Source organism: Amblyomma mixtum, chromosome 1 (genome assembly GCF_055824585.1).
Source record: "Amblyomma mixtum isolate Tamu chromosome 1, ASM5582458v1, whole genome shotgun sequence".
NCBI classification, from domain to species: Eukaryota; Metazoa; Arthropoda; class Arachnida; order Ixodida; family Ixodidae; genus Amblyomma; species Amblyomma mixtum.
This window is the reverse complement of record NC_143012.1, coordinates 219,275,966-219,348,054: the sequence shown is the minus strand read 5'-3', so window position 1 is coordinate 219,348,054 and position 72,089 is coordinate 219,275,966. Positions and strand designations below refer to the sequence as shown.

The 72,089-nt window shown below is 47.5% G+C and overlaps 1 protein-coding gene and 1 long non-coding RNA gene across 2 annotated transcripts; both read right to left on the bottom strand.

Annotated features, from left to right (window-relative positions):
• Positions 1–22,281: 22,281 nt before the first annotated feature.
• LOC149370934 (antimicrobial peptide microplusin-like) lies at positions 22,282–69,484 on the bottom strand. The gene is made up of 6 exons (XM_089563854.1): positions 69,472–69,484; positions 51,847–51,919; positions 29,864–29,925; positions 27,953–28,042; positions 24,749–24,775; positions 22,282–22,646 (listed from the first exon to the last, which is right to left on the bottom strand). Exons 3-6 carry the CDS (start codon positions 29,921–29,923, stop codon positions 22,599–22,601), a joined length of 225 nt encoding a protein of 74 aa, XP_089419980.1. The 5' UTR covers positions 29,924–29,925; positions 51,847–51,919; positions 69,472–69,484; the 3' UTR covers positions 22,282–22,598.
• Positions 55,438–60,079, bottom strand: LOC149370935 (uncharacterized). Its single transcript, XR_016286408.1, has 2 exons — positions 56,167–60,079; positions 55,438–56,114 (listed from the first exon to the last, which is right to left on the bottom strand). It is a non-coding gene; the product is annotated as an uncharacterized LOC149370935 (long non-coding RNA).
• Positions 69,485–72,089: the final 2,605 nt, after the last annotated feature.

The following is a 72,089-nucleotide window of genomic DNA, read 5'->3' as shown; positions in this document are numbered from 1 at the left end:
GCTGAGTGGAAAATGAAATGTCTGCAGATTCGATGCTCAAACATGGGGAAAAACTGTGAATGAAAAAGTAGAGCTTTTTTTTTTTTGTTCGTGGGAAGGCGAATATATTACTGGGTGTTAGCAGCGAATATAAAAGACAGCTTAGAGACGAACTTTTCCATACGGAAGAAACCTTCAAACATTATTAGGAGTAATAAAATTGGTTCGCTTTGTTTTTGGCGTACAGTATGTCTGATAGCACAGGACAAAAAGAAAAGAAGTTAACGTAAAGTTTGTTTATGTCTACTTGCAAATGTCACTTCTATTTATTGCCGGAGTTCTGAGTCTCCGGTGACATTCCTCTGTTGTTTGCGCCACCTAAAGATACGCACCTACGCGGAATTTAAACATTCGAACATGACTATCTTCATGTACAATAGCATTTGTGGGCAGTAAATCTGACTACACGGCCATAGTCTGCGCTATCATGTATGCATGTATGATCAATTCATTTCAAAAAGTGGCAGAGAAGAGAGTTAAAACTTGAAGAAAAGCATGATAGTTTTAATATCTGTAATAAAAGTTTTATCGGAGAACACCAAAGTGTACAAAACTGGCTGGGAATCAAAGGAAGCTCGTAGCATTTGTTACGCGAAAATTGAGGAAGAAAATTAGATACGAAAAAGAACTTACGTCTTGCTATTCGATGCTTTTCCTACGCCATGCGGCAACCGGAGGACACCCTATAACGAAGCTACGTGGCAATATCTTGGTTTCCTCTGGCAGACCCGCTTATTAGTGAAGTTCTTAAGATTTGAGAATTTCTTTCCTTGTTTTTTTTTCTGGGGGGGGGTGAGAAGGCAGCCAACGTGCTGATAATGAGCAGCAGGTTAGAAAGACAGCAAGGAAGACGTGAGCTTAGACAGAACGACCCGCCAGCGTTGCTCCCGAGCAGGCCAGCCGCAACTGCTACCAGCGGAACGTCCGACTCTGCCGAGCACGCAATCCTCGAATGGTTTCAGGCGTCCGTGGTGCTACCCCAGAAGAAAAAGGAAAAATGGTTTGTTCTTTTCCTTGCCGAAGCTTCTACCAATCCCAGAACGCCGAACAACTTCCTCCCCAATTAGTACGTTCATTAAGCGGAGCTCCTTAAGATAATCAAACGAACGAATCAACAAGCAAGAGTGCCATTTTGTTCGGAAAGAGCGAACCACAGTTTTGGTCTATAACCACGCATGCTACTAACTGCGAGTATACGCTCAGATTTGATGTATACAATCAGGTAAATGTGACTGCTTCTTTTTTGTGTGTGTGTCGCGCTAGCACTCCCTAAATTCGAGCAGCCCCCTCTTCTACCCTGCGATGGAAATTAGAGGAAACGTAATAATAAAAAACAACTCAGGAAAACTACGGAAAAGAATTTAGAAGACGACATTATCCTAGCATGATGCTCAAGAGTCAGACTTGTTGCAGTATCTACAGCTTTAATAATCTGAGAATATATAAGACGCACACCATGGCTAAATACTATACCTAAAGATAAGAGCGGAATTTCAAAATGACAAAATTGCAGGAAATATCATTACGGATCTTTTTGTGAAGGTTTGCGGAGGATTCTTTTTTTGTAGTGCTCTGCATGCTCATCAAGCAGTTCCTGATTAATGCACCAGCTTTCGACCACCTGCACTTTTCTCAGGGTATTGCGCTTAGCGGATGCCAGTAATAGCTTACAAAACCACCAGTTACTATTTTTTGTGCCGCATATATGTGGTCACTTTAATCGCAGTGTTTCTACAAGATGTTTAAAAGCAAACCTGCTGATCAGCCAATCTTTCCTTCAGTAGCTAGAGAAAGCGTGCTGTCGGGTAGTGGTGACTGCTATCCGGAGAGCAAAAATAAAGTGAAAATGGCGTCTCAACAAAACTCTTTATTCGAGCTGACTTGCGCCCGCAATGGACTGAATCACTCAGCGGCGGCGCAGCAACAAGCCTGCTCGACGGTCGTCAAACAGAGTGTTCCCCGCTCTCGGCCGTGCCTAGCTTAAAACTGATGGCGAATTCTTGAAATACTGCGTGCAAAGTTACTACAACAGTGTGGAACAACCGGGAATCCGCTCCGCGTGGATGCGATCACTCGAGATAAATCTGGACGCGTCTTGCATCACAAACAAAGCTATAAAGCTGCGTGTCGGCGCCTTTGGAGAATGAACAAACAAACGGTGCAAAGATTCGCGGCAACACAAGAAAACTTGAGCTTCCTTATGGCAACTCTTTCGTGTAAGTGGTTCGCTTATTTCTTTAATGTCCGGTAAAGCACAGAACAATCGGTGCCAATAATCTTACTCCCATACCAGAGCAGCATCTGTTCAACTTATGATCTCTAAGTTATGATAGTGCTACGGGTCGACTCAGAGAAGATAAGGCAGACGAAGTGAGAGGGCGCTTGGCGCGTGCCCGGGCTCCGAATACTGTGCAGTGACCTGTGTTTTGGCATCCGGTGCGCCCTGTGCTTGTGTTGTGTTCGGCGTGAGTGCACCAGTGTTCTGCGTGGTGTGAACGCCTCCTGCCACGTAACAATAGTTATGTGAGCTCTTTCCCATCTGATCTCGCTTTTCAAACTGGACAGCATACGTGTTACGTCGGCCGGAGGTAAAACCGTAATTTAATCATTCTCTCTATCTCAATATTTAAATATTTCACGCGCTTCAAAGATAACCTGGTATTTAATTTCGGCCAACATCGCATGAATTGCGGTTTGCCTTACGAACATATTATGCAAAAGCAAGTATATGTTTTCTCGCGTTCTTTTGAGCACTGGCACCCAGAAGTCACATTGTTTCTTTTCCTTAAGGCTCCGCGAGTGGAATCTTGTTTAGCTAGCTCGCAAATGGGTCCACTAGTGAAGAGATAAAAGTTACTCAATGAAGAGAAAAATAAGAAATACAACTTGGTGACTTTTGAAACCGCGCAAAAAGAGAAAAAGTTTCGTTACCGTAGCTTACACCAGAGATATAAAAACGAAGTTTGGAATGAAGAATGTTTCAATATATCAAATTCAGCATGTGTCATGCCCAGCACACACACCCACTGAAACCCAATTCAGTGCACACACCTGTCCTCAAGTCGCGCCCACACCTGTTCACCTAATGTTTAAAGGAAACAACCAGTGGTTGTTTTGTAGGAGTCCGTCTGAAAGGGCTTGCTGTAAGAATTGTCTCGAAGCGACAGACTAAGGGTGATTCCTAAAATGCTGCCAATGGTGACTGCAGCAGTTTAACAGCTTACTGATTCTAATGGCGTCATTAAGATTATTTAGCATTTATTGCTGATGTGTAATACGCACTTCAGAAGCTTCCCGTGCATACAGATGTTTGTTTTACATGATGCACTACTGCCCTCCGCGCGTAGATACTCGCGAAGATCGGTTGCCGAATAGGTAGAGAAAGAATGATCAGAAATTAGTTTCTACAATAAGCTGGCAAATTCAGGACGTGGTTATTGTTTTGCGCATTCTCGTGCAAGCCTCAGTGTAAAGCGTGTCAACAACCTTATTTTTGCCCTTAATTGTTCGCTGCGTCTCCAAGGAAGAAATAAATGACGTGGACGAACCTCGTGAGGTCTTTTTTTCAAGACGATATTTTTGTCCGAGCTGAAAGTAAGATGGGCCGAGCATCAAAATATAACGCGCCAGGAATTTCGCGCCAAAAGCAAAAACAAGAAGTCATGCAACGTTGTATACTACGTTCGGTTCCTAGATCGTTTAACTGAACACCGAGAGGCAGCAACTTGGCCAAGAAAACCCTAAAGTGCGCAGTAAAAAAACTAGGGAGATTCCAGGAGAAGAACAGTAGGAGAGAAGGAGAAAGCGACAAAAGAGGGATCAAGATAAACACAAGACGCAGCAAAAATACGTAACATTAGGCTTGTCTGCTGCGCAGCTGCAGATGTCTATTGCTGGGAAAGTTCCCTAACCGCTCGCCATGCGATTATTTGGAAAGAAAGTGGTTATAAGAAACAGACTAGCCATTGTGGAGCTTACACGCATTCACCTGCCAGCTTTATGGACGCGAGGGTCTCACGAGACCTTCCATTCTCGGCATCCCTAGCCCTGGCCTTTCAGCAAAGCTTTGCACGAGCCTTCGCACCTCTTGAACAAATATTTCGGGAGCAGCGAGGCATGCTTAGATAAACAGGCACCAGAAGCCGCTGTGGGAAAACAATATCGACCGGCCAGGCGTTTCGCGATGAAGATGAGACGATGTTATCGTCTTCCTCGAGTTCCTTGGAGTTCATGGAGCATGTCGCATACTACGGCGGGAAATAAACATGGAATTCTAAGCGCAATTGACACGAATCTTTTTAATGCTTAAGTGCCAGCTGCTTAGAAGCGACAGCAATTACGCGAAACGAAGGAAAATTCGCCGCACTTTCCAAAGAAAAACAAGAACAAAAAACAGGGATGCTGAAGCTCGAGGTTCGGACACCGGACAAAGTACGGCGGTAGGTAATTGCGGGCAACTTTATCACTGATCAGTAGAGTGGCCACTTCGAAACTTAACGGAACTCTAGGCGAGTGCGTTGAGGGGATAGTAAGTACATTCCAATAACAATAAATAACCGCGCAAAAAAGAACGGGACAAAAGAGAACAAGCACACGGGACGAGAGCAGAATAAGAACTGGCTTATTGCACCAACGCCTCCTTCCTTCAACAACAAAGCGCATGCGCACCAACCACAAAAAGGAAAAAAAAGATAATCAACTCTTTAACCCGAGAAATTCCCACTCCTTGCGATACAAGTTGACAGACGCCCCATTAACACATTAGGCAGGCCATAATCTCCCGGTTTCTCCCCGTTCAAGGTCAGGGCTCCGACTGTTTTTTCTTGTTGCACTTGGTTTTTTCACTACGGCCTTGAGGAACTGCTACATTTCTTCCGGCTCAACATTTTTCTACGAAGGCATGATATACTAATATGAAAGAGCACTACTGGACCAGCACAGAAAGCCCTTTTACTAAAGAAAGATGAACACAGTTTTCTGTTTTTTGCCTTTTCGTGGTATGCGACATGCCCCTTTGAAGCTGGGCTTTAGTGTGTAGAAATTTATATACTACAAGTGACAGCTACGCAATGTCGAAAACCAATACCATTTGTTACTGCTTTAAAGCGCATTATAGGCGGTTAATCAACAATTGATGCAGCCCATTTCAAAACCAACAAGTTTTGAGAGGAATTCAGTAGCCTTCCCTCATTACCATTGCCAGTTGCTGCTACAACAGACGGCCTCGGAAAGCATAAACGCAGGGTCAAATGCTTCGGCATCGAGTAATGTTTATTTCTCGATGCCCATAGCACTTAATAAAATAGCACTTTATAAATAAATAAATAACATCGAAACTGCCAATACGGTCTCCGACACAAGCTCGTCTGAGCACCCTATCTGCTGTTACATAATTTACCTATTATCCGCGCATGGCTGTGTAGAATGTCCTCGTGCGTTCTCCTTTTTCGTCTAGTCTGCATTCGTTCCTTTAAGCAGGCTCAATTTAAAGTGACTTCTCGGTATCATTGTTTGGTCACACCTTCGCAACTGGCCTTCAACTTCAGTAGAAGGGAAACTAAAGTAAAAAAATACTGCACAGTATTGACAAAATAGAGTCATGTTTTTCTTTCAGGTAAAAAAACCACGGATTACTTGAAAAAAATACATATCTCGCTTTAAAAACAAGAGCAAGAGCACACATTTCTTTTCTCAAGCCCACTTCTAGCATAAAAATAAGTCACCTTGTTAATTTGTCGCAAAGCTTGTAAAAGACGTTCACAAATTTTAATGAACTGTGACGCAGGCATAATGCTGAAGGTCTTATCGCCATGCAAATCATTCACCATTGCATAACAATTATCAAATAACAATATTCAATTTGCCTCTGCTGTCCCCTCAGCTGCTTATGCAGCACTCCTCACATTGTCTCACAGCACTCCTCACTACTTGAGGACAGGCACATGAAACGCGGTTGAAGACATTTTCCTTTTCCAGTTTCCTCTTATAGCGCAGCATAAGGCGCCCTTTCAGCAGTACCGGCTCAGAAATCTCTCAGATGCTTCTCGCTAAGCCTATAAATAGGGAGTCTCGATGACTGTATGTTTTTATTTATTTACTCCATGTCCTGTCGAACAAGCAGCTCCTGTACATAAAAATCAAGTTTTGCACAAGGCTTTAGTTCTCTTTTCATTCTTCTCTTCTAGATTCAAATTATTTCCTTCTCAAAAAATGAAGGAAAATTTTTATAACTCAAAAAACCCTTTAGAAAGCAATGAGAGAGTCGTTCGTATTATTTGTCCCTTACTGGAGTGGACCTTTGCCCTTCTAACCTAAACTGCGCTCCCGGCAGCCACCTGGTAGCGGTTTTACAGCTGGCGCAACCGGCTGTGGCTGCTATTCTGGGGCCTACGAGGAAGCCTTCGCAGTTTCAGGAGCAGTTCAGTTTTGGTTCTTTACTATGGTAACAGACGTCCGGGACAGCTCGCAGCCTGTGGTGTTGCAAAGCGCAGCATACAGCAGTGTGTGCTAGCGTGTGTACGTACAGTCTTTGTCAAAAGTAACCAGGCTCCATGGTTTGCTTCTCATTCGTATAACAGAGCCCTCACGGCTTCCCTAAAGATCAGAAAGTTCTTTGAAGGTGAGGACACGGGTTCTTCCTACCATACAGAGATTTATAGCTTGAGGGCTGGCATAATAGCTTTAATATACGACTGAGAATAAAAACATTCGGCCTTGTTACTTTTTACAAAGACTGTACGTATTTGCGTTTGCGCTTGGATGTTGTGTATTGGCTTTACCTCTGCGAAGCCACGGGTCTTAGAATTACACCAGCTGCTCTCTCGGAGCATCATTCTCCATGCGCTGCTTAACCCCGGACCCTGTACTCTAGCTCAATGCGCCCTGTTTCACGACCACTCAGCAGGAAAAGAAATATATGCGCTTCAGGTACGGAGTGGCAGTCAAGAAGTTTTCCGGTCATTCCTAAAACAGTGCAAGAAAGACGAGGACACAAAAGACATACGGGCGCCCGTGTGCACGCCTTCTCTCAAGGTACCCGTTTGTGTTACGAAACATATCCGTCTTCTTTTTTTTTCTCCAACCTTTAGCGAGTGTATGATTTTGTCAAGTCGCTAGGAATTTCCCTCGCTGCTCGTGTTCAACACTGCATACTATTACCCTCCGCGAAAAGTACGCGCCGCCCGCCTTAAGGAAGATCAGGCAGTTCATCACACTGATTACGAGGCTTGCCTCGTTCCGCTGCCACCTACGTTTCAACCTCCGGTGGTAAAGCCATGCATTGGTCACGAAGTCCATACGTCTACCAATGATGCCATCCAAGGCAAAACTCGCTCAAATGCTTTAGAAAAAAAAATCAGCAAGACACTGGGCTTGCCATCGACGGCGATGCGCCACGTGTGACTGCCAAAAAAACATCACTGCCAGAACACTTGCTCATGGAATCCCTGTGCATTCACTCGACGCCACATACGGTTAAAGGGAAAGGAGGAAATCTCCCAAAGATATAAATCCACATCTTTTGAAGAATCGCCCCGGTATAGAGCAGCTTTCCTCCTTCGCTTCATTGCGATCCAGGTGCTTATGGACGCCGAAACATATTTCGTTTTTTTTTTGTCGACCTTTGACCACTGCATCTTTTCAGAAGTCGCCATGTCTCTTCTTGCATCCGGCACAGCGGTTATGGCGCTCGGCTGCTCACCCGAAAGACGCGGGTTCGATCCCGGCCGCGAAGATGGCGTTTCGATGGATTTCGACCGACTGCGGATCTTTAACGTGCACCAGCTTTGCACGGCAGAGAGGTGCCGTTTCGATGAGGGACGGGAGGGAGATGGGAGTGAAAGAAAGAAAGGGCTCCGCAATAATTTCTACCACCTGGGAATCAGCTGCAATATCCACTAGCAGTACCGCAGGCGCTCTGAAACCGTGGGTGGCTCACAGGCGACTGGAACATTGGGCTTTTCCCGGACCCCTTTTGACATCTCACCTTCTATTGCTCGTTTTAGCGTCTCGTCTCACAGGCACTGTTCTGTTGGGCATTTCGCAGGCCCGTTTAGACGTCTAACATGCGACCCTCTGGTTGGGCGTTTGCTCTCGCTGAATATACACCAAGCTTCCACCGGCTTAGCTTATCTTGTCCCTTCCGACTCTGCGCCCATGTTCATAGCAGTTGTTTTATGGCGTGGCGAGTGAGTGTCACGAGAGAGAAGTGCATAGCGATCACTAAAGAAGCGGGTGCTATTTTAGGCTTATGCAATGTGTATGTCTCTGTGACAGAGGGAGAGATGAGGAGAAAAGTTTTGTTTTCGGGTGCCTTCGCCAGCTAGAGTATTCAGTGTGCTGGGGATTGATGATGGTGGGTCATTTAAGAGTGCAGGAGCCTGTCCGGGCGCAGGGTGGTGGTGTACCCACAGATTATGTTGGGAACATTGAAATCTCCGCCGATGATGACCTCATATTCGGAAACCAGCTCTACAGCTAGCATGAACAGGGGTTTGAAAAATCAGTGTTCCGCAGAGGCGGGAAGGGGGGTGTACAAGTTAAGGAAACAGTCGTTTATGTTTTAGAGAAGTCTAGTAATCGCATGCCCCCAGATACGGTGCGAGAATCACAGGTATATCCAGCGGCTCATACCGCAGGTATCGGTGTGCTTACGTAGGGAGAAGAGGGGATTCAAGAGGAGAGGCATACACCGCCCAGTAGCCTCGGATATTAAGTACCTGCCTCGTCTCCTCAAGCATGCGGATATTAGTTAGAGAGGAGAGGGTGAGGAGCCATTGGTGGAGGGGGACATCGTTAGATTTTATGCTCCGGCAGTTACATTACAGAATGTGGAACGGAAGAGACTTTATATCGCGGAGTCAGCAGCCTTCGCAAGAGGCAGTGAGCGAAGATTGGGTATGCGCGGACGGTAGGCTGTCCTGGCTCGGAGAGTTCGGGCGTTTAAGGAAATGGGAGTTCACTTCCATTATGGTGGAGCAGGACGCAAGGGTGGTGACTGTGTATTCAAGAGTGACTGCAGCCTTGATGAGGTCCTCAGTGGGGAATACGAACGGAATTCACTACATTGAGAATGTTGGTGACCGTGGATTCGATGCTCGGTATGCATTGCATTAGCCGAGGGATTTGTTGTTGGAATAGTGTGGAACTCTCCTTTAAGGCAGCGTTTCAAATATTGAGGCCCGTCCATTGTTACAAATCACCTTCATTATATAATTTCAAGGCTCTGCGGGTTTACAGCAGAAAATGTATACGCACGATAAGGACATTAAGGAAAGCGAGTTACAGATCGCAGGTCCAATTGGCTTATGATATATTTTTCAAGCAACTAAACATGAAATCCGTGTACAACCCTACCCAAAGGCACGACATTAAGCATTTTGTGAGATGACTTGCAAGATAACGCTGTGTGCTTCAGTTTTTTTTCGTATACTAGCCATAGCAAATATGTGAATGGATTTACGCTTCCTGCACCTTTAATACCGGCGCGCAGCATGATTTCCCAATAAGCAGCAAATGAAGCCACACGTTGGAGTGCAGAATTTTTGAGCGGGTAAACAGCGCTTCCGCCTGCAACCGGAAAAAAAAATGTGCCACAACAACGGGTAGGCAGTCGCCTATTGTTACATATGGCGACCATCACGTATAGCCCTACGGCAATAGATTGAAACCGCTAGAGGGTAGAAAAAAACTTCATGTGCTGCGATTGGCCGTAACAAAAATTAGAAAAGGCCTCCTGTGCTTAAGCCGAAAGCGTTTTAAGTATCAGCTTCGTCCTGTTTATACAAGCGTCTAAGGCATAAAGATTCCCGCTGTTGTTATGCAGGTTTACAATGAGATCCATAGCAGCTGCGTTTTTTCCGGCAACGGTTTCTCTTTTGCTGAGCCGAGGTTTTGAGGAATGCGCACTGGGCCTAAGCACAAAATCGAAGTTAGATACCGCTCAATCTCAGGAGCCGTGTGTTTGGAAAGCTTGGCACAATTTTACAATTCCACAAACATTCTTATCGCTTAGAAACAGACCAGCTTGAAACGGCAGCTCAGTCTGTTTTGAGGATTTTCATATCTGCCTTTGTGCAAAAATTGTTTTTTTTTTGCATTTCTTTGAATTTTTGAGATTCTGCTTGCCAAAGCAAAATTTTTCGTTTTATATCGCGGTAAATTTGGCTCCGTAGGAATGGTTTGACTACGCGGGTGTTCTTTCCGATGTGTAAATATGAGAATGTCTTTTTGCATTTCGCCTGTGCTCAGATAGAACGACGGTTGCCACGATCAAATCAGAAATAAATTTTCTTGATGGACAACCTATTGAAAACTAATGTCAGTCTTGCAGATCTTTTCTCAGCAGTTTGCGCGCCATCTGCCTCAGCACTTCATACTGTTGCCGTCGGGCATGTCTTTCATTTTTTTAGCACCATTCGTTCCGCTTTGTTCGCTGTTGGGTAATTGCCTGGCTATCACAATTTTGCCTTCTGGAACGAGAAAGGGGTATCGGCGCTCGTCAGCGGCATTTATGATTTTATTAGCCATTCTTCATTCTTTTCGTAACACGCTTTCCTCCAGCAGCACGTGCTCCCTTTTCAACGAATGCGGATAAGCTACTTCGGCGTTTCTCGTTGCCGCGGGAGCAATTTTCCCACCAAAGAAGACCCATTAAAAAATTGCTAGTACTGTAAAGATAATTAAATCAAATGTCACTGAGGCAAGACGCGTGACAAGTGGGGAGCTCGAAGGCTTGGTCTGTAGACTAAGAGAAACACCTACTAAACACTAACCACGGGTCGAAACATTATTAACAGAAGACGGCGGTGATAGTCCCTCGGTGTTTGGCGGAAGAGGGGGGGGAGGTGGGGGGGTGTTTGCGCACGATTCACAATGCTATTGTTGGGCACATACTTAACAACAACTAATGACCCTATCAGATTGGCGCATTTCGTCGTCGGAAAAGAGGGATATCGGTCTAAACCCCGCTCTTAAAACTCGTGCTGATTACTGTCAATATTCTTGGCAGATAATTCTTCGTGCCTCATCGGAATAAAATCACCTTGTCGCGCAAACAATGTTCGGACGATTTGCTCTATACAATGAAATAAAAACTATGAAATTGTGACAAGATGGCAAATAGCAGCAGTACTGGAGCAAGTGAGCAAAACTAAGTTTCAGGATACATGCAGGTAACACATTGTTCATTTGCGGATATTTACTGGCTATGTATTTCGTAGATACTGATTTTCGAACAATAAAGGACTATGCATCATTCATATTCGGATAGGTTGCCCTGTGCAGAGCCCTTCTAACACTGCATGGAGCACAAATATACGTCGTGTGGAAGTTTGTTTTGAACAAAACAAGGCTCCACTGACTAAAGCAAGCAACAAACGCAAATACTAGCTTGAAGACTAGATCACGAAGGAACAAAATTTTTCGCGTCCTTCGACCCTGAAGGAAACAAAATATTATTACGCCAACTTTTTTTTCGTTTATTTGGACTGAGATTCGTTCACCGTCAGCATCTTTACGACGTTTCCAATGCAGTACGCTAACTATGGAACTGTTGGTTATTTTAGTATTTTCTCCATTTTCTTCCAGCAGTTTAGCCCCCAAATTTACTAAAAATGCTTTTCCCAAATATTTAACTCTTTCGCTAAATTCAATCGACCGACAGATCGGCCAATCAGTCATTCAGCCATTCACGTAAGCTCAGATAACGTAAGCTCTGATTCACGTAAGCACCTGATAACAATTCGTAGCGGATGCATGCAACAGATAAATTAGTGATGCCAGCAAATTTTCAGACATGCCACTACATACAAGCTAGAAGTACGTACTTTTAACGCGATTGACGAAGCCTGTTTTGAGCAAATGGAATGCGCAGAAGACTGCATTAAAATATGAGCAGCAGACTTGAAAATGACCAGTGAAAGCGACAATCAGTCCTCTGGGAAGCCAGGGCCACCAGTGAGTGCCGCCAGTTATCCAGTTCCCTTGAAAGTTTTAGCTATTCATGGCGGCATGTCCCTGTATGGTGGCCATAATTGGAATATTTTCCCATCGATGTACGCGGAATTTCAATTATTCGCAGCGTGTTGGAATCGCAGTGTCTCGGCGCTCACTTTCACCGACATCTGAATGATTTATTAACTCCGGCGAGATTGGAAAATCTCGTTCTCTCCAACCATTTTGTTTGTGTGTCTGTGATTTTAATCAAGAATTCTGTGCTTTCATGTAGTGTGTAAATGAAAGCACGTTGTGCCGTAGGCGATGTGGGCAAATTTTTTTTTCTTTTTTCTAGGGCTTCCCGCCACCTAAATAATGTATAAATGAAAACGACATAGGAAGCACATGCATTTAAGTCACGCGGAAAATGAAACAGATTTTGGTTCGCTGATGAAGTGCCAAACAAACAGTTTAGGCAGAAAAAACTGAATCTATTTTCAAACCAGGAGAGTGGTGACCATGCTGAATGTTTACTGACAGAATGAGGCACTCTGACAGCCCAAGCTTATGCTTTGCAGCGGGAATACCCTGAATAAATTTGACGCAAAACCAATTTGTCGCTTTTGCTCCCACACTGCATTTTGCTGAAGCACACAAAGTGCAAAACAACAGCACTTAGGTGCTCCTTTATTATATCATTTTTGTTTTAGAACAGGGGTGTTTTTCAGCTCATTTACTTTGCATTAGTTCAATCATGCAATGAAAAACCGATTGTGCCAGCCGTTCCAGCATTTTAAGGCGGAAGCCTTTAATGCCTCATCGTTGTAAGCAGGAGTTGTCGACAGAAATGTCACGCTTTTCAATTGGTCGAAATGGTCGTGACATCAGAGTGCGCTAATTTCAAACGGGCCAATTGTACTTTTGGCTAGTAACCTTGCAACCAATTAAAGGGATGGTGTAGTGATGCTCCAAGTAAGTGGGAATGAGTTTAGTTAATTTCTTAATCACCCAATTATTGTAATTAATCTTTCTAATCAGGCCAGATAAGCAAATTAAACCGAGTAGGAAATTGGCCGACTTCGGGAATCGAACCTCGGTCTCTGGAGTGTGAGACGCGCATGCTAACCACTCCGCCATGATAGCTCAATGGTTTGGAATGAACAAAGGCGCGTCTGTGAATACGGTGTCTTCGTTCACTCCCATCTTCCTCCCTTCCCGTTACGGCAAGGTTCAGGTGTCCACCGCGGTATGCGAGACAGATACATTTTTCTTTCCTCAAAAACCAATTTACCGACGATCAAGGCGTAGAACCGAACGGGCGATGGCGTTCTGTGGACTCCCTGGCAGCGTTGCAAGACGCTGTCGCGTTTCACTCTTAGAGGCGAAGCTCAACATCTTAACAACACATCAGTGACACAAACAGCAATACCGCGCTTCAGGCTTTCGCCTGACCGCACTTTAGGTCAACAAAGTGCCCCCTTGAATTTTTTTGTTTAATATCTGCCTTTTTGACCGGTGCCTTAATTTTCATTCAGCAAGTGTGTTTACTTTGCTTTTATAACAGTATATACTTATCGCTTATATGCATTATTCTATTAGCAAGATGTCAAAGTGCCAACAGGGGAGTACCAAAAGTGTCACGCTTTAGGTTTTTATTTTGAACCCCACTTTTACCCTCTAACAGCGCGAAGTAACAAAATACTCCAAAATTAAAACATACTATAATGTGCAATTGACAAAAAAAGACAAGAAAAGTAATGCTTTCTTTCGGTTTCAATGTGTCCTTCATTTCGTATGCCCAAAGTGTGCTCTCGGGGGAGTCAAAAAGCTATGCCTTAATTTTCTTTCAGCGCCGTTAATTATCTGAAGTTCTAAAACAGCGGATAAGGCAGCTGGTGTTCTTGGAAAGGGTAATAAGGGTTACTTGTTGAAAATTTCTTCTTGGCTGCTTCGACATTAGTACTAAAGGAATATGAATTCAAGGTGCGTGTGGAGTCATATTTCCTAGCGCTTAGAGAACACACGAGAAAATAACACAAACACGCAGGACACACGCCGTCTTCAACTGCCGTTTATTCGAAAAACAATCAATATAAGACATCTCAAAAATTCTGATACTCACACACGCGCAATAGTAACGCCACACTTCAGGAACAAGATTTTTTTTTTTTTTTTGATAGATTGACAGACGGGGTGCGGACACATTTCGAACCTTCACTATCAATGCATAAAGCTTCGAAATTTTCACGTTCCGGTTGCGTTTTCATTGTACCTAGAATGATTGTTTCTTGGTGGTGGTGAAAAACATTTATAATGCAATAAATATTTACAGAGAGGTGATTGGGGTAGGCCCTATTGGCCCTTTCCCCTAACAATACTAGGTGGAGCCCCTATTCCAGGGCCCCATTGGCAAGCAACGCCGCCCGCGTCCGGTGAACCAAGGTCTTTTGGGTCTTTAGGTCCTGACAGCCGAGCAGGGTCGCCTCCCAGTACTCTCTGGTGGGGTTGGGGTTGGGAAGGATTGTTGTGCAAGGTACAGGGTCAGGGTCGCCAGGGTGCCGTTCCATAAAACAGCGTTTGCAGTGCGCCGCGAGATTCCCCCCCGCCGATATAGATTCCGTTTCCAAGCGGTGCTTTCTCAGTCGTTCATTTATGCATCGTCCTGATTGCCCATTATAAGTCTTGCCACAGATGAGTGGGATTTTACAGACCACACCAATTTTTCATCGAACGAACTTCTTTTGGTGGTTCGTAGTGCACGCTAGCTTGCTTACCTCGCCGTTCATGAGCGGGCCCAAGCGCACAAGTTCCTTCGGGGCAGTCAATACAAGATCGACGCCACACTTCTTCGCCACCTTTTTTAGGCGATGCGACATATTGTGCACATACGGCATAGCCACAAGTTGAGTCCGTCTTTGGGGGTCTTCACGGTTTTGTTGCCTCCCAGTTCTCACTTCTTTCAGCAGCTTTTCCGCAACAAATGTCAGAGTTTCCTCCGGAAACCCGGCGTTCTCTAAGCGAAGCTTTTGCAGTGTCACACTTTCGGTGATGCAATGCTAGCATGACTTATGGAGAGCAGCGCGGAAGGCATTCATGGCAATACCGCTTTTCACAAGTTTTGATTGCGCCGATTGATAACTGAGAATTTCTTTTTTTGTCCTCGGCTGATACATATCATCGTGATACATATCATCATATCATATGATACATATGATACATTTGCTATGAGCTAGCTCACAACAAAAACATTAGTTATGTTTTGAGCCTTCAGCGTTTTTTTTTTCTGCAGTGGGATGAGCTAGCTCTAGTTTGATGAAGTTCGAGAGTCGATACTGGCCACTGCTCGGTCAGCTTCTGGAGCTCCATCAGTAGGGACGGCCTCGGCCCACTCGTACGGACAGAGAGCTCGATCACCAGGCCGAGGTACTGCTAAATCCTCACTGGTTAATTGATTCCTTATGGCTTGGACGGGTCGTTCCCGGATGACTGCTGCATCTTCCTGCACTACCACTGCCCCGTGCACAAAGAGTGTGCTCTGAGCGGCGTCCTACTGCGCTACGCAGTGCGTCAGCTGCCGTGACCACCAAACGAGGCTCATCTGAACCCCATCGGGAACCCCCGGGGGACCTTCAAGAAGAAGGCCTCCTCATGGCGCCTTTACGGTGTTGTGGCATGCTGGAAGGAAGAGTGGGAAACCCTGCGCGGACGTCCGGAGCTAGTGGCGGCGCTCTATGGCTGGATGCCAAGACGATTAAGACAAATCATCGCTGTCGACGGCAACTTTTCGTCGCACTAAGGACACTCTTATGCCTACTGATGAGATTTTTATCTGCTTCTCTCAGTGAAATTTCTTCACTTACAATAATTGTTGTGATTCGACTCTTTAACAATCCCTTCGTGGTGGTTTTCTCGTGCAGAAATTTTCATAACAGACTACCTGTCGCAGCGTCTGATTTAAAAAGTTTTCAGAGGACTCACTGAACAGAATAATAAACCAACCGCAGAGAAAATGCCAAAACTACAATATTGTAAAAGATGCAGCGCCCGCAGCGAAGCTCGTTGTGCCTGTTGCTTGTCGCGTTGGCATGAAAAAGCGCGTGTCAACGTATCAACGTAGCCGCCGCATTTGCTGGCGCTGCCCAAACCCGGCAGCGGAGGGCGTAAGGGACGTGCAGTAAAATTTAACATTACGGCAGTATAAAAGGCGAAAAAAACGACGCGGCGCCTCATTCTTTAACACTGCAACGTTTTTACGGACTGCGGCCATCCTATTGCTGTGCCACAGCGCGACGTGCTCGACCACCAGTCATACCAGGGACTCTACTCGACCAGTGCCGATGCACTCTTCCTTTCGTAGCGACCGGCAACAGCACAGCAGCCAAACGCCACACAAGAAATTTATCAACCGTTGCAGGCACTTGCACCAGAGCAAGGGCGAAGTTTGTCGTCACTGGGAGAAATCTGACCGCAAGAGAGCGGCGAGAGAGAACAGCGCCGGGTGCGGCCCCGCAGCCGCTACACTGCTCTGAGCGGTGGTTTATTTACTTTTGCGGCCGATAGCACATGAGCAATCTCCTACTTCACATATGACCGCCTCCGCAATGAAATATGAAAAGCGTGTTACCGGATAATTAGCAGAAAATTGTTCGGGCAATAGACTTACTCGCGTGAGGGGCGCTTCGACGAAGCTTACGTAAGTTGCCTTTTCACACGAACATTTTAGGCCAAGCTGTATAGTTCAGTATCTGAAATCATAACTTCCGTAGCTCTAGAGGTGCATGTGAAAACCTAGAACTGATTATTGTTTCCGTTCATACGCTGTAGTGCTAAATTTTAAATGACTGCCGCAAGACGTCCGGCCAGTGTTAATAGCAATAAGGAGGTTTAAGGAAAATATCATCCGAATGATATGAAAGCGGACAAGTAAAGCACCGTCACAAACACAGACCGGAGGAAAAATTGAAGCAAGTAGATTCATTTCTCGCGTGGCCGCAATGGTCTGCTTGTAGAACAATAATGCTGACAGGTGCCCAACAATGGCGTCAGAAGAAAGCTGTTGAGCGGGATGCAGTGGCATGAAGATGACGTGCGGCCATCTATTGTCATATCCATTATTATCGGTCTTCCTTCTCCCGGCACTGCAAGTACGGTAGCGCACGCTCTCACGTCTATTGCGCAAACTTTTCGTCCGAACCACGGCGTACTTGAACAGGCACCGCAAGCCACCGTGGGAAAATACACGTTACCAGATAGGATTTGATTTGACTTATTGGGGTTTAATGTTCCAAAGCGACTCAGGCTATGAGAGACGCCGTAGTGGAGTGCTCCGGAAATTTCGACCACCTGGGGTTCTTTACCGTGCACTGACATCGCACAGTACACGGGCCTCTTGAATTTCGCCTCCAAAGAAATTTCACCACCGCGGCCGGGTTTGATCCCGCGTCTTTCTGGTCAGCAGCCGAGCGCCGTAACCACTGAGCCACCGAGGCGGGTGTTACCAGACAGGAGCTGCGCGACAAAGGTCAGGTGACCGTACCGGCATCGTTGATTTCTCTGGTGCGCAGTGGAAGGTCTCCTCGCATCGAGTATAGTGAAGGCTCAATCTACCTCGTCTAATTCACGCAATGTTCACAAAGTGGAGAGGTGCTAACTGTTTCTAAATGAGCAAAAATTCGTGTATAGAGGTATATTTTGTACTGTTTCTCCTCAGAAGGACAAAAGCAGCTAACAACGACCGTGAAGCGTGAAGGCTAGACTCCGGTAATTAAACTTATATGTCGCAGTATTTTACCATGCATAAGCGTGCTCTTCACAAGCTCTCCTTTTTATTTCGATTTGTAAATGTATAGGTGTGATTGTTCCCTGTCGTTTCTCCGCTTTCCATATATGTGTTTGCGAAGCTGCGGGCTACTGCCTCAAGCCTTTCATCCCTTGTACTATTCTATCATTTTGTGTGTGTGTCTGTGGTAACAGTCAGCGAAAGCGACTTCTTGAAGTGGCGAAGACGGTCTGTTTAGCCCGTTCACATCCTGCAGATAAAGGATATTGATTTGCAGGTGAAATACTTCGCCTTGCAATTAAGTGCGCTGTGGTTTCTTATCGGTACGGATCTCATGGTGTGCCTATGTCTGCATCTTAAGTACGAGAACAAAACTTGCCGGCGAAGCTCTTATTTTACGCTATTAAGTTGTGTCGCATGCGTCACTATAACACATTATCACCTGCAATGGCATTCCTTAATTCTGAAATCTTCACAGCTTCAACCTTGCTTCAAATGTTTTAAGAGCGAAACCAGAGGATTGGAAAAACTGACTGGAGAATGGGAAAAGTAACGAATGGCCACGCATGACACTTCATCAGAGTTTAGTTGCCTGTTTTCTAGTTCTTGAATGTGTACGGAGAGATACATAACGAGATGTGTTGTTTCAATCTCAAAAAGTTTTTAAGGAAACAAATTATAATTTACCCTCCTAAAATCACGGCCATGCCTTCTATGGCACTACTGTGCCAATCGCGAATACTAAAATCAGCAAAACATACTTTTCAGCTTAACCAGCCCATACTGCACAAAAACAGTGGGAACAGTGCGGCGAAAATTTGTAATGAAGATGCGCTTCAATTAAAAAAAATATGTTAGCGCTTCGAGCAATCGGAATATTTCTTCAAGAATGCGAGCCTACTGAAAGCGCCCTAACATACACAGCATTTAAAATAAACGAGAAGAAAAATTAGCGCCGCAACCCTGAACACCGCATCACCAGCATGCACTGACCTACCCCTTGGCACCACCTCATTACCAGTAAACATCACGTTTCTACGGCTCTGTCAAAAAAAACTTTCTACGACCGATGAGCTCACCAGCCCCAGACAGACAACAGCCGACCTCTCGGTGAATCGCGTCCCGTTTTACACAAAACGGTAGGACAGCTTTGTGAGCATTAAAACGTGTCTTGAGGCGATTAATAAACGGATTCGTTCATGTAGCCCCTTTCTTACAAGTTTGCTGCTGTCCAATGATGGCTTATAACCAATAGGCAATGTAATTCACTGGGTTTGCTGACAAATGTGTGAGTGACCAACAGCAACTAGGTACGGGAACAAATCGAGAAAATAATATTTTCAAGATATGGCCCCTGAACAGTGTAGAATCGTTTTATTCCTGATGCCTCTCTGGAGGGATGGACTCCCTCTTGTGATACGAGCTCCATTCCATCGCTCTGAATTTGTAAGTTCTCCCCGTCTGCCTTTCTTGTTCACTTCAAAAGCCCTGAAACACAGCAACTAACATGAAAGATACTTTATTCTAGAAATTTTAGATGTGTATTATCTCTGGAAGTGCCGTCCGTACAGACTGGTGAGCAGGGAGCCGTTGTATGAGACGCGAGACTGCATAACTTTGTCGCAAGTCGACAAACGTCCAACAGAATTGATTTAAAGCTCCTCTGGGGAAGGATCATATCATGGTTCAGCGATGAGCAAGGATCGTATGTTTACAGTTATATGAGTCGCTAAAAAAGAAGAACAGTCATGCAATCAGTGCATGTTATCGTCGATGTCCCTGAGTAGACGTACTCCCGTGTCTTCCGTTACCAGTAGGTCCACTGTTTTCCCGGACGTCGTTCCTTGTGAGAAGCGACGGACATTTCGGTGATCACTCCTAAACACATGTATTTCCTCTTTAGTGTCATATAGCAGTAAAACAACTATCCATTCCTTTGAAGCACAGAGCCGAGGGCTCTCCTACGCCTCAAACGAAAGAGCGGCCGAGAGCAATGACTTCACAGTTTTGTTGCAAGATGCAGTTTCTCAGAGGTAAAGCCATACAATAACTCCAAACTCATCACGCAGACACCCACGTACGCATGCAAACATCGCAGCGCAGTGCCCACTGCAACCTCCTCTCTCCAGGTTTGCAAACATGCCGCAAGTATAACAACGAGCCACGATATGTAGATTAGATAGATTACAAAGGCTTCTTCCTGGTGCCGTAACTAGCAAGCAGTCCAGCTTGTGCTGGCAATAAAAACTCCTTTCTCTATCTTTCTTTCTTTTTTTTATCCCCTCAATCCCTCTCCCCCGTGTAGGGTAGCAAACCGGTTATTCTTTCGGTTAACCTCCCTGCCTTTCCTCTTCTACATCCTCCTCCTCCCCGGCGACTGTAAGATGGCTTCCCGGCCCCCTTTTTTATCTTAGCGCAAGAAAAGTTCCTTTCCAACACGCGAACGTGATTTTACCGCTAGTTGCTCTCTTTCGTGAAATGCTTGGGCGATGTCATCGTTTCTTAGTTTTTCCTGATGAAGTCGTTTAGGACAGACCCGAAGGCTGGTTTTTTCGTCGTACTCTGGGAACTACGTAACTAGCTGGCAACAAGAGCAAATTTACAAAATGAAAACCAAGAAGCCACCACAGTTCGTGCTGCATCGCCTCAGTCGCGTGCGTTTGGAAGGACAATATAGAAAGATAACTTTATGCTGGAATATAAAAAAGAACTCCATACAGAAAACTTCCCTTATGCGCGCTCATGCATTTGCCTTGGTCGGCTGTATCTGCGTTTAATTTCTCCACAACCAACTTCGTTTTTTCAAAGCATTAAGCATGCACCGATGTCACCGCATTATCTTGTTTAGAATCTGTTTATGATGCGATGCCCTATGTTTATAGAGGTTACACTATAACACTGCGGAGACACTAATTACTTATCCTAACTGAGCGCGCGACGCATTCGCCCATGGCATGCTAGACGTCGTTTGTTTAAGATTGTCTTCGGTACTGAAATCAAAACGAAGAAAGAGTGTCTTGTTTGTCAGCCTCTAGAAAGGACTACAAAACTTAAGAGACTGCAGCTTCCTAACGTTAGAGTTTTTTTTTCATGCATTAGTGCTGGGATCCTTTTAGGATCTTTTCGGAACCTTTTACTTCAAGGTATGCGTGGTGGTAGCAGGGTCATTAAAAAACACAAGGGAAGATACCGAACAGAAATACTGCAAAAGCAAGAGGTGTCTGATCTTAGGGCCGTCCTTTGTTTTTGGCGCTCTTGAAGGTTAAGAACGTTAAGTTCTCTATAGCGTATAGAATATTGCCATGCATTTAGTCCCCCGGCTTGGCAGGCAAGTTTGCAATGGCGGAGCAAGTTTTTTGTGTTAGTGCGATAATATTAAAGTCATGTCAGGAGCAGATTCCGCCGCTTGGTGCCACGAAATTCCCTGATGTTCGAGAGAGGTCGTGTGACTTTGCGATGTCGTCACGATTGCCCATGATGCGCCACCCTGACTGGTCTACAGAGGTCATATGAACATGTCACGTCATCACAGCCACCCAACCACGGCAGGGGGCGCCCTCGTCGCTGGGTTTTCAGCAAGCTCCCTATGGTGTAAAGTGGAATTTAAATTATTGATTGCCTGAGAGGTCACGTGACGCTGTGACGTCTGCCCGTCGTGTAATGAGCATCTTAGTTTCTAGATAGAAACCTAGGTAGTTTAAGGGTTCACGTCAAGAGCTAACCGGGGCTCCCTACCGTCTTGAAATTTGCTGATTGGTCGAGAGATGTATGAGGTCACAAGGTTACGTGATTTCAAAGGAGCCAATCGCAGCCCACTACGCATAGGAGGGAAATTCAATAATGATCTGAAATCATTAATTGATAATTGAGACACTGTGTCTTAATAGGGATTAGTGTGAGCGTTAATATGGATTAGTAAATTGGTTAAAATGGATTAGCAGATTGATTATGAAATTTGAGTAGAGGAGATAGAAAGGAAATGGTGGAATAGTAGGCAATAAACAATGGTCATCACGCCATTATCGGCACCAGTAAGGCACGCTACAATGCCATCCACAATGCATACCTGCTACTGAAACTAACCGTTCTACTATGCCGGTCGACGTAGCCACAATTTCCAAGAAACAGCAGCAAACAAACACAGCGATTCGCAACAGAAGCTCCGCGAAAAGCGAAACCAAATGCTGTCGCATTTCACTCTCAAGGTAACTTAAGCATTCCCATTGTTTCTGGAGCATATTCATTCTTCTCTTCAGGCGAACATGAGCACAAGTGTGCAATTTTGTTTACACCTCGAACAAACAAACTAAAAGAACCTGTCTCTTCAGTCCTGTACTATGTGACATCTCTCCAATTTTTTTATTGCATCAAAATTAAAGCACATGAAAATAAAATTGTGGGCAGTTATTGAGAGTTCGAGATCTTAGGCGCGGCGTTCCATTTGGACCACAATGCGAATTAATTTAATCGACTGCAGTCACCAACCCGGCTTCTCGTCTCATACATGTGCATCGCTTAGGTTCAGCCTCTTAAATGCGTTTGAAGCGCAGGCTTCACAGATCTGACGTTTACGCATTTCTATGTTCCGAAACAGGGCTATGCGTGGGTACAGCAATGATCGCAAGTTTAACCTGCCTGCGAAGCGGTACCGGGAAAACTTCCGGCTCTAGAGATTCTGATTAACGGTAAAAAATGTTTATTTACTTGCACAAGTTTTGAACGGTAGGTAGCTTTTAGATTGCGACAAGTACTCATGGAAAAGAAAAACCAATAGATCATAGAAGGAGTCGCCGTAGATAATGGCTGGCCGTACCGTCCTCCTATAGTGGCCGTAGTCAGGAATGTCTCAGACGCAAATTGAGGTAGCGACCTCTACTTGGCAGATATGTTGAGGCTGAAAGAAAAAAATTGACAGGACGGTTACCACTGGTGAACGCGAGTTTCAGCGACAGCTGTTAAAATATTTGAACTTTAAGATATGTTGGGGTAGAGGATATGAGAGCGACCTCACATCTGTATAGTTGTAGGGGGCTATTTTTAGTTTTCCACACACAGCCGTTTTTTGTCTCGGTCTCCTCTCCGATCGGCCGCTCTAGAAGCGCAGCTTTGCCGATGACCCGCTCCTCGGGGCGGCGCGTTTCGCAGTAGCTATCGCAGATTAACCGTGCTGCATTCTTCAGCTCTTGCCGTAGCCTTCCTCCTCCTTCCGCGGTAGCCACGTTCAGGGTGGCTACCGTGGCACACCTTTCTAGACTCTCGCCATAACCTCGTCCTCTCGCCGGGCCTACCTTCCACGGCGAACCCCCTTCTCCCTCTACTGTAACTACCCTCCGGTTGGTTCCCATGGCAACCACGCACCATCTGTACCTTCTCTCGCTCTCGCCACACTCTCCCCCTTCCACAGCAATCCTCCTCCGATTGGGTATTCTTCCGCTCACGCCACATGCTCCTCCTTTCGTGGTAACCACCCACCAGACGGTTACCGTTGTAACCGTCGTCTGGTCATGTCTTCTACGCTCCAACCATTACGTCTCCTTTCATGATAACTCTGCTTGTCTTTCCTGGCTAAATACCCTCCGTGTGGTTTCCACGGCAACCGCCGACTGGTTGCACCTTCTTACGCTCTCGCCATACCCTCCACCTTCCAGGGTAGACATCCTCCTGTTAGAAACTGCACCGCTCTTCCGATACCCGCCTCCTTCCGCGGTAACCACCCTGTTGATGGTTCCTGTGGTAACCACCCGCAGGTTACGCCGACAACGACATCCTACTACTATACGTGAAACCAAGGAATGGGCGCTTGACAGTTGTCTCTGTAAGAACAGACAGGAGCCGTAATCTAACTGATATTGTAGCCACGAGAAGAGGTAGTTCGGGTGAAGAATGAGTCCTACAGTTATGCGGTTTGCAACTAGGGATCCTTGAGTACCTTGCAAAGGTAGAGTGAGAGATAGTGGTTCATTGAGATAGGGAGGCAGAGAAGAGGCATGGGGAATTATTTCCTGGCTTGGAACTTTGACGGTAAAGAAGGGCTGAGAAAGAAATCGGGTTTCATGAGGTACGAAGTGCATAATCAAATATGCATAAGAATGTGTACAAGCTTACAAATATTCGATTCATTCCATTAAAACCTTGCAAATAGCGCCAAGCGGCTGAGTTCCGTCAGGTACTGTATCTTTAAGCTCCCCCCCAAAATTCTGAATAATGTCCATGCATTAGATTTTCGATAAAATAACTGCAACTCTTCAGGAAAGAGTCTGTAGACAAATATCGATCCATAAAATTTATCTGGTGCTTCTAGTGGGCGCAGGTTTAGGTATTTTTATTTCAAATCGTAGACGAAGCAGAATGTTCGCTCATTTTCGTTTCCAACTCTGCTGCACGTTCAGGGTTTAGCATAAAAACATCCATCCAGCTGTGTTTTATTTTACATTTTTAATTATATTGTAACCCAGACCTTCGGCGCCAGAAACCCCAGTGGCAGGCGCTCAAGGAAAAAGATGTTGAAATCTGGCTGAAAGCTCTGACGCTCCTATGTGCCATTCAGCTTGAAGACATCATCATCATCATCAGCTCGTGCGTGCTCTGACAAACTCCGACTGATCGTAGGACTTTCTGCACCCCGCGAAACGGCCCTTATTACAATATTTTTTGCAGATTACAACTATCACATAATATTTTGTACCACTTCCAAAAACGGGACCAAACAGAATTATGGCAAGCCGCGATTTCATTTACCAAAAGGTATGCAGCCCACTGAATAATTACGTCCGTAATAATTGCTTCAACGCATATTTAGGGTGAAAACCCAAACATAAGAGGAGGGGGGCGGGCATATGGTCAGGCTTGGGCGGAGGAGATTAATATGTTTCGTTAGGACAAAGAACAGATAGGTGGCCCCAGAGAGAGATGATCTGTGGCATATGGAAAAGATCTTTCTGTAGCAGCGGACATATTTAGGCTGATTATGATGATAATAATTATGATTGTACTTACGGTGAAGAACAGGCTCATGGCTTCAACCTATTAGTTGAAAAAAAAAGGAGACAAATGAATGGTGGTGTTCTGCTTCTAAAGTAAGTTCAGAATTTTTGTGCATCCTAACTACTCGCTTTATTCGTGGAAGAACTTCTGGGAGGTCAACACAGAGAATAAAGATGTAAAATGCTTGCTAAAACATTTTTACCCAACCCAGAGAAGCTCCACACGTCACCTTATATGGGCCTCTGCTAATCAGGGGTTGGCAGGAAGCGAGGCAGCAGACGCAGCCGCCCGCGCGCTCTCTCACCGGCCTGTTTTCTCCTCCCCACCCGATCAGGAACCCGATCATAATCCGATCTATACATTCAAAGATATTACAACCTACTATCAAAATAGTCATCGCCTTTACCCTAGCCCACGTAAAGGCCTGAAGAAGGCGGATGAGCGGCTCCTTCTCCGTCTTCTCACCAATGCATTGCTGTGCCCGGCAGCAGTAAAACATTTTGATCCCTCCTTTAGCGGCAGCTGCCCGCACTGCAGTGCGGTGTCTTCTGACACCTATCACGTGATGTGGACCTGCCCCCTCCAACCCGGCTATTCCCCCCATCCCCAACCCAACTCGGGAGGACTGGGAGGCGACCCTGCTCGGCTGCCACGACTTACAGGCCCAACAAGCCTTAGTTTGGCGCGCCCGGGCGGCGGCCATCGCCACTGGGGTCCCATACTCGGGACCTCCACCTAGTGTTTGTAAGGATCAGTCCCTTAAGGGCTGATCCAAACATACCTCCTGTCCCTTTTTAATAAATGTTTTCACCACCACCACACGTATCTGTAGGCGCTCTGTGGCCTTAGTCTATAGACGATTCATAAACGGTCACCAAAAAAAAAACAAGTGTGCCAGAAGAATTGTCTTATTACTGAATTCTGAAATGTATTGCATGCACAAGCCAAAATCTGGCACTAACTTGGCCCCATGTGATTACGTTTGCGAGTTTATAGTAAAGACAAAAAAATTCAGGGGGCACTTTGTCTAAAGTGGGTAGAGGCGGAAGCGTTTTCCGCACCACCTTCGCTGTTTCTGTGGCACTGGTGGCGTCACATATAGTTGAGTACTAATTACTAAGTGATGGCAAATCACGAATTAATTGTTAATTACTGATTAATGCCTGAATGCTAATTAACTGCTAATTAATTACGCTTAACCTTCGCCTTTAGGAGTGGAACGCGACAGCGTGTTGTAGCGCTGCCAGGGAGTCCACGGAACGCCACCACCCGTTCGGCGCGACGTCTTGCCCTTTGAACGCAACGCTTTTTGAGGAAAGGAAATGGCGCAGTAATTCTCTGTCATCTCGCTGGACACCTGAACCGCACCGTAGAGGAAGGGAGGTGGGAGTGAAAGAAGATAGATAAAGAGGAGCCGTAATGAAGAAAATGAAAATTGTATTTGAGGAAAGGAAATTACGCAGTAACTGTCTCACATATCTCGGTGGACACCTGTCAAAATTCAGAGGGCACTTTTTTGACCTAAAGTGTGGTCATTGATGTGTGGTTAAGATGTTAAGCTTCGCCCCTAAGAGTGGAACGCGACAGCGTCTTGCAACGCTGCCAAGGAGTCCATAGAACGTCATCGCCCATTCGGTTCTACGCCTCTCTCGTCGGTAAATTGATTTTTGAGGAAAGGAAATGTATCTGTCTCTCATTTGTCGGTGGACACCTAAACCTCGCCGGAAGGGAATGGAGGAGGATGAGAGTGAGTGAAGACACCGTATTCACTAGACGCGCCTTTGTTCATTCCAAACCGTCGAGCTGGCATGGCGGAGTGGATAGCGTGCTCGTCTCTCACGCCGAAGACCGGGGTTCGATTCCTGAGCTCGACCAATTTCTTAATCGCTTTTATTTATTCTTGACTAGTAAAGATAATTAGGCTAATTGGATAATTAAGCAATTAACTAAGCTCAGTCCCACTTACTTGGATCATCACTATACGATCCCTTCAATTGGTTGTATGGTTACTAGGCAAAGTGCAATTGGCCCCGTTTGAAATTCGCGCACTGTGACGTCACGACCGTTTCCACCAATTGAAAAGCGTGACATTTTCTGTCGACAACTGCTGCTTACAACGATGAGACATTAAAGGCTTCCGCCTTAGAAAAACGCAAGATGAGGTCGGCAGTGTGAACACCCCTAATAATCCCCAACAATTCTGCACATTTCTTGCAATTACGATTTCAGCAACGGTACAAGTACTCTACGTACCCTTTCTGGCATTTATTTCAAAGCAAACAGAACTTTTGCTTTCGTTTACTAAAAGTATGAAAAGGTTGGTTTTAGGGGGTCTAACGTCTTATAGCGACTCAGCTATGCTATGAGGGGCGCCGTAGTGAAGTGCTCAGGAAATTTTGACCCCTGGGGTTTTTTAACCTGCACTGACATCGCACAGTACTATGGCAATGGAAATAAAGGCGAACAACATGGCGCCTGCGCGCTCAGCTGTTCGAATTTCTTTTCATCACGCTTTTACCTGGTGGTAAGAAAAACACGTTAGAGTCCTCCTAGAATGCATCGCGGGTGACTCTAGCCTCATTTTGCTACAACCGAAGTAAAATCGTGAGAGAAATAAATGCGAACAGCGAAGTGCCTACGCTCCGCTCTGTTCGCGTGTCTTTCCATCGCGATAGTACAGTCTTTGTCAAGTAACCAGGCTCCATGGTTTGCGTCTCATTCGTAGAACATAGCCCTCACGGTTTCCCTAAAGATCAAAAAGTTCATTGAAGGTGAGAAGAGGGGTCCTTCTTACCATACAGAGATTAAGAGCTTGAGGGCTGGCATAATAACTTGAATATACGCCTGATAAGAAAAAAGTGCAGCCTGGTTACTTTTGACAGAGACTGTACGTGCGCCTTAGCATTGCGCCTCCATCGAAATGCGACCACCGCGGCCGGGATCGAACCCGCGTCTTTCGGTTCAGCAGCCGAGTACCATAACAAGTGAGCAACCGCGGCGGCTCAATATAGTATAAAAAGGTGTCGAATATTTAAGCGGGGATTCTTACAGTTTGGTATTTCATTACTTATTTATTTTAACGAATTTGTAGCAAATGTAAAACTTCTATTTCGCGAATTTTGAGCTGCGCGAATTTTGCTGGAGGGAATTACTGGGTAAACCTGCGTTGGTTGATCTTGAAAGGAAAGCAGCAATGAAAGCACCTCAGGAACTTACCACGTCACCTTCTTCGCACATCTTACGCATGGCACAATAGCTGTCGATGCAGCCCAAACTTTGGATCGCGACGTCAAAGGCAGCGTTGGGCTAAAAAATGAAGGAAGACAGAAATGTGAAAAGCACACCAAGTATTGTTACGGGGCACATATTCGGTGGAAAGCGCTGTCTCGAATCGAACAAGATTCGAGGCCATGTACACAGGTGAGCAGAAATGTCTAGTGTGCGCCGAAGCTCATTGATAATTATTGTGCAGGAAAAGGTACAGCGCAAAATAGACAGGACTAAAGCAGCGGACACAAACACACACACACACACACACACAAACACACACACACGCACATACATACATACACACATACATACACACACACACGCACATACATACATACATACATACATACATACATACGTACATACATACATACATACATACATACATACATACATACATACATACATACATACATACATACATACATACATACATGCATACATACATACATACACACACATACATACATACATACATACATACATACATACATACATACATACATACATACATACATACATACATACATACATACATACATACATACATACATACATACATACATACATACATACATACATACATACATACATACATACATACATACGTACACACGCACGCACGCACGCGCACGCACACACGCACACGCACACACATACACACACACATACACACACACGCACACAGCTCCTGTGTCTGTCCGCTCCTTTATTCCAGTCTGTTTTGCGCTGTAGTACCTGCCCAGAGAAGTACTCTTTTGAGATAATTATTTGCGGCTCCCCTCTGTATCTGGCGGTTACGAGGGTCGTCTAGCCATTAAGTCATAGCGTGCTCATTATCTCCGGGTTAACTGCCAATTTGCTTCCCATTACTAAATAAATGTCTTCATCAATCCTCTAGCCGTCCCTTGTTTCTAATTTTTGAAAATTGAGCATGTCCTAGCTTTAAATAACCTTAGTGCCTGAGATCTAGCACTGAGATTGTCTTATACGGTTAAGAACATGTTCTATCGTTTCCCTGTCTTGCATGTAGCGAAACTAAACGTTGTCCATGGTGTCTGGTGTCAATTTTTTGCCGATAACACTTCGTCCCAAGCCCCCAGCTCTAGCCTCGAAGAATAAACCACCTTCTTTGGAACTGTCAAACATTTTTTTCCTTTTTTTCTTATATTTAGCTGTCCTATAGAGCTCCAACGTCGGCTCCCCAGCGTTTCCTATTACCAGTCAGTACTTTCTGATAATCGCACTTTCTGTTTCCAGGTTGTCTTATTATCGCTTCATTCTCTTTGACATTTGTATTTATTATCAAGTTGCTCAATTATTCGTCTTAATGTTGCCGCGACACTGCACCGGCACAAGTACCCGAAAATTTCTGCCACCCGTCGTTACTTATTCATATGCCTCAACCGTTCCTACTTTTTGCCTCACGCGCTTTGAATGTTGACCACCTCGTATCATTTTAACTGTTTCAGTAGTAGTTGTTCCATGTGTCCATGGGCATTGAATGCGATGTGTCATTCCTTCGACAACGCTTGTCTGATAATAGAGGACATCAAAACAGGGTAGTGGCTGTAAATGTTTGGCGCAGAATTTAGCACTGAGACCAGGCTTTAGGACAAGATGCGATATTTATTACTATTACACAAATTTTTATTTCTGTAACTCTTGCATGTTTTCGGTATTTTCAAGCACCATTATGCGTACAGCGAGGGTATGAAATGGTATTTTGGGTTTTTAACCTGCTGAAGACATCACCGCTGACCTCGCGAACTCAGCATGAAAATCCCAAATTTACGTTCGGCTTAGTCCTAACTGCCTGCAACTGAGACACTATTGGAGTAAATTGTGCAAACTCACCGATTCAGGAAGATGGCGCCTGATGCAGTCAAGTTGCATCTCCAGTGGCTCATCGTCCATAACTGTCGAAGGTTATGAGAGAATCAATCACAAGAAAATTTTATAATCGCTCAGAGTGAATGTATGTCGAAGACTACTGAACCATGCGAATTGCGCATAGCATAGTAGAAGACCTTTCACCAGTCTGTGTTCTTATAAAACTGCGTAAGACATGCATGGGCCCTATAACGTAGACTGCTTACCGTTATACTTGAAGGGACACTAAAGGGAGATACTGAGTCTGTCAAGGCATATGTGTTAGCGCCACTGTATAGCAAATATGTCCTTTTTATTGAACAGAAGGCCATAGAACTGTGCGGAAGCGACGAACATGTGGCGGCGCCAAGCGTGAATTTGGGGAGCTGCAGCTGGTGGCGTACTTGTGTACTTCTTTATTGCGAAAGCAATACTGCTCGAGGTTTCCGCTCTTGACCATCGTCCCGGAGAATCCACCATTGACCTTTAGCGTGACCTATGTGTGACGTCATGCCAGATGTGGAAAAGCGGCCCCCCAACTCGACTCGTCACGATTGTCCCAGCGAATCTTCCACGATATGTCAGATGATGTGTATAAGGTGAAGCTACAACAATGTGCTGCAGCTAAGGAGCGGCGGCGTGCGGAAGAAACGGATGAAGAGCGGGAACAACGTTTAGCTAAACGGCGTGCATATTATGCAGCCAGGCGAATGCGTTCAACATCTCTTGATCTGGGTGCCGTCCGTGTAGAGCGGCGGTAGTCACGGTGGAGGTTTCCTAGTGTATGCAGCCATGCCATCTACAGCCAAACAGGAGGATAAAGCAGCTCACATTGCTTTCGCAATTTCCGGGCTTAACCAAGCTAAGCCTCTGCCAATTGTTAACTAACGCTGTTTCAGTAGCCAGTTGCCGGGGAAATACAAGGAAAGCCGTGGAGCGTGCGCAGCCAACCATGTCAAGAGTCTCGTAATTAAAACAGCACACAACAGACCGAGGAGACAAAGGTTAGACGAAAAAACGACCGCTAAATATTTCATCTTGCATTCTGTGAGCTCTGGCTGAATGTGGCCTTTGTACAAAACAAGTTCAGAACAGGAAGGTCTCAGCGGCATTCACGCTCTGTTTCCCTTGGTAGGCAGCCGGTAAAGCGGTTTCGTTCTCACTTCAGCAGTCGAATGGGGCTCTTGGAGGAGGCACCGGGCGTTTTGAAATGGCGAAGTGTCTTTTCTTCATGTGGATGAAATGACACACCTTGACACATCAGACATCGCGCCACCTTCCCCTCTTCCCCCAGATCCGTTCCTGTCCCATGTTTCTTTGAAGCAGGCTTTGCGTCAGCGAACACGCGCTCTAATTCCTCCGTGTTCGTACCCTCTTCCCCGGAGTCTCACTCGGGAGGAGGAGGAGGTATCTGTGCGCCGCATTCGGGCAGGAGCGGCTCTGACTCCTTCAGTGCGTCATCGGTGGCGTGACAAACGTTTCCAAGTGACTGACGAGTGTCCTCATTGTGGTGCTGCGCCAGACCAGTGTGACGAAAAACACTTGCTGTAAACTTGCCCGGCTACAGCTTCCGTGAGACGACTCTTCCTAAAGAAAATAGGCCTGCGATGGGACGTTGCAGGCGACTATCGCAAGTGGACTCATGATAATCGCTTTAGCGTGAACTTTTGCCACTTTTTAAGCGAGGCTTGTTTACACTCCTTCATATAACTTTCTTACCCTTTTACCTTATGCCTCATGGCAAACACCTCGAATAAAAAAAAAGTGCCTTTTTTTTTTTTAGGCGTGCCCTCATAGATAAGCGCATGAATGCACGTCGTCATTGTGGGATGCGTGATGCGAGCGCATGGTTTTGTATGTTTTCGCCGGAGTGAAAGCCATATATAGTTTCCAATATGCTGAAAAGTACCTGGCATATAGGACAGGCATGTACGATCGCCTCTCATTTGGATCTTAAAAGAAAAAAATATTCCTTGTGCGGGTCATCACGCGTGCAGTTCCTCAAGCACCGAAACGTAGAGGCATATATTCGTGCCTTTCATTCGAAATCTCGTTCTCAATAGCGAAGCTGTAGCATACTAATGTGATATGCAGCTAAACTGGTATTCACGATAGACGCACTCGCGCAAGATAAAGGTTGCATGTTTGTTCGTCAGGATTATACATTTAAATTCCCTTCCTACAGTCGGCAGGCAGCAGATGACATGTGGACGGAACGCATCCTGACTCTTTTCAGCTTACAACCAACCCCAAGCAATCCAAAAACTTCGAAATCGCAACTACCAGAGCAGAGTCAATAATGATGGTCGTTTGCGCTCATTATTACGCCTCATTAATACCCACAACAAGATATAATGCTTTATATTTGTTCCTTTGAACCTCAAACTAAGTATATAAGCAAACCGAACCGGTAAAAAAGCGTACCGATCAGTTAAAGCAGCGTGGATACTACTACTGCTCCACCCTTTAGCCTTGCCTTGAGATAGGCAGTAATAGGCTAAACAATGGTTGTATAACTGCCGATTTCATCAAAAATTGTAGCTACCATTCATTAATAAAATTTCATGGCATTTTGTATATACAATGCCTCACGAACAGACATCAGTACAATTACGTGCAACCTTACTGCGTAGCTCTGGGTTAATTATCGAAATAGAAGTAGCAGCGTCGAATTCGGCCACAAATATGCAAGGGGCGCGGACTTTTGCTAGAGCCTAAGCAATTAAGCAAGGCTCCCTACATATATGCCGACACACACCGTCTCTTATATACATGCTAGCTTGCTACTCCAGTTTCTCAGTAAAATAAAGATAACACGAAGTGTTAAATGCGACCGAAACATGAATACGGAAGGAACCCAGGGCCTGCTCCTCTTCTGACTGGCCGCACTATGACGAGGTTTATCATTCCCTTTCTCCAATGGGTTATTGTGTAACAACCACTGGCACCATCACGTGCATGTGATTCCTGCATGCGTTGTCAGGAGATTATAGTTTAGTCAGCGTGTCCAGAGCGTGTCGCGGAGTGAGAACCCGTGATATGGGTATTTCAAGGACATTTGAGACATGTGCTTTCCTCTTCGTTTTGTCCCGTCTGATCGAGTGCTACTTTTCGTCATGATGCACCAACCTGCCCAAACAGCTACCCTCATATCAGGCCCATTCGTCGCTTCTCAGCGAACGAGAGAGGAAGTTATGAGACAAAAAGAACGTAATTCAAATATTCGAGAAATAGCCCCTTCCAAACTCTGTGTGCCGAGGTGGTATATACGTACTAGCCTTGATGCTGGATATCCAGGTACTGAAAATCTAATACCATTCCCTGTACACTCCGCAGTATAAGTAACAGCCAGCACACATTATTGAAATATGCGCAAAGCGTTATACCATGTCTTTTACAACCCAATGTTAAACTCTGGACACAATAATTTTTCGTCATTTGTTTCAGTAAATCATTATCCGCCTTATTATCCTCATTCTCAGAGGATAATCATTATTATCCTCTCAAGACTCATCTCAGTTCTGGAGTCCAACTGAGGATGTGATGAAACGCGATGTTTTGATGTCGTCCCATCTTTTCTATGTTACACGTAATGCCGCAAGGGAAAAGCTTGATATGGCTTGTAGTTTCTCATCTGCACGTGGTAAACAACTTCAAAAGTACTAAACGCTGCGCAGCCACTTTACTGACGCACTCACGACTGGGTAAGCCGCAGCCACTGAAGCCGCTTACACTCGTGTGGTTTCTGTAGTTACTTAGTTTGGTGAAAACTAAAAAAAAAGAAGAAAACGGTCCAGAAAGCATTTCTCCTTGAAATACCGAGTAGGAGAACAAGCGTTTCAGTTTTCATTTTCACTGTGCTCCTGAAAGCTGAGATCCTTGCAAAAGAGCGAATATGTGCTGTTTTATGCTTTTTCATTTTGTCCGTCCCCCAAAGCGCAACGAACGCCTTGAGCTACGAGAACACACGTTTATTTGAGCTCTCTGGTAACTAGATACACACAACCGAGCGCGGAAGCATTATGGGGGTGTAGAGGAGCGTGACTTCAACGCCGCAGGGACGGGCCATACATCTCGCACGCAAAGAAAAAAGGAGACAAGAAGCGCTCTTCACCAACTGGAGAGAAATAGTATAGTGCTGCTGTGGAATCCAACATAGGCCGCAATGAGTGTCGGCACGGGACGAGTCTCCCTGGCATTGCGCCTCTACGCAGATTTCTTTTCTTGCTCTGCAGCTCGTGTAGACGAGAGAACTCTTGAGACTGCTCTTTTTTCATGTCACTGAGACATCGGACCACGCAGTCGCACTATGTCTTCCTTATGTGACTAACGCTGACGACTCCTTTGGCAGACTTCCAGAGCTATCCAGTTTCAGAGGAGATTGAGCTGAGCGTTTGGCCGGTGGCTTATAAGCTCTCAAGGTCACACGGGCGCTTCGTCGTTTCGTGCGCAACGCGGGCCGCTATTGGCTATTGCGATTTTGTGTGGTCGTGTTACGTTTTCAAATTTTCTAATCACCCAAGCTTACCTATCCTAACCCTCTTGCCTCTTTATCCTGCCCCAATGCACAGCAGCAGATTAGATTATGATTCCCCCGGCCCTTATTTCTGCCTTTCTCACTAAGCAGACACCGTTTTCACTTCAGTTTTTCAGACCTCTTCTTCTTGCGATGGAAGTACCAAGTGCAAACGGTCGTGGCGCACGGCGTTTTCTCCTGTGTCTAAATGGTTGTAGCTGTCTAGAGACACAGTCTTCATTACGCTTGCTGTCTGCTGAAAATCACCCACCTCGATTTCATCCCTGCTCTGAAGACCTGCACATTGGGAACATGATGACATTTGTAGTGATATTTATGTCGCACAGCCTTTCGAGCTGCTTTAAACTTCAGAATATCTGGGATGTCAGGTGTGGTTGGTGTCATCACTTTGAGTTCCTGAGCCCATGAGGAACGGGACTGGCAGAAGCCATTCCTTAGTGGTGCGGTCCTGTAGGCCAGATGCTTAGTATAGGGTTCATCGTGGCCACTTGAAGATGACATGATGAATTTGACAGTAGCTTCTTCCCTTTGTTTGCTATCACCGTATTAGGTACTGATGGTTTTCGCTTTGAATCCGTAGTCTCGTGCGCCAAGGCAGCTAATTTTAAACCTTTGTGGCGATAAAACTGTTGCCCATTGATCAAAACAAATATCTCACGAATGTCATTGTAGGTAAAGACAAACTTCTGTGGCCATCGACTTCTTGACGACCTCGATTTTCGGGTTACCGGAATAGTTGCAAGCAATTACCAATCGTTTCTGTTTTATAGAACGCGTAGATGGCAACTATTTACTAGTGGATCTGAGGAAATGTAGGCCGAACCTGTTTATGAGTACGTCTCTGCCTGATCTCTGCATAAACATGTTACATTTCTGTGAGCTAAATATGATTTACAAGAGCTTCAACCAAACATCGTCTCTGCATATTCACACTGAGGTGAATTCCTGGTAACGCTGTAAGCCAAGGCGTGCAGGTGGTTGCAGCACCCACCGGCGAACTTTAAGACCGTGCTACTTGGATCCCTTGGCCTTATCTTTGCATTTCCGACTATTCATTCGGAGTAATTGTGACTGCATGAGCCACCGAGCGTAGGCGTCAGTGTGTACCGAAGGCTTAAGCTATGAATAGTCCAGGTGCTGAAAGGTTTGATTTTGCTTTATTTGTGGGGCAAATAACTGGCGCTCAACACTGTCGATGTAACTCGTTATGGTGGCATGAATAGTAGTTCCACCTACAACACAATTTTCAATCTGATCAGCAGGTACAGCCTTCAACAAAGAAAATACGTCTAGCAGTTTGCTTCTAAGCCACGTAGTGGAGCTCCTGTAGTACCTGTAAGTCGTAAATTTTCAGGGAAGAGGGCGGGATGACAACGTGAGTTTCTGCCTTCAGAAGATATGAAATGTCACGGATGCGTAACAAACCAAGGACCGTCACTGAAGAAAAGAAATATTCCGCTCTATAGTATTGACAAAGGCTGAATATCTTCTCGTGACCGCACATTTGTAAAACGAGCTGCAAGAGACGTTGCACCCGAGCTTACCGCAGAGATCCTGGATAATACTCGAAGTAACAGCCACGACTGTAGCCAGGAGCAGGGAAGAGGCGAAGACAGCTTTCATGTTGGAGGATCAGAGTGGAAGTGCCTTACCGCTGTAGCAGAACTGCTCGGATGTACACTAGCGCACAAGGCCATCATCGAATCGTTTATACGCTCCCTCTCCTTGCCAGTTGCTTCTAGAAAATAACGAATATGCACACTATTCTAGGACAAAACAAAAACAGGTACATATAGAACGGAGGACATGAGCTTCTCCTGATTGGCCTGGCAGTGGCGAGGTTTGCCGCCCGCTACTCCAATCGTCCAGCCGTAAGAGGAACCGTCCACGTCTCGCGCACGTGATCGCTGCATGATCTATCACGAGAGTCCTTCGCAGAGAGGGAGCCCCCGGTATGTGCATTCAAAGGACTCCTACGGCACGCTCACCGCTTCCCAGCGCACGACGGAAGCGGCTAGTTAAAAACAAAAAAAAAACTCGGTAGCTGCATGACGAAGTCTAGTGCGCGCTGCCGCGGAAAAAAATGCGTTCGCTTCGTTCCCTTCGTGTCTGATTCCCAGCCACACGTGGCGGACGTTGGCGAGAAATTTCATTTAATGTTGTACAGTCACTGGTAGCGTGCACTGCAGCCTTTCATTTTTATTTTGTTTTGTTTCTTTATTCCAACCAACGCTTCTGCAAGTGCAGAGTCGTCCGTGGCAAAGGCGAAATTCACCGCAAAGTGTTCTCGGGTTGAAGAAGAACCAATCCAACCAAGAGTGAGCGGTGATCGATGGACGACTGGGCGGAAATTGTCTACGCCTCGATCGTGAACGAGCGACGTGCGTCACACATCCGGACACTACTGAGACCAAAGAACGTGCATTGCCATGCGCGCCAAACAGGCGCGAAGAGGGAAAGGCTGTCACTGCAGGCATCACTCAATAATCTTGCCGTGATTTCCGCCTGCGCGGGTGACGGCGTTGGTGGTAGTACGCATTGTTCGGCGTTGGGCGCATTTAATAAATTGTGCAAAGTCGCGAGAACTTCCATGCACACTAGTATAGAAACTGGTAAGGTTTCGCTTGTACGAGAGGAAAAATAGTACGGTTGAGTTCGGATATATCGAACGTGGCTGTTTAGAATTACTGGTCACATCGAGCACACCGATAATTTCTTTGAAAATCCTCTGCAGAGTATAGGGAAATCGATCTTAAATACCGTGCGGCAATTTTGCCAGTCATTCGATATATCGAAAGGCACGGAGGGGCCCTGCCAGTGGCGCTTCTGTCAACGGCGCTCTTCGATCACTTTCGGCGCGCGGAAATAGGTCGGCTGTGCGTACTCCGGCACCTCTTGGCAGCGCAAGCGCTGTGAATCAGCGTGACGAGGCAAACGTGTGATTTACTTTAGGGTGGCCTTCGGTCTCTCGGGCTCATTTTTCCACAACCTATCGCAATCGTGCGGTGAAGTCAACCTAAATAAACGCTAGAGCGGAGGCTTTCTCCTCACATGCTTTGCTGCCAAAGGCGTGGCAAGCACCAGCTGTGCCTTAATTTCAATGAACGAATTCTTTATTTATAAACGCAAAGGTAACAGAATTGACATGGTGCCACGTATTGCCAAATTGGTAATATGTCATTCAGTGGCCCTGGTATGCTCTGCGATGGCACCAGCTGGTCTTCCTCGTCTTCAAACTTGTCGCCATGAAACGACCCGGAGTGCGATTAGCATCGCGAAGTAGCGGTGGGGAACTGACGGAATTCTGGATGGCCTGGCTTGCCGCAGTGAACGCCATTGGGCGGGATGGTGTCACCAGGGGTCGGAACTCGGGTTCCAAACTTCTCTAGCAGCGGCTTGCCTTGCGGGCAGGCTTTATGTCCACGGGCCATTAGCCGCTTTCCTTATTTCAAGACCACGCGGAGCCCCCTTGGCCGCCGCTCACCTAGCTGGTTTACTTTAATGGGCAGAAGAGGCTTTCTTTTGGTACAGTGGCCTACCAATAAAATATGAACGCTTGTGGAATTCACACTGGTTGCCTGAGGAAGAGGTTGCAGAGACGAAATGGGACCTCTGCTGTTCTCTCCAACTACAATTCAGCACGTTAATCCGATGATGATGATGGTGTCCTCAGGCTTAATCCGTTGCACTTCTTTCGCCCAAGCGAATTATCCGGAAGGGAACAGTATTAGCGCCTACAGCAGTGGTCTTCCCGGTACTGACGTGACGTCACTGGTCAGATAAATGGCAGTCAAGTACTCTATTTTCAAGAAATAGCACCAAAAGCCGCCATTTCACCAGATAACTTTCTTTCCATACTTTTCGTTAGACACTGCACCGATGTGTCTTACATGATACGTGCCACCAGCTCCGTGAAAGTCATTCGTACAGAAGGTTTTGTACCGCAAAATTTCGTGTGGATTACTAAATTTTTCAGGGATTGGCCGTTTTCCGCATGCATAGTTTGTGAGGGCGATTTATTCAATACGGACAGTGAATGGGAAACAAAGTGAGGGGTTCAACAGGTGTCTAAATATTTGGGAACGGAAGGTATCGCTAGAGAAAACAAACTGAAAACAGGTCCCGAGTTGTGCGCGTGCGAGTGGTCTGCAACCTTATTCAGCGGCAACAGAACACCCGCATTGCAAGTAATAAATTACCGCATGCTATAGTAGAGATATAAACAGATGGATAGTTTTACGAGTACACGTGAACGATTGTTGTGTAACACTTAAACAGACACGTAATACTCAGCGCAAGCAAACCCTTTTGCTTGTAGGTTTCTCTCGAAATAATAGACACCCAGCGTGTAGATAAATTGAGTATTATATTACTATGAGTTTTTTTATGTTTTGCAACAAAAATAATAATAAAGGCCTGTAATTTTATCCATGCAATGCTGCTTCTCAGCAATATTCAAGTATGCGGACGCAATAGAGTTGAATTTCATCCGCGCGATGAAATCAGGACAGCGTCCATAGAATTAAAAAAAAAACTGGTTGTTTGACTCATCAGCTCTCTACTTCGATGCAAGTATGAAAAAATCAAGTCTTGCTGCGCTATGTAAAAGAAGTATCAGTTAATACAAAATGAAAAATAAAGCATTTAAGCCCGAAATTTGAGAAGCGAATTTCGAGCTCGGGGGCGAAATATGAGAGCATTGCCGTATAAGCAAATACTCACCGTTGCTTTGGCACCTTTTTGAAAACACCAAACCAGAAAATTGAAGAATGAAGCGAATAGAACAAAACACACATGAAACAACAACAAAAATGATATGTCGAAAACTGAACTCATCTAGCGCTAGCGAATCGGCGGCAGGAATTTGTTATCATTTGCATTGAAACAATATGATATGGATTTAAAATTGAATATGAACGCGGCACTCTTCATGCCTGATTCAGATAACGTCCTAACTCAAAACTAAACTTGAATACCGGAGGTATGTTTTTGTCAATTCATGGTCCGTTATGGTAGATAACAAGGGTTTTGGGCATCTAAACGTCTTCACCAGGCACTGAGAAAAGAAGCAAGAAAATGTTCTTAACAATTACCGCAGTGTGAGGGGTATTATTATGCCTCACGTAGCGTTAATTGTTACGCACATATGTGTTACGAACATAGGCGTAACGCAGATAGGCGTAACGCATATATGGGTAAAGTTTCTAACAGCTGCATTTGTGAAACTGCGATGCGTGACATGAAACGCCGGGAGCGATGCCAAGGTGTCAGACCCGGCACCAAATGCAGATTTCGCTAAACCAAAAAACAGAGCCTGTGAGATTCGGTTAGAGGCATACAAGCAACATACCATAATAACTGCCTCCGCCTGATCCTCTGAGGTCGCATTGTTCTCTTCGGTGTGCAACACATCCAGCAACAATCACACCTGTCGTGGACATTTGTGTTCCCTCATATGGTCCAGTGGGGGGCTGACTTACGCGAATGTTTTCCTCGCGCAGCTCGTATTTCAGTTCGCTAAGCGTGTAACACATGTCTGCAATGTCAACATGTTCTAACCAACGCAGTGAAACAGCCGACTTCACTTGTACAGCACTGAGCCTGTGACACCTTCAGCAGCTTGTATACCGCTTTGGAGATTAGCGGGAAAAAACAATGGCTGCGCAAGATTTACTGGAGATAAGAGAGAGAGAGAGAAACTCTTTAAGAAAATAGAGAATTTAGCCGGCGTTTAACAATCGCTGGCATGCTACTCGGCGTAGGGAAGGGAATTTGGGAGATAAAGACAGAATTAGAGCAGTGTGGAAGAGGTGAAAAAAAAACGAAGAGAAAATGCGGCCATAAAATGGGTACTAAGGATGCAACGGCGACTATTGATGTAACCTATGGAATGATGGAGTGCATAGTCCGAAAAATGGGCTGACGAAGTTCACTGCATGAAGAATGCGTGAAGGTAACGTGCAAGTGAATTTAAAGCTGATCGAGATGTCCAATGTATTTTAAATATGTAAATAGAAAGTTCATTGCAAGTCTCTGTTGCCTAAGGCAGGCTAAGAGACCTAAAACTTTGTCCATTGTTAGGGGTACTGGGCAGAGCTTCTGCATGCAACGTTCATAGTACGCACGCTCGTTTGCATACGCAGGGCACACAAGCAGGATATGTTCCACAGTTTCTATCGAGGCACAGTTGTCACAATACGGACTGTGAGATGATGGTTGTTGGGACGTACCTCGTACCATTGTACAGCCATATGTTACGCGCTACGCCTTTTCGGGAGTAAAAACTTGCTGCACGACAACGCGTTTTCTGAGGTTTCCGCTGAACAGTGACTGAAGCTCGAATCGAAGCTACTACATGTCTCTGTAGGGTCACAAGTGCCGTGTGAATATGATGATCCTGAGCATAGCGTAGCGAGTTGCTGATTAAGTGCTCCAAGTTTGGCGCTTCAGGTGGGACTCACTGACTCACACGTTAAATGGCACGCAACTTGAACAGTACTTTGTCTGCTCATTGCCCTCATGTGCATCAGTTATCGCAATGCGCCCTGTTGGAGAGATTCCAGAGCGATTCAATTCACCCCGACAATAGGTCATGGCAAAGCTGGCTAGCAAAAGCGAAAAATAGCAGGTATAACTGAAAGAGTGTGCTCGAACTGGCCCCAGAACCAATCTTTATGCGAAGCTTAATATAAATGCGCACCGGCTCGCCACTACGTCTGCCAAAAAAAAGCAGAATCTGTAGGCTGCCGAAACGTTGCTGGCATTTTAACTACGATCTGCATTATTTACGTGTAACTCGCCGGTGATAGTCTCTCCGGCAGCCACATCGAAGATAATCGCACCTCAAGCGTTCATTTCTCTTTTGGTCCACACTATTTTTGCTAAGCTGCATTTTATCTTTATTAAATATATTAAGTTTATTTTAATTTTATGAGTTATTTTTCTTAGAAGAAAAATTACATCGCACGCTTTTCTTGCTTTTTTTTTCCTATCGAGCTTACTAGCGAAGCCTTACGGGAGCAAATCCGTGTTCTTTATTTGGTTACACGTCTCAAACTGTTCTGCCTATTCCTAAAAATTTATGAAGTACATCCATATCTGCATCTACTGCAGAAAGTTTCACCTGGGGCCGCATTGTATAAGCTGTACATTTCAAAATGGCCATTTCGCGTCCTTTCGGTCCTCTGTCATTGATCACTGAGAGATACCCGCAGCTTTCAAGCTTATGCGGAAAGCGACCCTGCCATTGGGTATAAGACGACCGGACCTCGCCATTCTCTGCAGATCATAGCATATCATACCATATCATAGCCAATGGTAGCCAATTGTCAGCTCTGGTCGCCTCCTGTTGCCCGAGCGCTGCGTTGCAACCCCCCCCCCCCCCTCCCTCAGTGACTGCAGTATTGCATTTAATACCAGCCAGTGGTCAGATCCGGTCGTCAACCACCAATGGCAGGGTCGCTTTCCACACAGACGCTTAAAATCCGCGGGTATATCTGGGTGACCAATGACAGAGGACAAAATGAACGCGAAATGGTCATTCTAAAATTGACAGCTTATGGAATATGGCCGCCGTTTTCTGTTTTACCCCAATAGCGATACTCTTTTTACGTGATACATTAGTACCATGACCGAAATAGCCATCGCGGTGGCTCAGTGGTTATGGTGCTCGGCTGCTGACACGAAATACGCAGGTTCGATACCGCCCGCAGGCGTCGAATTTCGATGGAGGCGAATTCTTAGAGGTCCGTGTACTGTGTGATCACAGTGCACGTAAAAGAACTCTAGGTGAACGAAATTTCCGGAGTCCTTCACTAAGGCGTCCTTCATAGCTTGGGTCGCGTTGGAACGTCAAACTACCATTTCACGTTACAATATTCCTCACCTATTAAACACTTACCTAATTCATAATAGTGATGTATTCGGGATAAGTATGAAACGCCTCGAAGATAGCTTTTTAAGTTATAAAGGATCATTACTATCTCAGTGGTTGTTACCCACCGTTTCAATTCAGTTTTCAAATAGGGTTGAATGCATCATGACTACCTGCTTATTAAGCTATATTTTCTGTATCTGTATGGACAGGCACTAGCAGAAAGCTACCGTCACAACATTTGGGTTCAACAGGTCTAACAAAGAAAAACTGTGGTAGTTCACGTGGGGTCAGTTTGCCGTTTACTGCAACAACAAAAATAATAGGAGGTTTGAAAACAGAGCGAATGAAAAAAAAAAGAGAATATGTGCTGACCACGGATATTCGCTGCACATAGTGTAGTGAAAAAGTCAGCGCTCCAAGTGTGCATTTGGCTTGCGCCAGCGATCTGAATATGAAAACCATTGTGAACCTGCGTTGGACTACTCGCTTTTTTCGGTGATTTGGTGTAGCTCTCCTACGTGCTAAAAAGTGAAAGTCTATCTCGGCGTTTTCGTCATCATCTACAGTCTGTTTACCATTAATCAAGGTGATTAATGGTACAGTTCGGCAGCGGTGCACTCACAGCACGGATCTGATCACCGCCCATTCTTTGCCTTCGCAGCCCGCCAAATCGCACCGGATTATCAAAGCGCATCTTCTAGGACTGCCACGCGTTCATCGGATGGTGCGCCTGCGCTGGAGCCCTGGTCCCGTGACTACCTCGACAGCAGCGTCCCGAAGACAGCGCACGCTATAAAAGAGGCCACACAGACTGCATTGCACAGTTCGGCAGCGGTGCACTCACAGCACGGATCTGATCACCGCCCATTCTTTTCCTTCGCAGGTGAGGAATTTTGTGCTACAGATTGTGTAAATCTTTGTAGTGCACTGCTGCCGAACAGTCCACTACTGTTACCTGTGTTGTATTCTGCATGTACTTTCATGTCTAATGGCGGGAAAAGATGCTGGAAAGAACACTGCTAGGGGTGGCGGCGTACCTTCGGAACAGGACACCACAAATATAAAAGACTTGCGTGAGATGACAAAGGCTCTTGAAAATTTGAGGCGTGACTTCAGGGAAGAAATGCGGGAGCTTAAGAAAGGAGTATCCTACTGCACCGATATTTGCAATGATGTCAAAGATACTACTGCCGAGATCAAAAACTTGAGGCTTGAAATGCAGGAATTGCTCAAGCAAAATACAGAACTGAAAGGCGAAAACGCCCGGCTATCACAAAGATGTGAAGAGCTCGAGCAATACCAACGCCTAAACAACCTCGAGATTAAGGGCGTCCCGGATGGAAAGGACCCGCTTGAAATGATAAGCAAGATAGGCGAGAGTGTAGGGGTAACCATTGACACCATGGTTGACATTGACACGTGTCACTAAGTGCGCACATTTAACGCGGATGTCAAGAACATAGTTGTTCGCTTTGTGAGACGCAATCAGCGGAATGATCTGCTCTCAAAGTGCAGAAAAAAGAAGATAGCTCAATGCTTGGTCTTGAAGGAACGACACCGGTTTTTGTGAACGAGCACTTGACGCAAAGAAACAAGGCACTGCTTTCGGATGCGATTAAAAGGAAAAAGGCCGCCAAATGGAAATTTGCCTGGACGACTGGAGGCAAGGTGCTTGTACGCAAAGATGAAAGCTCGGACATAATTCACATTGCTCATGAAGGAGACTTGGATAAAATCAGCTGTTAAATACTAAGTTGAATATGCATTTAATTGCATTTCCTTCTCATGATGATGTACCCAGAGGATAACTGCAGATACTACACAGTTGACGCTTTTAATCGTGAGTTTTCATGTGGCAAGGTTTTTTCTGCATTACATGCAAACTGTAGAAGTATTCGACCAAAAGCAGACGACATTTCTGTCTTTTTGCATTCGCTATCAGTTGACTTCGATATTCTAACCTTTACAGAAACATGGCTTTCAGACAATGACACAAAACCTAACTTCCCAGGTTATCGGTCTCAACATCTCTGTCGTAAGCAAAAGAAGGGTGGAGGTTTGGCTGTCTACTTTAAAAATACCTTTTCTTATGAACTGTTTGACGACTTCTCTGTAATGACTGCCGATTTTGAATGTTTGTGCATGCGTATCGATAAAATAGTGGTGGCCACTCTTTACCGTCCTCCGCTAGGGCATAAAGGTCGCTTCGTAGAGTTCGTGGACTTACTGTTGGCTTCCCCTGTCTTTTCAAACGCATCTTGCATCATTATGGGGGACATCAATATTGACTTAAGTTCTAGTGATCCATACGCAGAAAATTTTGAGACACTGTTATCCACATATGGCTTCGCAAATTATATAAGTAAACCAACAAGACTTACACAGCAGACGGCCACTGTTTTGGATGTTTGCATAACAAACTTGTCTCCGCAAGAAATTAGTAGCGGAATATTTTCGTGTGATCTTAGCGATCATCTGCCAGTCTTTCTGCTTTTTTCAACTGCAAAGCGCCATGACAAGGACGACAATAAAAGAGCAGGTCGGCGAGCCATAAACCTTGAAACGCAAAAAGAATTTTTCCACTTGGTCGGTCTGATTGACTGGAGTCAGGTGTACAATGAGAAAGATGCTGACAGCGCTTACGAGAAATTCTTTTCTTTACTACGCGCTTCACACAATGCCGCATTTCCTGTATTACAGCCATCTGTCGTAATAGAAGAAAACACAAGAAACCCTGGGTTAATTCTGAGCTTTATCACCGTATCAAAGTAAAAAACAAGTTATATCATGATTTTATTCGTACACGAGTTCCAAATACATTTGCAAAGTTCAAGAAGTACCGAAACGCTTTAACGGCCGATTTAAGAAAAGCAAAACAGTGCTACTACCAGAATCTTTTTGAGAGCATATATAATAATCAGCGACGAGTATGGGAGGTTGTAAACTCGCTCACTTCAAGAAAAAAAACAATGGATAGCATTACGCAGCTCATAGTCGATGGTGAAGCACTCAGTGGTGAACGACTAGCTGATGCAATGAACACACATTTTGTGGATGCTGGCTCCTACAGTATCACGAATGCAGCTGCCTGCGACGACCGCCTGCCAGTGGACACAATACTGAGTCACTCTCTTTTCTTGAGGCCTACTGATCCAAGTGAAGTTTCAAGTATAATCGGCAAGCTTAAAAATAATATATCTCCAGGGGTGGATGAACTTCGTCCAAATGAAATAAAATTAATATCGCCTTTCATATGTGAAGTTCTCAGCTACATAATTAACCTCACTCTGACAACAGGCGTATTTCCTAAACAATTAAAAATCGCCAAAGTAACTGCAATATTCAAAGGAGGTGATGCAAATACTTTATCAAACTACAGACCTATTTCAGTCCTTCCTGCAATATCTAAAATATTTGAAAGCGTCATTCATGAGAGACTAGTTTCATTTTTTGAAAAGCATCAGGTAATAACTCAATGTCAGTATGGCTTTCGCAAGCATCGATCGACTGAACATGCTCTCGTACACATCAAAGACAGGATAATTGAAAACATGGAATGTAGAAAATATACACTAGGTTTGTTTTTAGACATTCAGAAAGCTTTCGATTCCATACAGTTCGACTTATTACTCAACAAATTATCAAGGTACGGTGTCCGAGGTATTGCACTAGACCTTCTAAATAGCTATTTGAATGATCGTTATCAGCTGGTGAAAATTAATGATGCAGTATCAACACTTGCGAAACTAAAACAAGGAGTACCACAGGGATCAATATTGGGCCCATTACTATTTCTAATCTATATTAATGACATTGTCGAAATAGATAGTTCTGCATAAGCTATAATGTATGCAGATGATACCAATGTCTTCTTCTCTTCACATAACCTAATGACATTAGAATTTTCTGTAAATGACTACCTTGTACAACTTTCAAACTGGTTAAGAAGGAATAAGTTAAGATTAAATGCCTCAAAAACAACATATGTCATATTTCGTCCCGCCAACAAACCTCTTTACCACAACCTTAACGTGAAATTTGAGAACACCTTGATAAGACAAGTTCAGGCACAAAAATTTCTCGGGGTTTGGTTTCAGGAAGACTTGAGCTGGTCTGTACACGTAAGAAACCTAAGTGTAGAACTTGCCCGCACAGTTGGATGTCTTTACAGAATCATCATCATCATCAGCCTGACTACACCCACTGCAGGGCAAAGGCCTCTCCCATGTCTCTCCAATTAACCCTGTCCTTTGTCAGTTGCCGCCACTGTATCCCTGCAAACTTCTTAATCTCATCCGCCCACCTAACTTTCTGCCGTCCCCTGCTACGTTTGCTTTCTCTTGGAATCCACTCCGTTACCCTTAAGGACCAGCGGTTATCTTGCCTTCGCATTACATGCCCTGCCCAAGCCCATTTCTTCCTCTTGATTTCAACCAAGATGTCATTAACCCGCGTTTGTTCCCTCACCCACTCCGCCCTCTTCCGATCTCTTAACGTTACACCTATCATTTTCCTTTCCATAGCTCGCTGCGTTGTTCTTAACTTAAGCTGAACCCTCTTTGTTAGCCTCCACGTTTCTGCCCCATAGGTGAGTACCGGTAGGATACAGCTGTTGTATACTTTTCTCTTCAGGGATATTGGTAAGCTACCATTCATGATCTGAGAGAACCTACCATATGCGCTCCACCCCATTCGTATTCTTCTAGTTATTTCCCTCTCATGATCCGGATCTGCGGTCACTACCTGCCCTAAGTAGACATATTCTCTTACTACTTCCAGCACCTCGCTACCAATTGCGAACTGCTGTTCCCTTGCTAGGCTGTTGAACATTACTTTGGTTTTCTGCATGTTAATTCTTAGCCCCACCGTTCTGCTCTGCCTGTCTAACTGATTGATCATGCTTTGCAGTTCTTGTCCTGAGTGGCTTAGCAGGGCAATGTCATCAGCGAATCGCAAATTACTCAGGTATTCTCCATTAACTCTTATCCCCAACTGTTCCCATTCCAGTCCCCGGAATACCTCCTGTAAGCAGGCAGTGAAGAGCATTGGGGGATATTCTTTACAGAATATCTGCGCTCATACCTCTCTGGCTGAAAAAGAATGTTTATTACTCACTTTTTTATTCCAAACTAACCTACGGCTTAATGGTTTGGGGCACTACTACACAATACAATTATACTAAGCTAATTACTTTACAGAAGAAAATCCTACGCTGCTTCGAATCTTATCGTGGCATTCCACAGGACTTAACAACTGCTCCTCTATTTAAAAAACACAACATCCTAAAGGCAGACCAGTTGTATTATTTCAAAGCACTGCAAGTAATACACCAGGAGAAACTGTACGGAATTATTGCCTCCGAAAACGCTGAATACGTTTTGAGGCACCGAAACCACCGTACACCCAAAATCCGAACAAATTATGGAATACAGACAATGGCGTATCAAATACCTACCATCTTAAACAAATTTGAAGGCAAGCTAAACTTTGAATGCAAATTAAAAGCATTTAAATGCCAACTTAGGGAGCTATTGTTATGTTTCCAAATTAAATATAGTCATAATTGAACAGTGTTTTTCATGTTTTACTGTCGTCTCATAAAAGAAACACAAAACTCTGTATAACTTAAAATGACTTTCAGTTGCTTGTGTCTTGCTTTTGTGTCTCTTCAAACAGTATTATGAAGTTTTCACTGAAAATTTAAAAAGTGCATTATGTATTTATGTATTATTTTGTACAGCAGTTATTTGTGCTAATTTGTTCAAGTTATTTGTGTAACGTCCGATTATGTGTGATTTGTTGTTTGTGTGTGCACCTGTATATGCAATACGTTTATGTACAGGTGTCAAATGTTGCGTTTTTTTTTTATCTTTTGTGACTACCGCTGGGAGGCACGATTTATTATTTTGGTTCTAAGATGCTTGTTGTATCTGTACCGCTGTGAGCTGTGTAGGGTCAGAGGCCTCGTCAGGCACCATTAGCCTTTAGCTTCTGTCCCTGCATCAGACTGTGTTTCGTCTGATGCTGAAATAAAGTCTGAAAATAATAGAGTAGTTAGACATGTGACTGAAAACGGAAACGCTGCCGTCCTTCAAAAAGTAAAGCAAGTTGGGTGAGACAGCCGGTATTCAAAAACACTAGAGGAAGTTGGCTTCTAAAAACTTTTAATTTATCAGTGGATTGTCTTACTAGGTTGGGCGAAAGGGTGAGGAATCTCCATGGCTTTCATCTTGATGGCAGAAACAGAACTGCAGCTAAGTCGTCTGGGTGGACAGAACACATTACTTTTTCTCAACGCCCCTGCACGCTTTCCTGTCAGTGTCCCCCATGCAGTTAATAAGAGCGCTTAACCAACTAAATGCTCTGAGTGGTTGGTGATAGTAAATCAAGAGAGCTTTTATAACAAGCAGCGAGAAGGTGGCGCTTCCCGGTCTGCGGAGGCATGGATAGTTAGCTGATCAATACCTCAAATCGCACAACTTCGCTGCTTATCCAACAATACCACCGAAGCATCAAGCTCTTATTTTCCTTACTTAGTTACTTTCAACTTTGACTTTGTGCAAAACGTACTCAACAGCTATCTATAGATACCTTGCATGCCAAAAATACTGAACTTCATTCCGGAGACCCCCTCCACATTGTGGCTCAAAGCCAACATTGTTATAACAGTTTTCTGCCTTGTAAAGCTTTATGAATATATCAGGTTCGCTATTCGCAAGCATAACAATAACTGGCTTCTTAATTCAAAGCTTTACCGCAACAATATTATTAGGTTCGCAACTCACGAGCCTAGTAATAGTGGGCTTCTTATTACGGACCTTCCTGGTTACAGAATTAACATAGCATAAATTAAGAAGCTTATAAAATGTTACAAGCTTCAACTCAGGATTTGATAACTAACCTCAACATTATTACCATATCAAACCTCTATGCTTACAGACTGCTGCGCGTGTATACAGTTGAGCAAAAGCGCCATGTTGACACCATTTCCTCTATGGCTCCTTTGCATCAGTCCGATTCACCATATGCGCATCGCCACAAACCACAACTGGTTTTACCATTCACAAGAACTAGCTACGGTCGTCAAAAAATTAATTACCAACTACCGTATATACAAAACCAGTTAATTGAAGCAGGCGTAAACCTCCGTGAAATCACCATCTCCTCTCTGAGTAGTATGATTGTTCATTTGGTTAAGTGCTAATACATCAACTCCTGTTTTATCAATTGCTCTCCACCCTTTTTGTTATTTGATGACTGGTCGTCTACTGTGCTGATGCCCCTTTTTCGTTGCTGATACCCTTTTTGATTTCTGCGTATTCTGTTCGGTTACAGACATTGCTTATATTGATGTTTTTATTCATGTATGACTTGATGTACAATTTAGTTCCTCGTTTTATGTTCTTAATGACTTGATGACTGGATGTTCAATTTAGTTCCTCGTTTTTTGTCACTGCCGTCTGAACAGGAGAGAACTCCGTCAAGCGGATAGCCGCTTTTTTTCTCCCCTTCTCCATCAAATTGTATTTGATTTGGTGGAAATAAATTATTATTATTATTATTATTATTATTATTATTATTATTATTATTATTATTATTATTATTATTATTATTATTATTATTATTATTATTATTATTATTATTATTATTATTATTATTATTATTATTATTATTATTATTATTATTATTATTATTATTATTATAAAACGCTTTGCTCCAGCGCAGAGCGTGCCTTCCGTCACCGATTGGACATAAAATTTTCTCACCGTGGAAAAATTTTGCTTGCGCAGTTGCTTCAAATAGCTAATCACACTCATTTGAAAAAATTCATTGTAACATCAGCTGGAGGCCTAGCCTGCAATAGCAACATTTGTGGCTGTTCGTTTAAAAATGAAATCCATGGTTTGACGGCGTCCCGTCTGACGACCGAAAAACAGCAATAAAGGACGTACGCTAGCCAGAACATGCAATAAAACTACAGATCGTTTAAAGCCCAAAAGGCTGCCTTCATCACAATCGTAGACTGAACGTAAACAATCTCGTGCTGTCTTTGCACACCATCAGACGCGGTTAAAAAGCGCTGCCACAATGGGAGGCCAAAGGTTGATGTTGGAGGCAGCGCTGTCTAGTGATCACTTTGAAAGTCCAAGAAGACTGATCGACCGGTCCGGAATCACCACAGTAGTCGCAGGGGCCTTCGACTAGAGGCTCTACGCACCAAGCTAGCGAGGACCTCTATTGAGCAATAAAAGTTTTTCTCTCCGCTCTCCGCTGCAGCCTGACAGTGTGCCACTCGCAAGTCAGTTGCGCTTCGCTGTCGTTTCCAATGAATAACATGGAGAGCGAGCAAAAACAGGACCCCTGGATGTATTTTCTTGTACGTTTCCTCTCCAATCCCTCAGCAGCACCAGTGCATCGTGCCCTATGCCACCAGGCTGCTCACTTCACCGTTCGTGATGGGCTCCTGCACCGCCACAACTAAGTCTGTACCGGCCGGAAGCGTTTCCTTGTCTTCCCTGCCCATTCACGATCGACATTCTGCGCCCTATTTCACAACGACCGGCAATTTGCACCGACTCCGCCTCCGCTATTTTTGGTGCGGTACGTTCACCTATACGTCCGCAAGTATGTCCACTAGTGTCCTGACTGTAAATGTCGCAAGTCTGGTCCTCATCACTCAGTCGCCCGATGCAGCCTCTTCCTAGCCCTTCCTGGCCTTTTGAACGCGTTGGGACTGATCTTTACAGATCGCTTCCTTACACTGCTGCTGGCAACGGCTGGGTTATTGCAGCCTCCAAGCACCTTACTCTTAACGCTGAAACAGCGGCCCTCCCTGCTGCTACGGCGACACACGTTGTATCTTTCATCTTGCATCACTTCATTCTTCGCCTTGGAGCATCCCGAGAGCTGCTCAGCGACCGCGGGCGTGTCTTTCTGTCCGAGGTCGTGGAATCTCTTCTACAGCAATCTAAGATGTAAGAATACTCAGCGTACCGCGATGGCCTCTAATCCACCGACTAACGGCTTGGCGGAACGGTTTAACCACACCTTGAATGACACGCCGTCGATGTTCGCGTCTTCCGAACATTCTGACTGGGACAGCATCCTGCCCTTCATCACCTACGCCTACAACACCGCCACGCAGACCGCACTGGTTTCTCACCGCTGTCTGTTCTCTAGGAACAAGAACCTTTCTCACCGCTAGACGTTATACTTACTTATTGGCCTGACGAGCCTGAGCGCACTACCATTTCAGAGGATTCTAAACACGCCGAGCAGTGCCATCAGCTCGCTCGGTCGTTAACGTTCGGCGAGCAGGACCGTCAAAAATTTCGCTTCGACACCACCCACGCTCCTGACTGTTTTCTAGCCGGATCTCTCGTCAGGCTCCGCGTGCCGTCTACCGCACCCGACCTCTCTTCAAAACTTCTCCCAAAATATCACGGGAATCACTGCATCGTACAGCGCCTTTCCCCGGTCAACTGCATTGCAGACCCAGTAACACCAGCGACAGATCTGCGACGAAGTAACCGTAAGACTGAACATGTGCCCCACCTGAAGGCGTACTATGACCGTGTGTGTTGTCTCCCTCTCTCTCCAGGATGGCTTTGCCTTCAGCCGGGGGTGACTGTAAAAAGGAAAACGGGCACCGGCGGCAGCCGTGACGCAAGGTGCGAGACCGTTTCGTTGATAGTGAGAGCTCGGAACGCCATTCTGGTTAGCTTTCCTTTGTTTGCCCTGTATATCCTGTTGAAATTCATTCACTCATTCAAGACCTCTTAATCAGTGAAAATTATTTTGGCGCTATCGAAATATGGCCGCGAAGACATCCACTCTGCAAGGGTCGTCGGATATCGTCGCCGCAAAAGAAGACGCGACAAACAAATGGCGAACAACGCTTGTCGACGTAGTCTGACCATGCGACGACGATGATTTACACGTTGAACGATGGGAAAGCGTTCAACTATGTGCCCTTATGCACGGCTTGCAGTATGCGGGGTCATGTCTTCAGGAGGATTTTTGCGTTAAAAAATCTGAATTCGGAAGGCCTGTGGGACACCGATTAGTAACCGTTTTCCATTACGCAGTACTGAAAAACGATTCCATTCTGCAATCAAACGCAGATTTGGCCTGAGGCGCAGGAGCGTGATAGTGGACCATGAAAAAAATCCTCGAAAATGCAGACCCTGCTTTATTGATGCGTTCGCAATAGAAAGGTCTGTGCAAGAGGAATGGGAGCCGCCATTTTTCAGTGTTTAGCGAAAGCGCTACAGAAGAACCTCGTATATAACAAACCGAAGTATGCCATCTCGGATATAACAAACTTTGTGCATTAACCTCGGATGAAACATTCTTGTGTCACCTCAGATGTACCTAACCACGGATCTATGCAACCACCGATATAACGAACTTGCGTATCGGACTCCAGATAACGTCGGATATAAAGAACCTAAGTGTGCAATCGCTGATATAACGCCCTTTATTGTAATAGCCTCGGACATAACGAATGTATAGCGGCTAACGCTAAGGCGCACACAGAGGACATACAACAAGGCGCTGAACTATCAACTCACCTTTGTTCCCTCACCCATTCTTCCCATCTCCTGTCTACTAAAGTTACACCAATCAATTTCCTTTACAAAGCACGGTGGGCTGCACTTTTCTGTCCAACCCTTTTTGTTAGCCTCCGCATTTCCGCCCCTTAGGTATAAGTACCAGTAAAATACAGCCGTTATACACTTTACCCATGATAAATAACCGTCGACTGCTATTCATCGCCTCAGAGTGCCTTCTTTCTTATCTTTCTTATCTTAGTGCCTTAATCGTAGTGTCTTACTATAGAGTGTTTTATTCTTATCTTTCTGATTATTTCACTGTCATGGTCCGGATCTGCGGTAGCTACCCTGCCCTTACCACATCCAATGTTTCATTGCCTGCCGCGAACTCTTGTTTCGTTCCGAGGCTATTTGTACACTTGTATATACTTTTTCATATTAGTTTTTACACACTCTGAAGTGCTTACTGTTATTGTTCCTCGAATACGCTTTGCAATGCGGTCTCCGAGTTACTTAGCAAGGAAATGTCAGCAAAGAGGAGATCGAAAAGGTATTCTTGATTAACTCTTCTCCACAGCTCTCCCTAATCCAGTTCTCTGATTACCTTCTCTTAATGAGTTGTGAATAGCTTTGGAGAGAGTGACCAGCAAGCCTCAACAAAGAAGTTGTCTGACTGGCGGCAGATGTCCTGATGCCGCACAGGTGGGCGGCCCTCTCTTTCGTTTGTTTTTCTTTAACCTTTAACTCATAAATTTGCTATTTCTTTGCCAGCTGCCGTGCGATTAAAACCGGAACAAAACTAGCGTTTTCTTGTTACTACGAGGATTATAACTGCACTGGGTAGCCAGGAGTTTATTTAGAATCACAAGTGCATTAGTGAGCAGTACTAGGGAGGCAGGCCCAAAGTCTCTGGGAAATGTGTTTAGGGCCCCCGTACTCTTCACTGGAAAAAGTTCGAAAAATGCAGGTTAGAAAAAAAATCTTACTGGAAAGTCACGAGTGTACAACGCGAATATTTTATCCTTAGCTTTCGTGTGAAATCAAAGAATTTTATTGCGTTCCCGAAGCTACTAAAACAATCCTCTGATGGTCGAGTGCATATACATCAACACGCGTCGCCTTGAGCACCATGATCCCCTTCCGCACAGTTTCGACGAATTTCTTATCACTGCTACTGGGCTGCTTCTGATCGAAGCAGCGCCCTGGCGCGCTGCAAGTTTGGAAAATCAAATCAGCGCTGCCGGCGCTCCTGTCAAAACTTTAAACGTCGCAAGCAGGCTGCTGGCCCGCGGTAAAACGTTTCTACTGCAGACGACGGTGGTGGTGAAAACATTTATTAAGAAGGGACAGGAGGTAAGTTTGGATTGTACTTCGATCCTTACAAGTACCAGGTGGAGGTCCCTAGTGTGGGACCCCAGTGGCGGTGGCCGCCGCCCGGGCGCGCCCGACTGAGGCTTGGTGGCCCATAAGTCGTGGCAGCCGAGCAGGGTCGCCTCCCAGTCCTCCCGGGTTGGGTTGCGGATGGGGGGAATAGCGGGGTTGGACCGGCAGGCCCACACCATGTGATAGGTGTCAGAAGACACTGCACTACAGTGTGCGCAGCTGCCGCAAAAGGAGGGGTCAAAATGTTTTAGTGCTGCCGGGCACAGCAATCTATTGGTCAGAAGACGGAGAAGGAGCCGCTCATCCGCCTTCTTCAGGCCTTTACATGGGCTAGGGTAAAGACAATGACTATTTTGATAGTAGGTTGTAATATCTTTGAATGTATAGACCGGATTAAAATCGGGTTCCTGATCGGGTGGGGAGGAGAAAACAGCCCGGTGAGAGAGCGCGCGGGCGGCTGCGTCTGCTGCCTCGTTTCCTGCCAACCCCTGATGAGCAGGGGCCCATATAAGGTAACGGTGTGCGGGGTCCGTAGGGAGTGCAGCCTTGTTCGACGTTCCGACAGGCCCCTCGCGAATCGGTGATTTTGTATTTTGAATCGGAATGTGAGGCCGCGAGAGCAATCGCGACCTCTTCTGCTTGTGTTGCACTGCGGGCTCTGAAGGTGAGACCGTGAACTGTGTTGCTGCTGTGAACCACCGCGACCGTGTACCATCCCCCGTGGTGAAGACCGGAGGCGTCCACGTAGTATGCACCTGTTTTGTTGCCATAATGTCGGGCTAGCGCTTCCGCTCGTGCCAGGCGCCGACCATTATGGTCCTCGTGTGACATGTTTGCTGGAAGAGGCCGCACGTGGAGGGCACGTCTCCACAGTTCTGAGATGAGAAACCTGTCTTCCATTGGAGGGGTGTGTTGAAAATGGAGTCGAGCAAGAAGGCGGCAACCCAACTCCGTTAGCGACAAGCGCGTGAAATGGTTTGTAAGGTGCGCCTCCCGGAGCTCCCGGAAAGTATTTGTAACCAGCCGGACGGACGACGCTTGCCGGCGTTCTGGGCCAGCCGAGTGGGACGCGCGCCGGCGTTCTGGGCGAGCCGAGCGGGACGCGCGCCGGCGTTCTGGGCGAGCCGAGCGGGACGCGCGCCGGCGTTCTGGGCAAGCCGAGCGGGACGCTGTAACCAGCCGGAGGGACGACGCTTACAGCAGCATGGTCAGTGCAAGAATGAACCACTGTTTATTGAAGGCACAGCTTTTATAGGCACGAGCAAGAGCGCTGTACCTACTGCGCATTACTGTTGCGCATCGGCGCGATGCAATCACTGATGCGCGGCACTGATACGAACACGACACGTGTCCGTTACATCCTCCCTCGGGAAAGAACAAAATGAGACACTTCAATATAACAGTCACAGTTAGGGCACTTGATTAAAGTGTTCGTCATAGCGTAGCCTCTGTGGGGGCCGGGAGGTCCGAGTTGATCTTCTCACGGTGGGCGACGATGGGATGCTCGACGGAGAATTGTATCCACTTGCTGGTCGAGAAGATTCCTCACCGTTTGTAGCAGAGGCCACTCTAGAGGATTGTGCACCTGATTCAGCTGGTGTCGTAGGTTGCTGTGTACGGGGCTGAGAACCCGAACAAGTGTCGTCGTCGCTTTCACTGGTGTACTGCTCCGCCGTCCTAAGCAGATGCCGGCGGTTCCGCCGCAGCATACGTTGATGTTTGGTTTGTACCAAGTAGGATCTTGGAGCGCTTTCAGCAACGACCTTCGCTTTACGCGACCAACCAGCAGCATCCTGAAGTCGCACCGTTGAGCCTCTGTGTAGTGCTGCCAAAGGCTGTCCAGCCCTGGCTTGGTGGCGTTTCCTTACTGTAGTACGAGTCACCCTGCCGAAGTCGGGAAGGTGAGAACGAAGTCGCCTTCGCTGAAGAAGCTCACCCGGAGAATGCCCATCTTCCAGCGGTGTAGAGCGATATGCAAGAAGACCAAGCCAGAAGTCCTCCCGGGCGTCGAGGGTCTTTTTCAGGATCCTCTTCACGATCTGCACTCCTTTTTCCGCCAAGCCATTCGACTGCGGATAACGGGGGCTCGATGTTATATGATGAAAGTCATATGCTCTGGCAAACGTGGCAAATTCATGGCTCGAGAACTGGGGTCCGTTATCCGTGCATATACTTCCACTGGTATACCATACCGGGCGAACATGGCGCTAAGGGCTGCGATCGTGGTTTCCGCAGTTGTGTTGTCGAGCGTGGCGACCTCGGGAAAATTTGAAAATGCATCATACGCAACCACGTACGGCTTGCCCGCATAGGAAAAGATACCTACTCCAACCCTGTACCAAGCACATTTTGGAACGGGTCGCATTAGCAAGGGTTCTTCTGGCTGCCTGTACGCGTATTTTCTGCACGTTGCACAGCTTTCCACACGGGCAGTGATGTCGCCATTCAGACCAGGCCAAAAAATAAGTTTCCGAGCCCTCTCCTTACATTTTTGCATCCCAAGGTGGCCCGCATGAATTCTTTCCAACATGATTCGTCGCATACTTTTCGGTATGACGACTTTAGTGCCTTTCAGCACTACTCCATTAACGACAGAGAGTTCGTGCGAAAATGGCTTGAGTTCACCTGTCACTAGCTGCCCGTCCACCAAGCATGCTATCACAGTCTGGAGGTAGCAGTCCCGTGCAGTTTCCAGCTGTAGCGACCGCAGCGTTTCGGAGGTGACCATGTAGCCCAAGGACTGGACGGCGTGAACCTCAACGTCGTGTGTTGTGCCACCTTTTTCTTCGACCTGATCCTTTGTTGACCGTGACATGTCGGCGAGAACGAGATGTTTTCCTGGAATGTACTGCAAGACAAAGTCGTACTTTAGCAAACGCAAAAAGAATCGTTGCACTCGTGGTGGCATGTCAGCAATTTCTTTCCGTGCTATCGCTACCAGCGGTTTGTGGTCCGTTTCGATAAGCACGTTTCTACCGTACACGAACTCGTGAAACCTTTCGCAGCCAAAACATATCCCAAGTGCTTCCTTCTCAATTTGGGCATAATTCTTCTCGGCTTGCGTTAAAACACGAGATGCGTATGCTACGGGCCTCCACTCACCACTGTAGTCTTGCAGTAATGCTGCACCAACGCCGTCTTTTGATGCGTCACAGGTAATTTTGGATTTTCGTTGCGGATCAAAGATTGCAAGAAGGGGGGCGGTGGTCAGGATTTGTGTTAGTTTTTTCCACTCCTGCGCATGGTTATCTGTCCATTGGAATTCTGAGCGCGTCTTGATAAGCTCACGTAGAAGCGTTGTTCGCTCGGACAGTCGTGGGACAAATTTACCAAAGTAATTAAGTACACCCAGCATTCGCTGAACGTCACTCTTGGACGTTGGTGTTGGTATATTCACCAAGTTTTTGATCAGCTTGGGGTCAGGCGATATGCCCGTTCGGCCTATGATATCGCCAAGGAATCTGACTTCTTTCACCCTAAACTTGCACTTCTGGATGTTGAAAGTCAAGCCGGCTTTCTCGGCGGCTTTTAGCGCTGCTATCAACCGCTCATCGTGTTCTTGTCTACTGGAACCCCATACTAAAATATCGTCAATATATACCAGTACGCCGGGTAGGCCATCAAAGACTTGGCTCATACTCTGTTGAAATACCTCTGGTGCGGAAGAAATGCCAAAGGGCAGCCGGAGAAAACGGTATCTCCCGAACGGCGAAGAAAAAGTGCAGATCCTCGAAGTCCGCTCATCAAGCGGTATCTGATGATAGCCCGAATTTGCATCAAGGCAGCTGAAGTACTGGGCATTTGTTAAACGGGCTTCCAAATCTTCTCGCCTAGGAAGCGGGAAATGCTGCCTCTTTATGTACTTGTTTATAGCCCTGGGATCCATACACACCCTTAGCGTGCCATCTTTCTTCTTTGCCAAAACTAGGGGGCTGACCCAGTCGGTAGGTTCGTTCACCCTCACAATGATGCCAGCACGTACCATTCGGTCAAGTTCTTTTTTAAGGGGTTCTTCTAGCGCCACCGGAACTCGTCGCGCTGGTTGCACTACTGGTATCGCTTCAGGTGACAAGACCATACTGTACGCCTGCTGCAAACACCCGAGGCCCTGGAATATGTGCCCGAAATTTTTCAGAAGGTCATCAGTTGCGGTCTTGTCTACGGCACATACCCTACGCTGGACTAGCCCCAGAGCTTCACTCGCTTCTAGCCCAAGTATGGCTTGACGCCCATTTTTCACCACAAAGAACTTCACTGTGGCAGAAGTGTTCCCAAGACGGACTTCAAGCGTACACGTTCCAAAACACGTTATGATGCCTCCGTTATACGCCCGCAGGATCGAATTAGTCGGCTTCAGTTCTTCTGCTCCCCGCAGTTTTTGGTAAATCGACATAGGAAACAAGCTTGCTTGCGATCCGGTGTCCACTTTAAAACGGATCGCACAGTTACGAACTTGAGCCTTGACTATCCAATCCCTCTCGCGCTTTGCCGTGGTGACTTCTAGGATGTCAAAGTCCGCGTCTTGCTGTTCTCGCACTTCACTGACCCCGGCTGACGCGCAGCAATTTGCGAAATGGTTCAGCTTGTGACACAAACGACACTCTTTCCAAAAGCTGGGCATTGCTTAGGTTTGTGCCAGCGGTTGCACTTACGACAACGAAACTGTTTTTTTGCTTCTTTCCCCTCTTTCGAGGGAGCCGCGCGCCTCGAAATCGCGTCGACACTGTCGTCCCCTCTGTGCCAAACTTCATTCCGCTGTGCTAGCGTCTCTGCTGCTCTGCACATTTCCTCTGCTTTTTTCAACGTCAGCTGGTTGTCCCGCAGCATCTTCTCACGTAGTCGAGGATTACACGTGCCAAATACAATCTGGTCCCTTATCGATTCTTGCAGCGTGCCAAAGTTGCACTGTGCCGCTTGCTTTTTCAAGTCACGAACAAATTTTTCAAAAGGTTCTCCCTCCGCTTGCTTTCTTGAACGGAATACGTATCTTTCATGTACTTCATTGCTAACTTCGGCACAATAAGCATCAAACTTGCTCACCAAGGTGCTGTAGTTCGTCTTGTCTTCATTGTCGCCAAACTGGAAGTTGTTGAAGACGTCCAAAGCGTCGTCGCCAGCGATGCTCAACAGGAGTGCCGCCTTGGATGCATCCGATCTGGGCTGGTCCTTAGTCTCCGTCGCCTGCAGAAATAACTCGAATTTCTGCTTAAAACGCTTCCAGTTTTCTGTTACGTTACCAGTCAGCCGCAATGGCTCTGGTGTCTTCAGCAGGTCCATCGCACGCCGGACGCAGGGTCGATTTCCATAGGCCTCAAAGGGCCACTTCTGACACCATGTAACCAGCCGGACGGACGACGCTTGCCGGCGTTCTGGGCCAGCCGAGTGGGACGCGCGCCGGCGTTCTGGGCGAGCCGAGCGGGACGCGTGCCGGCGTTCTGGGCAAGCCGAGCGGGACGCTGTAACCAGCCGGAGGGACGACGCTTACAGCAGCATGGTCAGTGCAAGAATGAACCACTGTTTATTGAAGGCACAGCTTTTATAGGCACGAGCAAGAGCGCTGTACCTACTGCGCATTACTGTTGCGCATCGGCGCGATGCAATCACTGATGCGCGGCACTGATACGAACACGACACGTGTCCGCTACAGTATTCACCACCCCAAGAGCCATAACCCGGCTGTTTGGAGTGGTGACGGGGAGGTCAAGGGCACGCTTAAAAATTCAGGGGGCACTTTGACTGTCTAAAGTGGGTAGAGGCGGAAGCGTTTTGTGCACCACCTTCGCTGTTTCTGTGGCACTGGTGGCGTCACATATATTTGAGTACTAATTACTAAGTGATGGCAAATCATTAATTCTTAATTACTGATTAATGCCTGAATACTAATTAACTGCTAATTAATGACGCTTAAGCTTCGCCTTTAGGAGTGGAACGCGACAGCGCGTTGTAGCGCTGCCAGGGAGTCCACGGAACGCCACCACCCCATTCGGCGCGATGCCTTTCCCTTTGAGCGGAACGCTTATTGAACAGTCTGAGGAGCTCTGCCGATCTAACTGGGGACAGATATGTGACGGAATCGCCGGAAAACTGTCCAGCAAACGCGCATGGCATCTCCTCCGACACCTCATTGACCCCGCAGGCACCAAATCAGACACACAGCACCATGTGACACGCCTCACACACGAACACATTGACGATCCCGACACCCTCGTAGATACACTTCGAACCATGTACACCTCTCCAGGCGCCCCACACCTTTACCACACTACACAGGACAAGCAAATCCCACACTCAACACCGACATCACGGAGACGGAGGTCAGAGTGACCCTCCTGATTCTCCGCGCCAACTCCGCACCTGGTGCAGACCAAATCACAAACTCCATGCTCCGTAATCTGAACGACCGATCGATCACCCAGATTACGAAATACTTCAACCAGTGCTGGAGGGAGGGTAGCCTCCCCCAGTCGTGGCGCCACCCGAAGGTAATATTGATACCCAAACCCAACAAACCACGTACCATCCAAAACCTTCGCCCGATTTGGCTAACCTTATGCCTCGGGAAGCTCCTCGAGCATGTTGTGTTAGCGAGACTCACAAGTCACATGGCGGACAACAATCTTTACCCGCATAGCATGCTGGGATTTCGCCCCCATCTATCGGCACAGGACGCCATGCTGCAACTCACACAGGACATTTTCGACCCGCTTCTTCCAGGTCACACCAATGCAGTCTTAGCTTTGGATCTTTCCAAAGCTTTTGATCACATTGAACATCAGGCGATCATGATTGCTCTATCTCCATTGAATGTGGGTGTGCGCACGTACGCCTACATTCAAGCATTCCTCACTGACCGTTCGGCTGAGATACACTTCGGCCCTCTGTCTTCCCCATCCTACACGCTTCAGAGCATAGGCACCCCTCAAGGGTCCGTCCTTTCCCCCTTTTTGTTTAACATTACCCTCATTCCCCTCACCCGAAAATTGGCAACTATTCCCCACCTGAAGTACACCATTATGCCGACGATAGCACCCTGTGGAACACCCACGGCAGTGACGGTGGCATAGAGAACACCTTACAGGAAGCAGCCACACTAACAATAAATTACGCACGGACCATCCGACTGTCTTGCTGCCCAGAGAAGTCCGAACTCTTCGTCATCCGGCCTAAGAACCACCGCTGCCCCCGCTCCCCATTGCCATTGAACTGAATGGTGACCCGGTACCTGAGGTTGGCACCCTCCGTGTATTGGGCCTGCACATCCAGAACGATGGCAACAACACCACCACCCTCAGGAAACTCAGCAGATTGTAGGCGCGATATCGCACCTCATCCGCAGAGTTTCGGGACGTCATAGAGGCATGAACGAGCGCGACCTATGTCGCCTCATTCATGCCTTTGTCCTCAGACGTGTGCTGTACAATACCCCATACTGACAACTATCCAAACATGACATAAACGCTTTGGATGCTTTGATTCGCAAGGCATTCAAGGTAGCACTTCTTCCCCTCAACACACCCACAGACAGATTACTAGGCCTGGGACTCCACAACACGATCGGGGAACTGGTGGAGGCCCACCGAGAGGCCCAATATATCAGGCTCACACAAACCTCCACAGGTCGGTATATCCTGGACTCCCTCGGAATCAAAATACCGGCCAACAACCCAACCCTCCTCGCCATCCCACGAACTCTTCACCGGGAGCTCCTCATCAGGCCGCTCGCGAGGAATATGCACCCGTCCCACCATGAGCACCGCCGCAGGTGGTGGTGAAAAACATTTATAATGCAATAAATATTTACAGAGAGGTGATTGGGGTAGGCCCTATTGGCCCCTTCCCCTAACAATACTAGGTGGAGCCCCTATTCCGGGGCCCCATTGGCAAGCAACGCCGCCCGCGTCCGGTGAACCAAGGCCTTTTGGGTCTTCAGGTCCTGACAGCCGAGCAGGGCCGCCTCCCAGTCCTCTCTGGTGGGGTTGGGGTTGGGGTTGGGGGGGATAGATGGGTTTGACTGACACGCCCAAACCATGTGGAAGGTGTCAGCCACCTCCCCACAGAACTGGCACGCGCCATCAAAGGATGTATTGAAATGTTTAAGCACCGCCGGGCACAGTACAGTGTTAGTAAGAATTTTGATGAGGAGGCGCTCGTCAGCGCGATCCAGACCCTTACAAGGGGCCGGGTAGCGCCGGTGCTCCTCCTTGTAGTAATCGGTGATTTGTTTGAATGTAATGGCCAGATTGTCTGATTGGGAGTACCCTTCCAAGGAGAGGGAGATAGCCCGGGGAGTGAGTGCGCGGGCGGCCTGATCGGCCTGTTCGTTTCCCTGGAGTCCCTGGTGACCGGGGGCCCAAATCAGGTTGCGTGGAGTTGGATCTTCAGATCGACAGCTATATTCCAGTATGCGCCAGGCAAGCGGGGGAGCCCAGCCCAACTCGTAGTTCCGACAGGCCCCTCGCGAGTCGGTGATGATGTGTTTCGACTTGGGAGTAGTGAGAGCAAGAGCAATGGCAATCTCCTCCGCGTGTGTTGCGCTGTAGGCTTTGAAAGTGAGCCCGTTGACTGTGTTTGTGTTGTGTACGACTGCGGCCGTGTACCACACCCCATGGTGTGGGCCGGCAACGTCCACGTAATACACATGTTGTTGGTTACCATAGTATCGCGCCAACGCTTCCGCGCGCGCCTGGCGACGACCGCTATGGTCTTCTCTGGACATGTTGCGGGGAAGGGGTCGGACCCGGAGGGCGCGTCTCCAGGGTTCTGGCACTCTCTCCCTTTCCTCAATATAGTAGTCATGTTTGATGTGTAGCCGGTCCAAGAGGCGGCGACCGGACGTGGTCTGTGCAAGACGCGTGTATTGGTTGACTAAGTGGGCCTCTCGAAGCTCCCGAAATGTGTTCACCACGCCCAAGGCCATAAGTCGCTGGTTGGACGTGGTGACCGGGAGGTCGAGAGCCCGCTTGATGACTTTCCGGTGGATGACCTCCAGTTGGTCATCATCATGTTTGCGCAGGTGCAAGTAGGGGGTTGAGTAGAGGATTCTACTCGTTACGAAAGCATGGGCAAGCCGCAGTGCATCCTTGCTTCGTAATCCGCCCCGCTTGTTGGAGACCCGGCGGACCATGCGGCCCACCTGGTCTCCCACCGTGCGAAGTTTGGCTAGGGTGGTGTCGACTCTGCGTTGGTGGTGTATGAAGAGACCAAGGACGCGGATCTCCTTGCACTCCCGGATCGGTCCCGAGGGGAGACTGATGCAAAGCGGAGTTGTGTCCCGAGGGGAGGGACGTATGTGCACAAATTCTGATTTAGACGGGGCGCACTGGAGTCCGCAGTAGGCCGCGTAGTCGTCGACTAGGGTCGCCGCTGCTTGCAGGCAGGATTCCATGTGGCCCAGGTTACCTTACGTGGCCCAGATTGTAATGTCATCCGCATAAAGAGCGTGATGTATCCCGGGCAAAGAGGACAATTTGGAGGGAAGATGAAGCATTGCCAAATTGAAGAGGAGGGGAGACAGGACCGCGCCTTGAGGTGTTCCCCTCGAGCCGATGGTGTATGGCCCGTGTTCCGCATCTTGTATGCGTATGTAGGCTTGACGGTCTGTAAGAAATTGTTTTATGTAGTTGAATGTTTTGTGGCCACAGTTGGTGTTACTGAGGTGGTCCAGGATTACTTCGTGTTTGACGTTGTCGAATGCGCCTTTAAGATCCAAGGCCAGGACCACCTTGTCGTTGTGGGGACATTCGACAGGATCTAAGATGTCGTGGTGAAGCTGCAGAAGTATATCCTGTGCAGACTTGTGAGGGCGAAAACCGAACATGATGTCCGCGAAAGTGTGCTGTGTTTCGAGAAAATCGGAGAGTCTGTCGCGCACCATCATCTCCATCAGCTTGCCGACACAAGACGTGAGGGAGATGGGGCGAAGGTTCTCCACATCAATAGGTTTGCCGGCTTTAGGAATAAAGGTCACGAGAGCCGATTTCCAATCGAGAGGGAGAGGAGTCTCTCCGTCCCAAATGCTATTGATGTATTTGAGGAGCGCGGCGTAGGCTGCGTCGGGAAGGTTGGCCAAGAGCTTGACCGTAACCTTGTCGCGCCCGGGTGCAGTGCCCCGCTTCATTTTGCTCAAGGCCGCCCGGAGGTCGTGGAGCTGGAACGGCTTGTCCAGCTCCGTGTTCTCTACACCTGCATACGAGTACGCCACCTGCCGGGGGTCCTTAGTGGTGCACAGGTAGCGATCCCTGAGCGTGTGCGCTAGTTGTTTTGTCGTTCCTGTAAAGTTGTGCAAGGCCCTATGTAATTGGCGTTGGGTTTCCGTGCGTGTTTGTATTGGATCGATGAGAGCGCGGAACAGGCGCCACGTGTTGCGGCCAGACATCTGCCGAGCAGCCGCGTTGCACCGGTCCACCCAGTTAGTGTCGGCTAGCTGAGTAGCATATTCCGCTGCCTGTTGTGTGAGTTCGAGGATGCGGTTCTTTAGGCGTCTGTTATGTTTCTGTTTCTTCCATCGCTTCGTGAGGCTGCGACGGGCCTCCCAAAGGTGGACAACGTGGTTGTCCACGTCTGTTTGTGTTTCTGTGAGCTGTATCTGCTGTTCGTGTTGTGTGAGTGTAGACGTGAGCGATCTGGACCAGGCGTCGTATCCCGACTGGAGGGGGTCTACAATAGGTAGAGAGGTGCGGAAAGTCGTCCAGTCAGGGATACGAGCTTGTTTTAGTGGGCGTTTCAGGGGACGCATGTAAATGGTTGTGTTGATTATACAGTGATCACTACCTAGAGTGTCCTCTGTATTCAGCCAGTCGGCATGTCGTATGTTGCGTGTAAATGTGAGGTCCGGGCAAGTATCTCGTTGAATGGAATTGCCGACACGTGTTGGGTTGGCGGGGTCAGTGTGCAGAGTGAGTCCAAGTGTGGAAAGAAGTTCCGCAAGCTTTCTCCCACGCCTGTCCTCCCGGGGGTATCCCCATAGCCTGCTCGGGGCGTTGAAATCGCCGACGATTAGGAGGGGATCCCTACCCGGGGGGTGGTGGTGAAAACATTTATTACGAATGAGCAGGAGGTATGTTTGGATCAGCCCGTAAGGGACCGATCCTTACAAACACTAGGTGGAGATCCCTAGTATGGGACCCCAGTGGCGGTTGCCGCCGCCCGGGCGCGCCCGACTAAGGCTTGTTGGGCCTGTAAGTCGTGGCAGCCGAGCAGGGTCGCCTCCCAGTCCTCCCGGGTTGGGTTGGGGATGGGGGGAATAGCGGGGTTGGAGGGGCAGGCCCACACCATGTGATAAGTGTCAGAAGACACTGCACTACAGTGTGGGCAGCTGCCGCTAAAGGAGGGGTCAAAATGTTTTAGCGCTGCCGGGCACAGCAATGTATTGGTGAGAATGCGGAGAAGGAGCCGCTCATCCGCCTTCTTAAGGCCTTTACATGGGCTAGGGTAAAGGCGATGACAATTTTGATAATATGTTGTAATATCTTTGAATGTATAGACCGGATTAAAATCGGGTTCCTGATCGGACGGGGAGGAGAAAACAGCCCGGTGAGAGAGCGCGCGGGCGGCTGCGTCTGTTGCCTCGTTTCCTGCCAACCCCTGATGAGCAGGAGCCCATATTAGGTGACGGTGTGCGGGGTCCGTATCCCGTATGCAATTTTGGTATATTCGATAGGCTAGGAAGGGAGTGCAGCCTTGTTCGACGTTCCGACAGGCCCCTCGCGAGTCGGTGATTATGTATTTTGAATTGGAATGTGAGGCCGCGAGAGCAATCGCGACCTCTTCTGCTTGTGTTGCACTGCGGGCTCTGAAAGTTAGGCCGTTAACTGTGTTGCTGTTGTGAACTACCGCGGCCGTGTACCATCCCCCGTGGTGAGGGCCGGAGGCGTCCACGTAGTATACACCTGTTTTTTTGCCATAATATCGGGCTAGCGCTTCCGCTCGTGGCAGGCGCCGACCATTATGGTCTTCATGTGACATGTTTGCTGGAAGAGGCCGCACGTGGAGGGCACGTCTCCACAGTTCCGGGATGCGAAACCTGTCTTCCATTGGAGGGGTGTGTTGGATATGGAGTCGAGCAAGAAGGCGGCGACCCGACTCCGTTAGCGACAAGCGCGTGTACTGGTTTGTAAGGTGCGCCTCCCGGAGTTCCCGGTAAGTATTCACCACCCCAAGAGCCATAAGCCGGCTGTTTGAAGTAGTGATGGGGAGGTCAAGGGCACGTTTAACAATTTTGCGAAGGATGACCTCAAGGGCGTCCTCCTCTTGTTTCCGTAGGTGGAGATAAGGAGTCGAATAGAGAATTCGACTGGTTACAAAGGCGTTTGCCAGCCGCAAGGCATCCTTACTTCGTAACCCTCCGCGTTTGTTGGAAACCCGGCGGACCATGCGGCTCACCTGGTCCCCCACCTTACGGAGTTTGGCCAATGTAGTGTCTGGCCGCCTGTGTTTGTGGATGTAGAGTCCGAGTACCCGTATCTCATCACTTTCGCGTATGGGACCACTCTCAAGAGAGAGAGATATTTTAGTTGTGCACTTCTGTGAGGGGCGGAGGTGCACAAATTCCGATTTTTGAGGGGAACATTGAAGACCGCAGCGGCGGGCGTAGCGGTCTACTATCGTCGCCGCTGTTTGCAGGCTGGTTTCAATGTCTCCTGTGCTGCCCTGCGTGGCCCACAGAGTGATGTCATCGGCGTACAGGGCGTGCTGCACGCCGGCGACACCACTCAGCTGGGCCGGCAGGTGCATCATGGCCAGATTGAAGAGCAGCGGGGAAAGTACCGCGCCTTGAGGGGTTCCCCGCGTGCCGAGTAGGTAAGGACCATGGTCTCTATCTTGAATTCGAATGTAGGATTGACGATCTATTAAAAATTGGCTTATGTATTGGAATGTATTGAGGCCACAGTCGGTGTGTCTTAGGTTAGTGAGTATGATCTCATGTGTTACATTGTCAAATGCCCCTTTAAGATCCAAGGCGAGTACTACCCGGTCATTATGGGGGCATTCGAGGGGGTCAAGGACTTCCCAATTGAGTTGCAGGAGGACATCCTGTGCGGATCTGTGTGGGCGGAATCCGAACATGGTGCTCGCAAAGACTTGTTTGTTTTCAAGATATGTAGATAACCGATCCCGCACCATCGTCTCCTTTAGTTTGCCCACACATGAGGTGAGAGAGATGGGGCGGAGGTTATCTGTGTCAATTGGTTTGCCAGCTTTAGGAATAAAAGTGACCAAAGCCGTTTTCCATTCGATTGGCAGGGGGGTGTCCCCGCACCAAACCGCATTGACGTATTCCAGGAGGGACTGGTATGCCAAGTCGGGCAGGTTCGTCAAAAGCTTGACGGTGACCTTATCCCGTCCTGGCGCAGTGCCCCGTTTCATTTTGGCGAGAACCGCCCGCAGATCATGGAGCAGGAAAGGTTGATCCAGCTCCGTGTTCTCTCTGCCTGCATAAGAGTACGCAGATCCACGGGGGTCTTGGGCTGTACACAGATACTGGTCCCGAAGTTTCTGTGCCAGTTGAGTCGTGTTGCCAGAAAAAGCGTGCAGGGCTCGGTGCAAATGTTTTTGTGTTTCGGTTCGTGTTTGTGTTGGGTCGATTAGGGCTCGAAAGAGACGCCACGTGTTTCGGCTGGACATTTGTCGCGCGGCCGTGTTGCATCTATCTACCCAGTTGGAGTCGGCGAGTTGGGCCGCGTACTCTGCCGCTTTCTGGGTAAGCTCGGCAATTCGAGCTTTAAGCTTTCTATTGTGTTTCTGGCGTCGCCAACGGCGGACGAGGCTGCGACGGGCTTCCCAGAGGTGTAGAAGGTGGTTATCCACGTCCGTGACCGCCTCTGAGAGCTGGATGTGTGTTTCATGCGAGGAAAGGTGTGCCAGCAGCTGTTGGGACCATGCTGTGTAGCCTTGCGCGGAAATGGGTGTATTATCAAGTGAGTTAAAATTTTGCCTGAATTTCGTCCAATCTGGGATATGGGCTTGTGTTCTGGGACGCTTTAGTGGGCGTGTGCGTAGTGTAGTGTTAATGATGCAGTGGTCGCTACCGAGGGTCTCCTCGGTATTGAGCCAGTCTGCGTGTCGTATGTTGCGAGTGAAGGTTAAGTCCGGACACGTATCCCGTGTCACGGAATTTCCTAGCCGGGTTGGGTGGACAGGGTCCGTGTGGAGGGTGAGGCCCAACGTGGACGCAAGCTCCGCCAGCTTACGCCCGCGCGACTCCTCCTTGCGATACCCCCACTGCTGACTGGGAGCGTTAAAGTCGGCCACAATCAGCAGGGGATCGCGGCCCGCTACTCTTAGCGCGCGGCTAAAGAGGTCCGCAAAAGTCACTCGCTTTAGTTTGGGAGAGCAGTACACGTTGAGCATATGCAACGGTGGGTCCCTGCGGCGGACTGGTAGGAGGGTCACCATTACATAAGAGTACTCTAGTTGGAGGTCGAGATCCACTAGGTTGGCTGTGTAGTCTTTGTGAACGAGAAGACAAGACGCGGGATCCTGTTGGAACGTCGTGTAATTTGAAATTGTGGCGCCCAGGCCTGGCTCTTGGAGGGCAACCACGGCTGGTAAGGACTCGAAAGTTTCAAGGTAGAGGCGGAAATTGGCCCGCTTAGTGCGGTCCTTAAAGCCTCTACAGTTCCACTGTGTTATTGAAGTTGACATGGCCGAATTGGATATGGCGGAACTCCTTTTATTAAGGTGTCTCGCCATGATTTAAAATTCTTGGGGGGGAGGAGGAGGGATTGGCTGCCTCAGAGCCAGCTACTTGCGCCATCAAGGGGGTGATGACGTAAGGAGCGGGTTAGCTGTCCTCATTGTCCGAATCAATAATCAGACGGTTGAATTTTGAAGGGCGGGATACGTCCCTAATGGGTCCCGTCCGACGGAGGAGGCGGGGGTTGTCCGAGATGTGTTTTGAGACCACCGCGGGGACGGCAGATTTGACCTTTGTCAAGATCTGGTCCATGGCGGTCTCGATCATATATCGCAATTTAGAGGTTAAGCGCTCCTCCATCGCAGAGATAGCTGTCACGAGGGCAGGCGAGATCTCCGCGTCGCTCTCCATTGCGTCCGAGTTCTGCGGGCTCGGTGCGGCGGACGCCAATTTTGACTCTAAACTTTGAATTTTGTTGAGCAAAAGCTCATTCTGTGCCCGGAGCACGTCTGTCTGTTTTTTGTACTCCGCGTCGAGTGCGGAGACGGTTACTGGGGAGGGTGAGGGATGGGAGGAAGAGGAGGCGATCTCAGCCCAGCTGCTCACCTGTTGTGTTGAGGCGCTGATGCCCGGGCGTCGGCAGCGCCAATTGTCTTGAGGGCCGGGAAGTGGCCAGTGTCTCTGCCGCAGGGCGGTGGAGGCGCCGTCTTCTTCCCGGGCGCTGGCTTCACCGACGGTGAAGAAGGTGACGATGTCTTGTGGTCGGTGCCGTGAGCACCACGCGGCGTTCCGCCACCGGCACCTGGTTTTGAATGACTTGGCTGCTTGCCAGGTCTCTGGTTTTTTGGCACCTCTGGGCGTTTAGCCTTGGGGCCATACACCTTCAGCTGCCGGAATTTTCCCGTGCAGTCGCGGGAGTTGGTAGCGTGGGCTTGCCCACAGACTGCACAGGACAGAGCACATTCATGCGGCGCCTTGACTCCGTCGACGGTCGGCGCCGTTTGGCCACACAGGCCGCACTTTTCATCCGGGCAGGGGCAGGTGTCTGCTCGGTGGCCCACAGTGCCGCACCGCACGCAGGCCGGAATGGTTCTCTTGTACGCACGCACAAGGGTCACCTCAGAGTTATAGTGCACATATCGCGGCACCACTTCTCCCACGAAGGTGAGCGACGCGAAGTCGGATTTGCCAAGTTGAATATCGGCAAGCTCTCCAGCACGCCACTAGGTCTTGTTTTGGAGGGACTCACTGGTCTCGTGCTTGGCCACGGTGATGACGCCGCGGCACACGTCTCCAGTGAGTTTCAACTGGCTGTACATAGAGAGCAGGCCCTTCGGTGATGTTAGTTGAAAATCCCGCAGAAGCTTGTCCGCGACGTGCGGCTCTCTGGTGCCTGCGACGATGAGGTTTTGCTCCCATGTGGGGAGCAGGCTGAGGGATGCTGCGGCCTTGGCGCCCAGGTAGGCCGCGAACGCTGCTCCCAGCTCGCCATGTTGGTAGACATCCCTCAGAGCGACGGTCACCCGGGGCTTCAGGATGATCACGATGTCTTCTGGATGAAGACGCGGCAGTGGCTTTGGTTTCCAAGAGGGTCCCGTCTTAGACTGGGCCCCTCCGTGAAGCGCTGCAGCGCGCGCAGCAGCGTTGTCCCGTGTTGAGCGGCCTGCCGACGTGGCGTCCGCTTTCTTCGAGGCGGCGTCCCGCTTGCGGGAGCGGCGTTCCACTAGTTTGAAGAGCCTCGGGTTCTCGATGGGCGCAGAATCCGGACTCTCAGGCGTTGGAGCTGAGGAAACCTCGGACCAGGCCATGGCGTCCGGGTCGTAGCCGCGTTGTACTTTTTGGGCAGCCATCTTGACACGGGTGGGCGACTCACTCACGGCCGAGCGTCGGCGTAGGCGTTAGGCCTAGCGCCGTCGCCACGAGACGCAAGTGAGGATCGGCCCTAAAATGCGTAAATGTTGCCCCACCTGTGTGTGAGTGGTGTCCACAGGTAGCTGTCGACTTCGCGAAGACCGACGCGGCTGCGTTGACGGGGTTCCGGCCGAGGAACCGTGGCTCCAGCCAAAAGTTGGCGGAGACGATGCGCTGTACGTCCACTCGCTCCGCGCGCTCACAGCGCCCTACCCCTACCCGCCACCTGCATAGCTTGAGTGAAAATTTCATTGAACGTGACGTTGTTAAGTTTCGGTGGGCAGTAAATATTTAGAATGTGTACAGGTGGGTCAGACCGCTTTAGGGGCATCACTGAAACCATCGTGTATGGGAAAGACGGTGTTGTGGGAAGTGTGACCTCCTGCGCAGTGTATCGCTTGTGAACAAGTATACATGTCTGCGGGTTGTGTTGAAATGTAGTGTAGTTTGTTAGTTTGGCACCGGCGCCGGGTTCCTGAAGGGCAACCACGGCGACGAGGAACTCAAGGTTCTCAAGATAGAGGCGGAGATGAGTCCGCTTTTTGTGGTCCTTGAGACCTCGGCAGTTCCATTGCGTTAGTGTAAGTGGCTGAGTTCTTCTTGCTCGCGACTTAGCGTTGGGGGCCATGGTCGGAGGCGGAGGGTGGGGTCACGTTGTTAAGACTCCCCAGTCCGCTAGTGCCCGGCGCAGACGTGCAGGAGTCTTCCGAAAAGTCAAACTCATCGGGAATAGCTCTATTGAATTTTGAGGGGCGGTTAGCGTCCCTGATGGGTCCTACGCGTTTAAGGACGCGCGGATTATCTTTTATCCATTTTTGGATAATGTGCGTTACGGCTTGTGTCACCTGTGCGATGACACTCTCCACCTGACGCGCGATAGTGTCATGGATAATTTTGGGGAGGTCAGCCAATTGTGTTTCAATTGCGGTCACCCGGGTCTCCAGGGCCGCGGCGCGACTCTCCACAGGAGGAGGGATCTCCCTGTCTGTTATGTTTTCTGCCTCGTCGCTCGACGCGGGCGGAGTATGGAATTGGGATTTGAGCGAGTTAAGCTCGCTGGCTAGTTTTTCGTTTTGAGCTCGCAAGAGGGCGAGCTCGCGCTTGAGTTCCTGTGTCTCGGCGGTGCTGGTGGGGGAGGAGGGAGGAGGGGAAGGAGAGGAGGCGACCCTCGCCCAGCTGCCTACCTTGGGTTGGTTGCAGGCGGCGCCGCCAGATGAAGCGCTGAGAGCTGGGAACTCCGCTGCTCCGGGTGGTGGCGTTACTGTTGCTGTCTTGCCAGGGGGAGGCATCACGCCACGCAGAGCCCGTGCGAA

Bases quoted from the DNA above. Each gene is read 5' to 3' on its own strand.
- LOC149370934 (XM_089563854.1), bottom strand. From the start codon at position 29,923: ATGGACGATGAGCCACTGGAGATGCAACTTGACTGCATCAGGCGCCAT. The intron at 28,043-29,863 runs GTGAGTTTGCAC...TTCATTTTTTAG, and splicing joins GGCGCCATCTTCCTGAATCG to CCCAACGCTGCCTTTGACGT. The intron at 24,776-27,952 runs GTAAGTTCCTGA...TTCAACTAATAG, and splicing joins TGTGCGAAGAAGGTGACGTG to GTTGAAGCCATGAGCCTGTT.